We start from the raw sequence: 72,089 nt of genomic DNA on the forward strand, positions 1-72,089 counted from the left end.
CAGTTTGTAATAAAATCTCCTTGTTTGGTATTATTAAGTAATTATGATTAATGTCTGAAATGTAATGTTCTGTAGTTATAATTTCCATGGTTGCTTGAGCGAGTACATTAGGAATTCATTAAAAATGCAAGCTCTTCAAATACCTGGAAGCTACAAATGTAGTGAGGACTTCACTGGAAGTTAGGAAGCATTTTTCAGTAAGAAACCATGACAAGGGTGAACCAACATCTGGCAGATAGTTATGATGGATTTTTAGTACTGAAATGTGGGGATAGAAAAATGGATTTGTTCATTGATGTCAAAAATCAAATCCATTCTGATGTAAAGAACTAATTGCAAGGTGTATCTGCCATTCCTCCAACTCTTTAACTATAAAAGCTGAATCAGGTGAGACCGAAACCTTACAAAGGTGGCTAAAGTGATGGGTAAGCCATGGGTATATGAAGACAGCTGAGAATGTGATGTTCTCAAAAAGCAGTTTGTCTTAAAGTGGTGAAGGCAGTAAAATCAATCAATCGATTGCTTGATCAGTCTAGCACTCCTAGAGCACCGGCCTCACCAGGTGGTTGTGAAGAGTAGAGGAAATGAAGTATATAAAACACCCAATCGCATGTTTGTTCTATCTGGAAAGTGTCACTTCAAGTGTTGCCCTTTAGTTAGTTGTGTGGCGGCCAGTCAATTGGTTCCTGTCCACTTAGGCTGAAGTGATGCAGTAAAGAGCTCTTCTACCTCTGGGAATGCTGTCTCCAACAAAAGAAGGCCATGCTCCATTGTCACTTCCTCTTCTCAGAAGGACACTAATCCCAGCATGCGGGCTCCACCCTCATGAACTCATCTAAATCTAATTACCTTTGAAAGGCTCCACCTCCTAATACCACCCTATTGGAAATTAGGGCTTCAACCTATGAATTTTGAGGACACAAAATTCAGTCCTTAACAAGCGTTCTGAGGGCATATCCGTAAAGTCTATAAGTCATGACAGGTATACAAAGGGGATCTTCCAGAAGAGTAGGACCAGGATGTCCCTTACTATCATGTCATAGCTTGAGACAGTGAGAAGTCAATAAAAGGAAGTATTGGTATGACTATTGATGAAGATGATGGGACCTGTTCTCACAGACAGTGTGCTATAGTGAAGACATGATTAGATAAGAAAACAGATTTGCTTGACAGCCTAAACTCATTGTCTGCCCATGGACAGATCTACTCAGTTCAAAAGCTCAGTGTCCTTATCTGAGACATGGAAATCATAAAAAGTTTTGCACAACTCAGAGGGAGGTTACAAGAACAAAATTGTTATAATCTATATGGAAGTAGGGCCAAATGATGGGCACATGGAAGGTATTAGTATTTGTATTAGTTTCCTATTGCTGCTGTAACAAATTATTTCAAACATATTAGCTTAAAACAATACAAATTTATTACCTTATATTCTGGAAGTCAGAAGTCCAAAATGAGTCTTCTGGGGCTAAAATTAAGGTGTTTGCAAAGCTATGTTCCTTTTGGAAGTTCTAGGAGAGAATCCATTCCTTGTACTTTCCAGTTTGGAGGGGGTGCCCATATTCCTTGGCTTGTTGCCCTGCATTAGTCCAACCTCTACTTCCATTGTTACATTGCCTTCTCTGACTCTAACTCTCCTGACTTGTCCTTCTCCCTTTCTTTATTGTAACAAAACACAACATAAAATGTATCATCTTAACCATTTTTAAGTGTGCAGTGCAGTAGTGTTAACTATGCATATTTGTTTTGCAAGTGATCTCTAGAGCTTTCTCATCTTGGAGTACTGAAATTCTATACCCACTGAAATAACAACTCCTCTTTTCTCCTTCCTGTCTCAATTTAATAAGGACCCTTGTGATTATATTAGGCCCACCTAGATAATCTAGGATAATCTTTTCACCTCAAGATCCTTAATTAACTATACTACAAGGCTACAGTAATCAAAACAACATGGTACTGGCATAAAAATAGATACATAGATCAATGGAACAGAATAGAGAGTCCAGACATAAATCCATGCCTATATGCCCATCTAATCTACGACAATGGAAGCAAGAATGTACGATGGGGTAAAGATAGTCTGTTCAATAAGTGGTGTTGGGAAACCTGGACGGACACATGCAAGAAAATGAAGCTGGACCACCTCCTTACACCATATACAAAAACAAATTCAAAATGGCTTAAAGACTTAAATGTAAGATCTGAAACCATAAAATATCTAGAAGAAAATATAGGAAGAAACTTCATGGGCATTACCCGGAGTAAGATTTTCACTGATATATCCCCTCGCGCGAGTGAAGTAAGAGAAAAAATAAACATGTGGGATTACATCAAACTAAAAAGTTTTTTCACAGCAAAGGAAACCATCAATAAAACAAAAAGGGATCCTACTGTATGGGAAAAGATATTTGCCAATGATATATCTGATAAGGGATTAATATCACAAATCTATAAAAAACTTACTCAACTCAACTCCAAAAAAACAAACAACCCAATTAAAAAATGGGCAGAGGACTTGGGGAGACATTTCTCTAAGAAGGACATACAGAAGGCAAGAAGACATATGAAGAAATGCTCAACCTCACTAACCATCAGAGAAATGCAAATAAAAACCACAATGAGATACCACCTCACTCCAGTCAAAATGGCTATTATCAATAAATCAACAAACAACAAATGCTGGCGCGGATGTGGAGAAAAGGGAACGCTAGTGCACTGTTGGTGGGACTGCAGATTAGTGCAGCCACTATGGAAAACAGTATGGAGGTATCTCAGGAATCTGAAAATGGAACTACCCTATGATCCAGTAATTCCACTCCTAGGCATCTACCCGGAGAAATCCAAAACTCCAATTCAAAAATCTGTATGCACTCCTATGTTTATTGCAGCACTTTACACAATAGCCAAGATATGGAAACAACCAAAATGCCCATCGGTAGATGACTGGATTAAGAAGCTGTGGTACATTTATACAATGGAGTATTACGCAGCCATAAAGAAGAAAGAAATCTTATCATTTGCAGCAACATGGATGGATCTAGAGAACATTATGTTAAGTGAAATAAGTCAGAAAGAGAAAGACAAGTACCATATGATCTCACTTATATATGGAATCTAAAGAAAAGACTATGTGAATGAACTAATCAGAGTCAGTTTTGGGGACGCAGAGAAAAAACCGAGAGTGGTTAGATGGGTGTGTGGGAGGGGGTTGGGGATAAGGGGAAAGGTGAAGGGATTTGGAAGCAGCTGGTAACCACAAGATGGCCTCAGGGTTTTTCTTTTGAAAATTAATTTGGGGAAGGTATTCTATAATGTTGTAAAGATTTTGTTGGGTATCCGATGGACATGCGTCCTATTTGGGAGACCACCTCAGGGATACTGTGGATACCTGATCATGGCATTGTACATCAGAAGCTAAACATTAATGAATGCCAACTATAATTTTATATATATAATGTGATGGTTCAGTGTGAGGTCGGAGGGATAGTGGATGGGGGGAGGGGGGTTCACAGTATGAGGGATATAAATGATGAACGTCTAAGTATTACCTTGTTTTGTACACCTGAAACTAATAAATAAATTAATTAATAAAAAAAAAAAAAGGAAAAAAAATAAATAAATAAAAAAAAAAAAAAAAAAAAAAAAAAGATCCTTAATTACATCTGCAAAGTTCTTTTTTATTCACAGGTTCTAGAGATTAGGATGTGGACATCTTTGGGGAGTCATTATTTTGCCTCCTGTATTATCTGATGAGATATTTCAGGTACTTAGCATAAGCAACTTAGAAAGAGAATCAGAAATAATCGGAAATGTTCAGGGAGTGAGACATCAATTTATTCGGTAAAACTGTATTTTCTAAAATTAACCTGTATTCTGGGAGAATGGAATTAGATACATTAATGGATGGTCAAATCATATGGATTAATTAAGAATATGATTTAGGGTTTCTTTCTATTATCAGTAGAAACAAGATTTTTTTTTTTTTTTAAGTTCCCCAAAAGTACTGCCCAAAGATGAACTATTGTGTGTATTTCTATAGGCTAGGGCACATCATGTTAACTAAAGAGGTGGGGGCGTAAATCAAGAAATAACAAGGCTAGTCTTTCCAGTGCTAGTTCCAACTTTTTTTCTCCTCTCTTTGATATTAACAAACCATAAGCTCAGGTCTATGACTTAGAGACCAGCCTTATTCAAGTCTTTAGGAAGGAAGGCTTCTATGAGTTTTTAGGGATTAGAGAGATGAACTTTATTTTGACTCATTGAATTTTAGAGCGAGAAGGGACCACTGTGCAATGTGAGGTGCTTCTAGTATTGTCTTCCAGACTTGCTGAGGGATAAGACAAGATACACAATTTAATTTGAACATTTAAGAGTGTTACAGGATCTCTCCCAATGAGAATAGAACAGCAGTTGCCTCTTCCGGGCTGTAGTCATAAGCACATTGAGTATATGTTCCTTGAGGACATAGATATCTTGGCCGACCTTGACAGTCCCCCAGGGACTTTACAAGGAGGTCCACAGTGTCATGGGTTATGCTTGAGAAGAGGATGACCCACACTGAGCCTACAAAAGATTAAACCCACTGGGAACCCAGCAGAAAAAGGAGAAAGAAGACCAGAGAATGGGGCTTCCCAATGTTTTAGTTCTGCTTCCTATGTAGACTAAATGGAAAGGAGACAGCCTTGGAATTCTGGAGCCTCCAAAAAATAAAATAGCATGGTGGGAGCTAGGATGATCCCCCATTGCTGGATTCTCCAGAAGTTGTCTAATTGATTTGTCTTTATATGGCCAGTATGTGAAGCTCTCCAGTTGCTGGACCCAAATCTGAGTTCAGAATACTCCTATCTCCATGGGAGGTCTGCCCCTCCCCTGCTCCCTATGAATCCTATACTCATGGCTAGCCTTCTGAGTGTAACCCCATGACCTAGTGGCTCTTTGATCACCACTCATTCGCTAACTAGGTCTCTAACCAGGACCATCTAGAATATACTTTCTCATTATATTATCTTACAAATTCTTAATTACCCTTAAAAGTTGGCCCAGGTGTGATTTCCTCCAGAAAGGCTGTTCCAAGACCCAGTGTGATGTATGTCATATGTAGTTATGATGTCCATCTTCACTTCTAAAATGCTTCTTTTGGCATTTTGTGCTTTTTTGTATCATAACTAATTTAATGGAAGTGTTTATTTACTCTCTGTTAAACTGTGAGCCTCTTAAGGATAAGAAATGTGATTTATCCCTTTCCATATTATACCCGGATAATGAGGGTCCAGGTACTTAATGAATATGTAAATGAAGGAATGAATAAATGAATTCATAAGAGCTCTTCAAGTCTGAGGTTGTGCTGCAGAGACAACTCTCTTTAGAATCATGTCTGTTCCCATAAGATGAGACTTTATGAAAACAGAGAAACTCATCACTGCTTAAATGTGATTAACTCATAATTTTACCTAATTTAGAGAAGTTGCAGGTAAACATGTTGGCAGTTATAAATTTATCTTAAAAATAAAGACTACTCTATACCTTCTGGTTTTTGAGAGCAGTAGTCAAGTGAGATGTTTATTTTGAAAAGTGATACCACATATTAATAACATCAGTGACTATCTTGCATTGGGTCCTTCTGTGTCAGGTGCTATGCTAAGTACACTGGAACAGAATTTAATTCTTAGAACCATCTGCTTCCATTTACAGAAGAGGAGATAGGATTAGAGAAGTGAAGGGACTTTCTCTGTTCCGGAGCCAGCACAAGTCTCAGTTGGGGATCTAAGCCTGGCTGCTCCTACTCCAGAAGCTGTGCTTTCAACGATTATATAATCCTGCCAGATGTGGTCATCTGAAAAGTATAAAATGCTTTGGTCATATTGTTTATTTATGACATTCACTAAAATCAGAATGTCTATAGAGACAATAGGGGAAAACAAGAAAGAGATCACTGTAACAAATAGCCGACAGACAGGATCATTCAGAAATAAAGCAATATTCATATCTGGTACTTCTAGAAGAGTCAAGCCAAGTTGATCTAAGGAAATGATCAGTTCGGAATGAGAGAAGGGACTATATCAGACTTCTCAAAGCCTCGCATTTGCCTCGTTTCAATGTCATGTCTTACCATTACCCAGGTTCACCACCTGTGTGAATTTCTTTCCTGATCTTTAAGTCTATCAGATATTTCTGTCTCTGGGCACTTGTACCTACCGCCCCCACCTTCTGGAACTCTCATAGCTCTTTAAATGTCTGGATTACTGTCACCCTTTGTGCCTGGAGCATAGTAGACAGTCAATAAATGCATTTTTTAAAAAACAAACAAAAGTAATTTATTTTCTCTGGATTCTGGAGGCTAGAAGTCCAAGGTTAAGGTGTCGGCAGGATTGGTTTCTTCTGGGGACCTCTCTTTGGGTTTTAGATGGTCAGTTTATTTCTGTGTTTTCACATGGTCTTTATATCTATCTGTGTCCTAATTTCCTCTTCTTTTTAAAAAATTGTTTTTATTAGAAGTATAGTTGACATACAATATTATATTAGTTTTTATGTACAACATAGTGATTTGGCATGTATATACATTATGATGTGATCATGGTAAGTCTAGTAACCATCTGTCACTGTGCAGAGTTATAATAGTGCACTCCTATGTTCATTGCAGCATTACTTACTATAGGCAGGATATGGAAGCAACCTAGGTGTCCATTGATAAAGAGGATGTTGTACATATATGCAATGGAATCATACTTAGAAATAAAAAACAATGAAATCTTACCATTTGTGACAATATGAATGGACCTAGAGGGTATTATGCTAAGTGAAATAAGTCAGAAAAAGAAAAATACTGTATGATTTCACTTATATGTGGAATCTAAAAAAACAAAACAAATGAACAAACAAAACAAAACAGAAACAGACTTATAAATACAGAGAAAAAACTAATGGTTGCTAGAGGTGAGTGGAGTGGGGAATGGGTGAAAAAGGTGAAGGGGAATAAATACTTTTTTTTAAATAAATGCTTTTTGAATAAAGGAAAGAAACAAGTAGATAAGTTGCTGGACTATTTAATATCATTTTTGTACTGATTTGCCTCTAGGTCTCTCTCTCTCTTTCCTACTGTAGTTTGAGGTATTATTGATGTTAGGCAAGTGTTTTTTTTTTTTTTTCCCATTACATTCCCAGAATAGGAAGAAGGAAAGTGAACAAATGTTAATTATTTGAGTATTTTGATGTACCAAATTCTTGTATATAAATGCCCCTTAAATCCTCAAAATACCTCTTTGCAGCAGTTTACAGACATGAAATTTGAGGCTCAGAGACATTAATGGTGCAGTCAAAACTGTTAAAACTTAGAATGAACACTGATTGTATCCCAGATTTATCTGATTCCAGAGGCCATTTTCTTTCTATGATACCAGAGTGACCGTATTGATGAAATAATCAGACAAATTTCTCATCGAAGGGAAGGGGTGAAGAAATAAGGACTAACTTTAGGAAAGATAAAGAAAGATGTTTACATGAGGTGGATCTCCCAAGTTTCCTTACTTTAGGGCATCCCCTTCCTCGTCCTGGGGTAGTTGGATTAGCTGTCTGGCTATTGTGGGCAAAATCTATATTGACAAACTGTTGAGAGAACGAGAGGTTGAGTGTATATTAATAGTAAATAAATTATCCCAGATAACGTGAAGTACAGTTTTTCTCTGTGAGTAAAGTTAGAGGAACAGGAATTAGGGTATAGAAATAGGAATATTGGTCAACCAGACGTTCCCACTAGGCCTCTGGTACTGAGGGTTGGTGCGTGGTAAAGGAAAACAAGAAACTGAGGGTAGGGAACACTGAATGCTAAGCTGCTGTATTCCCAAATGCCATTTGGGGCTGGTACATATGGAGCAACACCTCCATCATCTTACTGAGCACTGAACCCTGTTAGATTAAGTGTGTTATCTTTGAACCTCATAGCTGGTAATAGTGTGGAAGGGACTAGAATGGATTTTGGAATCAGGCACTCATGAATTTAATTCCTAGGCAGGTCTTCTAAATACTAGCTGACAGATACTTACGTCTTTTAACTTTCTTAGCCTCAGTTTCTTCAAAAAGAGCCCGAGAGTATCTAATTCTATAGTTGTGTGGATTAACTTCAATTATGCTGCAAAACATTGCACAGAAAAAGTGCTTTATAAAAGGAGCTACAGTTATCTTTAATAATGTTTGCGAAAACAATCCTTCATAATGATAAAGATTAGAAATAGAAACGGTGCATTATTTTGTACATGTCATGTAATCATTAAATAGAATTACTTGTAATTTGTTTTTCAGGAAGTGGTAAAATACATAAAAAAGATACTTTTCTTGAGTTGTATACCATTTGTGTACTTTATCTTAAAATGAGATATTCTTCCTTTATTAGATATTTAGTACACTTATGGATTATGCTGTCTTCCTTCATTTGTTTGAATAATTACTTAATGACTGAGACTTAGAGAAACTGGATAAAAAATCACCAATAATACTGTTTCTTTTCCGCTCTTCATGTTATTTAGTAAGGTGTGAAAAATAATTATATCTATTCATAAAAAGCTGACTAAGCAGCTGAGCAGTCGGTATCGTTACCTTTTCCATTTTTCCTCATCTGGATTTTCAAGATAATCAATGGCCATTTTTGTAACAGTGAATAATTGAGCTCTCCTTTGGGAACCTGAAAGTGGAAAAATAGAAAAAGAAAAAAAAAGAAAAAGGACTTCAAAAATTCACAGAGTCACAAATATTGGTCCTGCATACTAATCTCAAACTCTCCTTGAGGGTGTGATGGTCCCTTTTCAGTCTGGATTCCTGTCCCTACCCCAGTGGCTCTCAGGAGAGCCAGGAGTTCAGAATCAAACAAGCATCTATGCTAATCATACTTTCAAGGCATTTTAGGAAACCATTTATCAGAATCAGGATGTTTCTAAAGTGGTGTTTGTCAGCTGAGACATTTAGATTTGTTCTAATGACAAAGAAGAATGAAGTTAAATTAATCAAGCAGTCACCAAACTTTTCCTTCAGTAAAGAAGTTAAACCCTTCATCTGGGAACCAGATGAAGAGTCTCTGTAGAGCTGGGTCTATGTAGCCATTGAGAAAGTGTTTCCGAAAGAAGTAGTAACCCAACGCCCTACAAAACGTCAAATCCCCTGGGAGGTTTCCCTCTTTTGTGGTACAAGCATAAAAGTAAGAGCAAAGTAGTGAGTTTTTCTCGAAATAATTTTGCTTCATTTAAAAGGCATACATTCTGAGCTTATGCTATCTCTATGTCTATCTCTTTCTATCTGCCTACTTACCTACCCACCTACCTACCTTTCTTCTCTTCCTGTCTGTCTGTTGTCTATCTGTTTATATCTATCTATCATCTATCTATCTATCTATCTATCTATCTATCTATCTATCTATCTATCTATCTATCTATCTATCATCTATCTATCTATCATCTATCTATCTATCATCTATATACCTACCTATCTACCTATCTATCCATCTATCTATCATCTATCTCATAATGAGGAAGCAAATACACATCATTTTCATTTAACTTTGCAATTTAACTGGTCCTTGAAATTCCAATTCTGGGTACCAGTGATACAGAGTCAAGACTTCAAAGATTACCTTGTAGCTCCAAGCCTCCTGTTAATTGGCTAGATAACCATCTTAGTCACTTTCTCTAACTAACAGTTTCTCATCAGAGATTTATTGCTGTGATGTAGATGACCTGGCCAAGAGTCACACACGGTGTGCTCTGAGGACCAGCTGCATCAGCATCCCTTGGGAGCTTGTTAAAAATGCGAACTCTCAGGCTCTGTCTCATTCCTACTGAGTTAGAAATTCTGGTGATGGGACTCAGAAACATGTCTTTTAACAAGTTCTCCAGGTGATTGTGATACACTCTAAAGATCGTGAATTAGTACTAATCTATTCCAAAGAGATAATGTGGTTGGTCATAGACGATTTATGGCCAGAATTATCTAACTGTACATTTCACTCTTGTCAGAGGGATTAGGTGCCCTACTGAGCAGTCAGCACTTCTGCAATCTCTCACTTGGGAACCTCAGTAGATGGGGGAGTAAATGACTTTTCGTGGGTCAGGTATCCTGGCGCCTTTCAGTGTGGAGGCTCCAAGGGATGAAACATTCCCACTTAGTTGAGAAAGAACTCATTGTTTGGCCAAAAGACTCAGTAGTTCTTGCTGAGGAGAAAAGATTTTGTGAAAGAAAGGAGGTAATATAGTATCATGGGTAAGAATGCAGTTTCCGGAGCTATTTTCTATTGTGTCCTGACTCTTACACAATATCAACATCCCTTATTAACTTCCTAAGGTGTTTGCAAATCGTGGTAATTATGGGGTGTTGTTAAGATTAGATGAGATAATGCATGCAGAAAGCTTGTGGTCCTGGCACATAATGAGTGCTAAATATAATACATATTGCTTATTTTTGGAGAGTAATATGAACTTTCCCGTAATGGGCTGGATGCCAGAAGGAGGAAGAATGTTTTGTGAGCTTCACCCTTAGGAATAAAATAAGAAAAATGCATTGGGACATACGTATATCTGCCTTATGACCCAGCAATTTCACTTCTGGTTATTTAACAATGAGACATATAAAACATGTCCACAATGGGCAAGGATTGTCATCTCAGTTTTACTTATAAAAGTCTAAAGCTGGAAACAACTCAGATGTCCATCAGCAGATGAGTGGACATACAAATTGTGGTATTTTCATACAGTAGCATACTAATCAGCAATAAAAAGGAATAAACTCTTGGTATTATAAAGGTATATACTCATATGTTGTCAAAACATGTTGAAATATGCACTTAAAACATGAGCATTTAATTCCATATAAACTAAAAGTCAATAAAAAATAACCACTAAGAAAATACACCAGGTCTCCGATTACTATTTCAGAAGTTAATGTGAGGTCATAGTCTACAAGAACTTTGTAAGATTTTATAACCTTTAGGAATTCTCCATTGTTTCCTCATGTGTAATTCTCCAAGATGAATAGCAATGGAATTCCAACATGAGAAATACATCAATGATATCACTGGGAGCAAAAAGAAGCTGGAGATACTGGACTGTTTCCAAACCCTCTTTAGGAGAAAATTGTGTTAGTCACAATTTGCCGTCTTCTAAATCCCAAACAGAAATTTTGTTTTATTTTCCTATTCTCTTCAAAATATTTGGTTAAAATTAGGAACGATTTGCCTTACATGTTCTATTACTACCCAGTGTCTATTGCCACTAAGCCTATCATATTGAGTACATTTATTTAGCAGTCAGCAAGCATTAATTGAATGCCTACTGCCTGCTCAGTAGGGTCGTTAAAGAGGTAAAAAATAGGTGTTAACATGACATTTTAGAGTTGGGCGATCCATGTGGTTAAATAACCTCTTATACTTGTGGAAATGGCAACACAGAGAGGGCAATTGGCTTCATCAAGGTGATTTTGCACTCCTAGACCTGAATCTGAATGCCAATCAAAGACTCTTTTCTTGGAATTCCATTGGTATAGTTCTTGCTTTTAGAGGATTTATAATCCATTAGCGATACTCCTGCAAGCACAAGCCAAAGATTAATTAGAACATAAACAAGGAGACAGGAGAACAGGAAAATGAGATTTAATGTTTGAAAGTGTACTATGTACCAGATACTTTTCTGTGTTTTACCCTTTTTAACTATCCAAGAAATGGATGTTTTTATTCCCATATCATAGTTGAGAAGGCTGAGGCTCAGAGGTTTCCATGACTGACCTAACGTCCTAAGGGTGGAAAGGGGCGGAACCCAGGTATGTCAAGCTCAAAGTCTGATTTGAAGTTGGCACATTATAAAGCAATCTTTTTTGAGGAAGTGATTTCAGTAAGAAAATACTCAACAGAACAAATGAATCAGTTACTTTTCCTTGTTTTCAGTAAGGAAAACCAAATTGCAAAGCTGTTTTGGGGTGTCCAGTATAGAATGGGAATTTGCATGTTCCACAATGACAGAGAAGAGAGGACAAGATGTGAGAGAGAGCATTCCTCGGGCTTTTTTCTTTTTTTTTTTGCATTCATTATTGGTGACATAGAACTTCTAATCAAGCATTTAATACTTTCTGTTTGCCACTCAGTAAAAGACCTACTGTGATCAGGATTGGACCCTCCAGGGCTTTGTCTACTCTGTAGACTCTGAAGTGTTCATTCTCAATGTCAAGACAGTGGGTGTTTCAGAAATTCTCTAGAAGATTGTATTTGATTGATTCAATACAATAGTAAAAAGATTGCATTAGTTTCCTAGGGCTTCTGTAACAAATTACCACAAACTGGGTGGCTTAAAGCACTTAGTTAAGCACTTCAAAAGACTAATCTATTGTTTTGTCTGTGTGGTGCCAAGCCACAATGGATGAGATTTAACTCTTAAAACTTACTGAAATAGTTCACAATATTTTAAGGCAGTAGAACAAAAATCATGTTTTCATTAGGTCACCAAGGAGACAGTGTCTAGTTTAGAGTTACAGAATGTTGGATTTGGAAGTTATTTACGTCCCAGCAAGTAGAACTCTTTCAAGACAGTTGTTCTCTGCTATAAGAAAACAAACACACACACACACACATACACACACACACAGACACACACATTGTCACTCACATGTTGGTCTGATCATTTAGCATGGGAGAGTGTGAATGAAGAGAATTCATAACCAAAGGGTTAATTAATGATAGAAATATTTTATGCCATTAAGATGTATTTAACATTTGGTTAATAGCCCAAAATTCAATTCAGAGACAATTTTTATTGTGCAAAATCAAGGATTTTCTTACCACCCTCCAACCTTAACAAATATGTCCACGTGCCTAACTTTTTTTGGTTTTATTATTTTCCACTCTCACATTAAGATGCAAGTTTCAAACATTTGAATAACTGGAACCAAAACTTTCATCAGCAGTGGCTTTTCAATATGTTGCATTTGTCTATGTGTTCTATGTGTTCCATGACAGGCTCATCCATTATATATTAGTGTATTTCCATCAAATTTGGTATGTGGTGTGTTTGTGTGTATTCTTTACTAAATGCTTCATATTACCCTTTGGTAATGACGACAGGTGGTAGTAAAAAATTAAATGGTTGTCTTCTTCATCCCTGTTTGCCCTCTTTAAAGGTCTCCTGCAGCCTGGAGAAGAAGAACAGTAGTGATCTTGGACCCTGCATTGCCTTGTGTCACCATGTTCCTTCTCCCTTTTCCTCATCATGCTCATTGTTGTTCTTTCTCCCTTCCCATCCTGACTTTGTCTGACCCCTTTGGGGGACGCACTAATCACATCCCTCTGAAGAGGGCTTCAGAACCTCTGCTTCATCTCTTTATGACTGCTCTTGTGTCCTGAGCCGTAAGCAGCAGCTCTGCAGGCAGATGTCCGGAGCCCTCCTCACCTGTGTACCTGTATCTCTTAACTAGTCCCCTTACCTGTAGTCTTGTCCTACCGCAACCGACTCCCCAAACTGCCACCAAAGACATCCAAGAAGTGAGTCTGATTCCCCAACTCCACTGGCATTCAATGTCCAAACTCATCAACATGGTTCGAACACGACCCCTGTTTCCCCCTCTGATTTTGTCCTTTGTGCCCCTTGTCAGTGACCGCATGCTGTCCTGCAGACATAGGGGTACTCCGTGTAGCTCCCCAGCTGTGTTATATCTCCTCTTCCTTCTAGGCCTTTGTACATCCCTCCCGTTCCCCTCATCTGGTTCATTCTTTTCTTTCCTTTCTATGTTCATCATGTAGTTGCTATTTGTCCACATTGACCTAAACATCATGTTCTCTAGGTAAAGTGTTCTGCTCTTTGAGAATTTTATTAGACAATCTTTTCTGTACCTACCTCATCCTAAACTTTCCCTAATTAGTGCACAATGATCTGTTAATTTATCCTATCTCCCCAACAATGTATCTTGTTTCTGACATGGCATATAAAAACCATTCAAGAAATATTTATTATTCAAGGAAAGCTGGAAAGGAAAAAAAGGGAGAAAGAAAGAGGAAATGTTTACCATTCAGGAAAGAAATGTAGGAATGTATGATTAATGACTTCTGTATGTGATAAGCATTGCAATTTTTTTCCAGAGTGCTTTTCCCTCATAGACACCTGCAATATACGCATGGTTGAAGCTCATGGGCAAATCCTACACATGTCCTGTACAAGGTAAAATAGATGTTTTGAGGAGTGAAAAGCTAGTGTTAGTAAGAAAGAGGGTTGCTGGAACAAGCTGACTACAGGAAAAATAGCCCTGTTATTGGAATGTTAGTTCAGAATTTAGAATATGGGTGCGAACAGACCATCAAACCATGGTCATCAAGAACACACAGCCTCTCATTTGCAGGTCTCTCCACTTAGGAGACAATTAATAGGTACGGTACCCATGAACTAGGTGTAAACTCACACATTGTGCTCTTACTGATGAGCAAAGTCATTTTGGTTGCATTTGAATCAGAATGCTTGCTGGGCTCATCTAATGCCTGACGATTAACAAATAATCACTGTGCAATTTGGGCTGCCAATGCTCTGTTAGGACCCAATAGCTGAACAGGCAGAAGACTTTGCTGTGTTTCTCTTGATGATGGAAACATCTAGAATAGTGCTTTTTAGTCTTTCATGTGTGTCGGATCACCTGGGAGGGTCTTGTTAAAATGCAGATTCGATTCACAACATCTGGAGTGGGGCCAGAGAATCTGTATTTCTGACAAGCTGCCAGTGATTCTTAGAACCCCACTTTAAATAGCAAGTTTATAGAGAACATGAGGTGGGGCTTTTTACTTTTCTTGGATTTGTTCCATCACGAGGCTACAAAAATGGATGTTATGAGAAGTTAGGTTAGGGGGACAGAGATGGAAGGTTCAGAGAGTGGATCTTTGACCTTGGTGGATGGAAAAGGCAAAGAGTTGAGGGGATTTGGAAACCATTTTACACTGTCATTCAGAACAGAGCCATTGGCAAATTTGTTATCTCCTGCCTCTGTCTCACCTTGACTTCTAAAAATGCAGAATATTAAGAATACTATTAAAGTTTGTACATATCCTTTTTCTCTCTTACCTATCATCTTTAAATACTAAAAAGAGAACATTCCATGTCTATCGAGAGCAGTTTCTCTAATCGTCTCCCCAGTACATAAGCTTTTGTAGGTTAGCTTTGCCCGTGACAATTTTGTGGCTTAGCTCTGGGGAATACATTGGCATAGTTCCTTCAGGATCCTTCTCCAAATGAGAAACAGGAATATAATGCTAAAAATGGAAGTATTTTGCCTTCAGTTCCTTTTGTTCTTCCAAGTTTGCACTGAAAGGAAAAAAATCAGCAACAACAAACAAAATCTATACTTCCCTGGCGTGCATTTAATTCTGATTTAGGATCTAGGTTGGCTAAAATTGCAGTGGTTGGACTTAATGACCTCTTCTTTCACGAGAGTATTCATTGACCGAAGTTCTTTGTTCTTGACCATTTAACTCCAATTGTCTTATTCGGCAGTACAAACACGCAGTTTAGCTATGAAGGCTCACGAGGAGGCTGGAAGATTCCTGCCCTTCCGTTTTCTGCCTGGTCATCACCAAGCATGACGCTGGTGGACCTGGACGAGTCATGTTTCACTCCAGCACTTTTCTGTGTGTTCCCTCAGGTCGTTTCTGAAAACTTTGCTTTCATATACTTAAAAAAATCAAACCAAACACTTATGTAACATTACGTAATATCAAACATTTGGTTCAGTCAGTGTCAGCACCTCCGCTGTGTAGGAAAATGACTATATTGTATTGGTGATGCCCTGAGTAGTTAGTCGGTGAACATAATCCGATTTACCTTCTTGTGGAGTGAAGGTTTGCGGTGTTTATCTCAGAATAAAGTGGATCTGTCAGATCCAAAGGTCTGATTAGGAAGATATATTCAAAACTCTGACCTTCATAATAAGACCTGCCTTTTCCTAGATACCCTCTATGTGCCTGGGACTATAATAAGTGCCTTATATGTGTTATATAATTTATATTATGACAACGAAAAGTGGATGAGATGGGTGTATTTATCTCATTACTCTCCAAACAACTAATACACATTTCTTTTAGAAATAATGAGAAAACAAAAACCAAAGCAGCATTCAGAAAAGATAAGCAAACCCCCTTAAGGCTGCACAACTAGTAATGATTTAAAAAAAAAAAATCAGATCTAGGTTGGTTTGTTGCTGGTGTGGCTAACCAGTAGTGTCTATGCTCTGTTTTTTCCTGAAGGTGCATTTCTAAGGTCTGGTCTTCATGATGGAGTTAAATGGCGTAGTGGAAATGGCATAGAAGGGAAGAACCATGATTCTGTCTCTGGTTCTGTCAGAAGATTGTTGTACACTTAAGTAGTGAATAATTTTACTTCTTGGGGCTTCATATTTTAATCTGTCATATAGAAATTGAACTAGATATTTTACAATTTATTTACATTACTGTCATTCTGGTAATTTATAGATGCTATGGTCGTTGAGGGAGTGGGATTTTGGTCATACTCTTCTTTTTCTTGCTGAAGTGTCTCTTTTCCATCCCCCACTCTTTCATCCCACCTTCTTTGGAAGGTCAAGAATTTTCTCTTGTATCCCATTCTACCTTTTCCATCTTTCTCTGCTCCCAAGTTTCCTATTTATGAGTCCCTTGCAATCATTTTTATGCCAGGAAGTGTACCATGGATTCATTGCAATTTAAAAACATGTTTTGAAAATTGACCCAACACGGGCCCAATTTTCCTGGTCAAGTGCCAAGTCTTGCTGTGTCTTTGGTATGTTGTCAGGCTGGCAGAGCTGTAAATTAAGTAAAGTGACTGTCTTAATCCCGAGAAGCTTAAGTTAGAAGACATTTTATCCAAATAAATGAGCTGAATGAAATCAATTTGGCTGCTATTTAACTTAATTGTCAGTGTCAGATTTGGAGGAAGCCCAGCAGGTCCGGAGAAGCCCAAATTCTCCTGTTGGACTGTTGGTTTATACAAATGAAACCTTGGATGACACCATCACTCACTTCACACTACAAAATTGAAACCTACAGATAATTTGTTTACAACAAAGACCATTTTGGTTTTTCTCCTCCAGAAGCAGAATGAAATATTCGTCACAACTCCAAATTCTAACTTAGGATCTTCCTTCTCATTTGGATGCCATCACCATTTCCCCTTGTGCCTGAATTTTTGTGACAATCTCTAGCCTCTTTAATGGGGATGTTGAATAGATCAGGCCAAGCTTTGACAGCTAGTAAACTTTTAATTAATGAACATATGCATGCACCAGACCTTTAAAGAACTTAAAACCATAGCCACACTTATAATGCACACTTCTATTGTTCTAAGAATTGTACTAAATTCACCAAATATATTTTCTCATTTAACCCTCAGAACAGCTTTCAGTTTGCAAGCAAGAAAGTTGAAGGACAGAGAAGTCATACCTTTTTCCACAAGGGAATGTAGTAAAAGCAAAGCTAGAATTTGACCTCATGACTGTATAACTGCAAAGCTCATGCTCTTGGCCTGTATCTCAGGAATCCATGGCAATGCTTTGGGTTCCCCATGATCGAAAGAAGCATGTACTGTCCTCTAACAATACAGTCCCTTCTTGAGAGCTAAAGAGTTAAAATCCTACAGAAGAGACAAATACTAAAGGGGGATTGTTTTTCCTCATCGAGGTTTTTATTTCTGGAAGTGAGCTTGCAGTTACGTTGAAATTTTAAGAAATGCATTTGTTTATTTTTCCTGAGCATTTTGAACTTCTGTCACATATTCTGCATTCATTAGGGTATCAAAATTCTTAAGATTTACCTTTGCAATTTCATGTAAATGATTGAAATGAAAAATACTAGTATACTCTGTTCTCCATAACTGTTTCCTCTGTTTTGGAGCCCCCCACTGTTCCTTTAAGACCCTTGCCTGCCATAAAGCATCACAGAAGGTGACGCTTGGTGATTGTTCACTGCTGTTTCTGACCCACAAGCTTTCTTCATGCTCTTCACTGCTTTCCGACTTTTCCTCAAGGATTCCTTCCTGATCCTGTTAATAGGTCTCACATTTCTTGTCTCTTCTTACCCTCAGACTTGACACTGTCTCCCTGGATGACTTCCTTCCCTCTAAACCATAATTTGTGTTCTCAGTGACACTTTCTCATACTTTCTAGGAAATATAATCTTGGTGGCTCATCAGTTGGTAACATTCATACCAGGTTTTTGTCCTGCCCCCTCTAAGAAAAGCCAGGCAGCTTTCATTTGGAAAACCTATAAACAAGAAAACCTTTTAAGCTTTAAGAATTTATCGATCTTCTTTTTCTAACACGATAGTATAATAAGAAAAGAAAACAAATGTCAAATTTGGAAGTCAATTGGAATGTCGCATAACAGATATTTTTTAAACCAATATTTTGACTTCCCTACTTTACATATTCGTCAAATGATTATTAAGTGTATACTTAACATAGTTCAGTCACAGAAAACCTACTACTTTCTGAGGTAGCTCAATCCGTTTTTTATTCCACTGTTTTGAAATGCTCTTCCTTGTATTAAACAAAATTATATTTCATTGGTCCATGTTCTAAGCCATGTAACCACACAGAACAAATCTATTTCCTCTTATACAAGACAATGTTCAACATTGATGGATAACTGTCACTAGGCGAAGCTAACTATTTCCTTTGATTTCATCGTAGGAAGTAGTTTGGGAATTTTCGTGTCCTTGTCTCTTGTGGGATGGAGGAACTCTACTTTTTCAATATCTGTTTCAACTAAACTAACTTCCTTCAATCCCCATGTGGTTTGCTCAGAGCAGAATAGGCTATTTGCATCTTTGTTATAGATACTAAATATGTTTGTTCATTAGTACATAGGTATCAGGCCTCTTTTTGTTGCAGGTTATAAAATGGTCAAACTGAAATCATATTGCCATAAGAGAAGAATTTATATTAGGAGTTTACAGAGGTGTGTGCAGATTTGACTAGGCTTCCAGAAGACCTGGAGCCCAGTACACAAATGCCTAAATGTTTTGAATCTAACCCTTTTAAATTTAGGCTGGAATAATAGAGTAAATAAGAGAGCAGAACACTGTATATCCTGCTGACTCTTAAATCCCTCTCCAAACTATCCCCACCCCTTTATTCTCCGCTAGTTCACTTTTTGTGCTGACCTTTAGCTTTCAATTGGGTTATAGCAATAACCTCAAAAGGGAGGCCGTGGCCACAGCAGTTCGCGGTATTACCATTGTGTATGTATTCTGGTTTCATAGAAGCTAAGATTCTAAGCAAATTAAGTGCCCCCCAAATACCAGAGAGGTTAGAATAATTATGGTGCATCCAAATGATGAAACATAATGGGCCCTTCAAAATCATGGATGGAGAATTTATAATGACATAGGAAAATGTTGATGATATAATTTCAGTGAAAATTGAAGGGCAAGAAACTGCATAACTTATGTGATTCCAGTTACATTAAAAATGAAGACTTCCACATGGAAAATGAATAGAAGCTTAATAGCGATAATATCTAGACTGTATATTGTGGATGATTTGTAGTTTCCTCTGAATATCTTTCCACAATTTCTGTGAAGAATGTTATTCATTTTATAAAAAAGAATAAAGCATAAAAGTAAAAAATATACATACAAGGCTATCAAATTAAATGGGTGTAAATTTTGATCATTGTGAGGATTATGAGAGTTAATACATATAAAAGGCTTAAAAGAATGCCCGACTAGCTGTAGGTACTCAGTAAGTTCTCTGTTCTCATTTATTTTCTGCTCAATACTAAACTCTTATATGAAATAATCCGCCTAGATAATGCATGAAAGGCCATGTTGATATTGAATAGAATTTAATGTAAGTCAACAGAATCAAAATAAAGTGTGTTGCAAAGAGAAAATAAATAAGCTTTGTGAATTGAAGTACCCTCTGAGGTGACTTTTAAACTATAGATTTTTCCTGATGCTATGATCTAGTCCAGAACAGTCCAATGAAATGTAGCATAATTAAGGGTAAAATTCACATCTAATTCACAGTAGTGTATGTGTTTACATGTTGTCAAGGCTAATTGCCATTTCTGAGCATCATATAATGTGCCAACATTCTTTAAGGACAACGTATAACTTCACTTGTGAGCTTTTCCTATTAGGGTGAGATCAAATTATTGGACAGTCCCTCTGATCTAAACCTATAGATATAAATTTGAGAGTAAGGAAATACTCTTCAGTGTAAGGTGGAACTTTACACTAAGCCAAGTTGCACTGGAAATGTTTCCGCTTCAGTTTTCCTTTTATTTTTAAGTTGGAAATTCTTTGCTAGTTCATTGTTCTGTCAGAGCATTAAAAAAAATATATCCTTGGCTTTTGTTTAACAAGTGTTATGTTTGCACTGAGTCTTCCCGCATCTCTCTTCTGCACACCATTTTGTTCTTAGCTGTGAGTTTGATGCAGTTAAAGCCTGCCTCAGTGTACCAGTTACAAGCGTTTAAGATGAAACCAAGCCACAGATTATACAAATGAAAGGAGCAAAAATAACAGCGTTTTGTATAAACAAGGGCAGAGACAATTTTTTCTAGTCAAAGATAAAATAAAGTTAAACTCTACCCAAATTACCACATGTCAAGCTAATCAGAGGAAACATTGTTTCTCCAATGCTATTGTGCAAAAATAATTGAAGTGATGACATTTTACAAAATCTAGCAGAGGTAAAAAAATTTATTTTTAAAAGCAGGCCCACAAACTTCCAGATACTTCAGCTCATCCTAAGAGCTATTTGTATTGTGTGCGACTGAAATAATTAAAGAGCATTGTTTCAAATGTGTTCTTTCTGCCTGAGAGAATCAGGGCCATCTCTTGGGGATTCAAGGTAAACCCCAGTATGATAAAAGGACCTTCCAAATCCCCGAGAGAGTGACTCTGTGACACTTATTTTTCGTTTGTTTATTTCTATACCTTCCTATTATCTGTCAATGGGCTCAATGTAAAATCCATTTACCTGTCATCTTTTCTTGCTTATTGCATATGAAATGTCTTGACAATGAATCAACTTGGTCCAAAGAAAATTGGTGCAAGTTTAATTCAGAAATGAATTTAGACTTTTATGGAGCAGTTATCAAGTAGGATGTTAGGAAATCTAGAACAAAGATGAATTAACATATTCATTCTTTTTCTCCCTCATTCTATCTATTCTTCTCTGAGGTCACGATTGCTTAAGCTTATAAAATGAAAGTTCTACAAATCACAATCACATAACTGTCAGGCGCCTTATTAAATTCCATTCACTTCTATACCAATTCCTAAGGAACCATCACTATCTTCCAATTTGCGCAAAGATTGAATAAAAACTGATAAAAAATTTATGGGATTGAAAAGTCATCCTAAATTTGATCTGCTATTACTGGAGAGCAAAACTGGGCCAAGGAGTTTAGCCCATGAGCCAGTGGGGAGCTTGTGAACAGAGGAGTGACGTAATTACATCTGGCAGTGACACACAAAATTGATTCCTTGATCGTTGCTTACATGTTTTTATTTATTTATTTATTTATTTATTTATTTATTTATTTATTTATTATAAAGGTGCAAAAAGTATTGTGACGAGCCAAACCATAGAGACTTGTTGGAGACTTAAATTGCTATGGCAGACAGTACTCACAAAATATTCATGCAGTCTTCTACATTTCCTGGGCTTCTTTGGAGATTAGTAACTTGTTCTGGCTGTTGGTCTCATATATCATATATCACGCCTGGGCTAAGGCCAGAATGAATTGGTCTCTCCCCCTCAGTACTGGAGCCATCTGCTGAGCTAGTAGTCATGAGATGGAAGCTGTCTAGAGCAACCCCAGGAGGAGAGTTTCCCCAGAACGTTGTGCAACACAAAAGCTAAAAGTTTGCTGAATTATGTCATGTTTCAGCGTGGCCTACTTATCCTATTACAATGACAAACAAGTACAGGAAAAGACACTCAAGCTCACTGCAATGGGAAAAAGGCAAATGAAAGCAATGAGATACCATTTCACCCATTATGTTAAAAAAATGCAATAGAAAGTCAGAAAGGAACAAATTTTGATGAACATGTGGACGAATACGGACCTTCTTGCACTGTTGGCAATGGTATAAAACGATACAGCTGTTTTGGAGCATAGTTTGGCAGTGAGGAATGAAATCGAGAATGACATGATCTGGGCACTCACTCTGGTTAGCGACGCTATTTACAATGTCACAGGTCTGTAAAGGGGATTTGCTCAAGATGATCATACTCTTCCTTCTTCGAGCCCTGCTAACACGGTTTTTGTGTGGATCCTTAGTGAAAAATCTGAGGTAACCTATGCGCCTATTTCTGGTAAAATAAATAAACTAGCACAATCAGTGAACTGGATACGTATAGCAAAGCTTGAGATTTTAAATGGGTCATTTTGAATTATACATTAAGGAAATTAAGCATCATTTATGTAAGCTGAAAACACAAACACATAAAATAACACGTTTTACAAAGTTACATATACTGTCAAGATTGTTGGGAGGAAGAAGGAAATGGAGACTGAAGATAAAGGGGAAAATTAAAAGAAACTACAACAAGAAAAGGGCTTTGCATAGAACAAGTGAGGAGCGTGTGTAATTCAGCTGTGTAAACCTGAGGTAAAAAAGAAAAAAACAGAGGAAAAAAAATAATTACCTGTCCACTTCAAATTCTACCTTGTGAAATATCCACGTTAATATATTGGTATCTCCCATACAATGCTTACAAAAATAAGTTTAAGGTTAGAATCACCTTTGCATAGCCTATATTTATGGGCTTTAAGTCCCATTATAGGGACATATTTCTTATTATCAACATGACCTTGGGCAGAGATTCATAAAACATCAAGTGAAAACTTCCTTAGATAGCACCTAATCCAACTAATAACCCCATTTTACCTAAGTCTCATTTGAATCGCTGAACTTACTTTTTCAAACTAAAAGAAAATTCAAGGGTCAGGGCGAACATCGAAAGTTAGATTTCCCATTACCACTAATCAGCTTTTTCCATATTCATGTTACACATAAGAGTGTGGTGAGTGTCTGAACAACATCAAAATAAACATCATCAGTTTGAATGTTAGTTGGACTAAGTCATGTGACACCAATTATGGTTGCCACTTGAAAAATATATTTTAAGATGATTTTTCAAGTACTTAGGCAACATTTGCCGAGAAAACTGATGGTATTAGAGGCTGAGCTGTTGATTACAAACAGGGTAGATTTTTGGCTTTATGTGATTTGTCTAAAGAGGCAGCAAAATGAATTGAAGTGGAAACACAGGGTACTATCTGGGCATTGTTCATCGTCATGGAATTTGATACTTACACTCAAATAAAAGGGAGCGCTTTAGTTCTCATTCAGTTTTGTCATTACATTGGTTTAAAGATAAGAAATGTAAATAATTAAGAAACTTTAAATATATCCAATTGTAAGTACACTCAAACGTTTCTCCCTAAAAAGCACGTCATCGGGATTTTAATCAGAAAAGACATTCATTTTAATTCTAAACATTTTTTCATAGTATTCAATGTATGGAATATCGCCAAGGAAATTTATGTGCTACATAGACATGAGATGGATGCAATGTGGGAAGGATCACCAGTTGCAACTGTTGGCGCCCCTCAGTCTTCTAGTGAAGGTCAATTCGATGATGGTCAGCATATTTGTAGGATAAAGTGCAATGTGCATTGACTTGGGTCAATTGAATATACATAAGCTTTTTAAGGATTTTATGTAGGTGTAATCTCCATGTTTCTATTTAAAGTGTGCCAAACAGGTTATTTTGCAACTTTGTAGCCCAATCAACTCACGTCAAAGAACGAAAGCAAAGTGATAATAGATAATAAAACACATGACAGAAGAATATTTTGACTTTATAATATTGTGGTCTACGGTCTGTTTCTCAGCATAATCTTTAATCTAGACTTTTATAGCCGTGTAGTACCACAGATGTTAACATTTCTATATGAAAGAATCTTTTTCTTTTTGCTAGGAAATCCAGAAATAGAAGGCAATCGTTTAAAATCTCGTTTAATAAAACAACGTTTTTTTAAATGACGATTTTTTAAAAATTGAATTTTCAATTACAGGTGACATACAATATTGTATTAATTTCAGGTATACAACATAGTATACGCATGATGAAATGATCACCCTGGTAAGTCTACTACCCATCTGCCACTATATGAAATGACAATTTTTAATGTTAGAGCCAGAGTGTGAAATTGGAATTTTTTGTGGGGGTATAAATTTGTATAATTCTTATACTACGTGGTCTATGTGAATTGAAGAGGTAATTTTTTTTCCATTTTATTTATTTATTTATTTATTTTTTAAATTTATTGGGGTGACAATTGTTAGTAAATTTACATAGATTTCAGGTGTACAATTCTGTATTACCTCATCTGTAAATCCCATTGTGTGTTCACCACCCAGAATCAGTTCTCCTTCCATCACCATATATTTGATTCCCCTTGCCCTCATCTTCCACCCTTACCCGGAGAGGTAATTTTTTAAAAACAGTTTTATGTCTACCAGTTGTGTGACCTGAGCACGTATCGTTTAACCTTTCTCAGTCAACATATTTTATAATACCACTACCTCTAAGAGCTAACATTTTTCTGTGTGTACTTATTATGGAGCTAGCATTCTACTGAGAGTTTTGCATATCACTCTACCCTGTGTGAGATAGGTATGATTAACGTCTTTGAGCTTCAGTGCCTTTATTTGTAAACCGGGGATAATTAACTTGTCTAGAACTAGTCAGTGGCCAAGTCAGGAATTGAACCTAAGTCTGTCGTGCTCTACAAGTGAGGGCACTTTTAACCACGTACGATACTGCCTTGCGTCACCTGCCCATGGCAAGGGCACCCCAAGCCAACGTGTTCTGTGAGCTATAGTGGATGCATTTTCTCCTCCCTCTCCATATTTGTTTGAGACTCCTTCCGACGTGCTAATTTAGGTATAGGACAACTAGATTTTCCATCCTGCATTTTCCCTTTCCTTTTGATTTTCTGGAAGGAACCAAAACCCAGTCTTTTCAAAACAAATCTGATTTACTTCTGCTAAAAAGTCATGTAGTGGTTTCTGATTGTTCTCAGAATAAAGTTGAAAATACTTACTAAGGTTTTCAAACTGCATAATCAGACTCCTGCTATCTCCCCAGCCCCATTCTGCCTCAGACTTTTTCTAGGCTCCAATGCTTCATTCTTCTTCCTGTTATAGGTTCTTTAGTGGAACACGTCTTTTCTTGCAGACATTTTCTTCTTCTCATCATCTATTAACTTTCCCGAGCAAATGTCTCCTTCTCATACAGTCAATCAGTTTCCTTGGTTAGATGGTAAGTGAAAATCATTGTATTGCTCCATAGCATTTAGTTCAGTTCATAATGTTTTCTGTGCATTTGTTGACTACCACACAAAAGATCCACATTACCATTTAAGAGAGAAGGAGAGGGTGACATCAGTAAGATGGTGAAATGGAAAGCTGTGGACTCTCCTTCCTCCCATGAATACATTGATTCAACAACATATATAGACAAATTCCACTTATGAGAAATTCAGAAACTAGTTGAGAGGCTCCTGCACCTTGGGCAAGCGTGAAATCAGCCAGATCAAAGCAGGTAGGAAAATCTGAGACACTCTCTGACCATAATCCCTGTTCCTGGCACAGTACCATACAATCCGAAGGAAGCCCTCAGCTCCCAGCTTTTTCCTGGGGAGGGAAAAAGTTGGACTATGAGTCTAACATTCCAACTTTTTGGGGGCCTGTACTTTAAATATAAAGTAACAAATAGATTAAAAGTGAAGGAATGGAAACATAAGCCATGCTAACACTGATCAAAAGAAATCTGGAGTGACTTTGAAAATCAGGCAAAGTTGATTTCAGAGAAAAGAGTCTTCGCTGAGACAAAGGTCATTTCATAATGATAAAAGGGTCAGTTTATCAAGCAGACATAATCACTTTAGATATTTATGCACTTAATAACATCTTAAAAGTACATGACACTAGAAATTGATAGAACTGCAATAACGAGACACATTCACAATTTTAGCCATGGATTTTAATACATCTTTCTCAATACTTGATAGGAAAATAGAAATTTTGTAAAGAAGACTGAAAATTGCTCAGATGTAAATTGACCCCTCATTGATCTATAGATCCAATACAATCCTGATCAAAATCCCAGCAGCCTTTATTTGTGTGTGGAAATAGACAAACTGATTGTAAAAGTCGTATGGAAATTCAAAGGACTTGGAATAGCCAAAACTCCATTGAAAAAGGGGAATAAAATTGGAGGGCTTTCCCTACCTGATTTCAAGACTGAGTATAAAGCTGCATAATCAAGACAGTCTGGTGATGGTTTCCCAAATGTACACATATGTCAAAATTGATCAAATTGTACGCTATAAATATGTGCAATTGATTGTATGTCAATGATACCTCAGGAAAGCGGTTAAAATGATTAGTGCAAAGAAATTATGAAGTTCAAGTTATATCAATAATGCGAGAGAAAAGCAAACACTAGACCATGATAGGGCCACATTTCTTCTACTCCCAGGACAAGCCTGTTGGAAGACAGGTTAAAAACAAGCTAATCATGTCAAATAGGAAGCAGGCTGGAAAAAAAAAAGAAAAGAAAATTTCTAGGAAACTACTGGATAGATTGCAAACACGATTATTAACATATCACGTTCTATTTTTTTGCCCTGATTTATTGACCAAAGCTTGTACAAAGTCATCAGTCTTAGCAAGATATTTAAAAAAGATACACGCAAACCACGACGTGAATCCTATGCGATTGGTGAGTGAGTATCATGACTTATTTAGCAAGTTGATAATGACGCTCCTTCTCCCTCTTTTGAAAGATTTCTGTGTGTGGGAGATTGCTTGTTTAGCTATGCTGGCTGCTAAAACACCATTTTGAAATAAGTTGAACTAAGAGCTAGACCTTTGAATCATAGTGATTATTTTTAGTGACAGTGATAAGGTTACTTGTTCCAATAATGCAAAAAGTAATTATTTAAAAAATATGGCTTATTTCATTCTTAGTTCATATTTTACAAAAATATTTTTCCTGTATTTACAATGTACATGAGATGACTTACATATACATAAAATTTATAAGTAAGTGCACGTATATTGGGGCGAAATCCAAAGCAGAAATGAGCCTCTTGGGAATATTCAAGAAGCATGAAGATTGTCCAAGTGAATGCTACTGAATTTACAGAGAATTTATGAGTGTGTTTCTTGCAATTCACCCTACAGGGCTAGTTCAAGTTTGAGCTTAATAACATTGGAACTTAATAGTCCTGAAAAATACGGCATTTGGACATATTCTATTTTGTGTTTTATAGAAAAGTTATTGAGATGTTGACCTACAACAATTTACACTAAAACCGAAATGACTTCAAATTGCAGAGAAACTACTGGAAACTTTCTCTAGTCCCTCTGAATGCTGAGCGGCATCTGAAATGTGGAATTAAGACTGTGCCTCTATCTTTCCAGTTTGTATTATTATTAAGAACAATCAAAGCTTTGAAGAAGTCAAAGAACAACAGACACACACCTAGGATTGACGAAAACTATCCCAAATCAAATACTCAAAGAGCACATTTATTGTAGAGTTTCTATCGTGAGTGAGGAAATATTTTGATTCAATATTATGAAAAATTATAACACAAAACTGTATAGTGATTATGATTTCAATTATCTGTTTATGTTTTGATATCTGTCTTTCTAGTTTTTATCTTTCCCCCCTCTTTTATTAAATTATTTATTTATTTATTTGTTTGTTTTTCTGTTTTTTGGTTTGTTTCTAGTTTTGTTTTTTAAACAAAGCGTAGTTACTTTTGGGGTATGGAATCATATTTCTGCTTTTTAAATTTATATACTTTATACAATTTTATGTGATTATATGGTTTCTTAACTATCAGCTCACTGATAAACAACATATTTGGGTACCTTCATATATCATTCCATTTTTTTTACTTTTTATAAAATTAATTACATACACAATGTGATTTTAATTTTATAACTTTAATATATTTTTTATTTAAAAAATTCAGAAATTAGAAACATTTTTTGCTAATCTCTGAACCAGATCTTTAATTTCAAAGAGAGAAATTCATATCGTAGGGCAATGACATAATGAGGATATTTGATATAAGATACTCTTTGCATTTCTATGGTAAGCTTTTTTATTGTCACATTTTTTTCATTATAAAATATTTTTGTATATGGGGGAACTGACCTGTACTCTGTTTCCTTTTAAAAATTGTCATATTAGAGATACATGCTTTAGCTTTATGGAGGTATTAATAACATACAATAAACTACACGTACCTAAGGTATACAATAAGATTTGGTGTATGTATAGTACACCCTTGAAATCATCACCGCAAACAAGATAGTAAACACACCATCACGGTAACTCCTGTCTCCCAAGCTGTACAAATCTCCCCCTTTCTGCCACTGTGTTCTCAGGCAACCGCTGATATGCTTTCTATCACTATAGGTTAGTTTACATTTTCTATAATTTTACATAAATGATATTGTACAATAAGTACTATTTTTAGTTTGGCTTCTTTCATTCAGCTTAATTATTTTGAGATTTATCTATGTATGCAGTGTATATTAATAATTCATTTCTTTCTATTGCCAAGTAGTATTTCATCATATGGTACACTGATTTATTCACCCATTTACTCATTGATGGACTTTCGGATTGTTTGAGTTTTGGGCTATTACTGATGTATCTGTTATGAACATCTGTGCATAACTCTTTGTATGGACATATACTTTCTTTCTCTTAGGTAAATAATAGGCAAGGAATGGTTGGATCATATGTAGGTGCATGTCTAAATTTTAAAGAAAATGCCCAGTTGTTTCCCAAGTGATCCTAACCATGTCAGTTTCCCATTAGTAGTGTATGAAAATTCCAGTTTTTCCACGTGCTGGTCAACACTTGGTATGGTCATTAAAAAAGCTTTAACCATTTACATAGATGTATAGTAGTATGTACTTGTGGTTTTCATTTGCATTTTCCTAATAATGTAGAACTTTGTCTCATATGCTTATTTGCCACTCATATATCTTTTTTGTTGAAATATCTGTTCAGTCTTTTGCTCGTTTTAAAAAACTGGGTTGTTTGTTTCCTTATTGCTGAATTTTGAGAGTTCTTAATATATTCTGGATATAAATCCTTTCTCAGGTACAATAGTCCCCCCTAGCTATTGGGAATAAGTTCCAAGACCCCTAGAGGATGCCTAAAAGCTCAGATAGTACTGAACACTAATCAACTTCAACTCTGCCAGAAATGTGGCAGCAGCTTCTTTATTGGTGGTACAGCCTTTCCAGTAATTTTTATATTTTTCAATTCAAACTTGTTCCTGCATCTGTGTAACCATCCCTTGCAGTAAATGGCTTAGTGTCACTCGTTTCAGGAGATCCCTTGCCAAGTCTTTGTATAGGCTCAATGCTTTCTGGCTGAAGATGTTACTGTCAATCAGAACATATTTTCTAGTTAAGTCTTCCACCCACAAATTTAATGCATTTCCATCTTAAATAAACACTTAACGTTCACTGGCCATGACTTTTGTGGTTTGAGGTGCGACAGCAAAACTAGCATGAGTTTCTTTTTTCTTCTTCACAATTTCACAGATAGAAGATTCATTCTTGTAGATCTTAGCAACCTCAGCATAGGATTTTTTTTCTCTTTCATTATCATTGAGAACTTTCACCTTTTCGCTTTATGGCTTTTCACTGTAAGGCTTCTCTTTGGTATCTTTGAATTGCCAGCATCACTACTGTTGCACTTTGGGGCCGTTATGCAGTAAAACAAGGGTCACTTGAACATAAGCACTGCGATGCCTCGATAGTCAATCTGATGATATCGTTGGCTACTAAATGACTAATGGACAGGGACGTCTACAGTGTGAAGATACTGTACAAAGGGATGATTCACGGCCTGGGAGGGATGTAGCTGGATGTCATGAGATTTCATCATGCTACTCAGAATGGTATACAATTTAAAACTTAAAAAAAAATTTTTTTTTAATTTATTGGGGTGACAATTGTTAATGAAATTACATAATTTCAGGTGTACAATTCTGTATTACATCATCTATAAATCCCATTGTGTGTTTACCACCCAGAGTCAGTTCTTCCATCACCATATATTTGATCCCCCTTACCCTCATCTCCCACCCCCCACCCCCCTTACCCTCTGGTAACACAATTTAAAACTTATTAATTGTTTATTTCTGGAACTTTCCATTTAATATTTTTGGAACGTGGTTGACTCCGGGTTACTGAAACTGCGGAAAGCAAAACTGTGGGTGAAAGGGGATGCCTGTATATGCTTTGCAAATATTTTCTCCCAGCCTTTTGCTTGTCTTAGAATGTCTTTCAAGGGGGAGTAATTTTAAATTTTAATGAAGTCTGAAATGGTTAATTTTATGTCATCTTGACTGGGCAACTGGTAGCCCAGATATTTGGACAAACATTATTATGTGTGTGTCTGTGAGGGTGTTTTTGGGTGAGGTTAACGTTTGAATCAGCAGGCTGAGGAAAGCGGAGTGCGCTGTTGTTCCTAACGTGGATGGCTGTCATCCAGTCAGTTGAAAGCCTGACTAGAACGTAAAGTGGCCTCCTGAAAGTAAGAGGGAACTCCTCCTAACTTACTGCTTTGAGCTAGGCCATAAGTCTTTTCTGGTTTTGGACTCAAATAGAAACACTGGCTCTTTAGCCTCAAGCCTGTCAACTTTCAGACTGGAACTTAACACCATCAGCTTTTCTGGTCCTCAGACCTTTGGATCCAGACAAGAAACTATACGTCGGCTCTCTTGGGTCTTCAGCTTGCTGACTGCAGCTCTTGAGATTTCTTACTCTCCATAATTGTGTGTGCCAGTTCCTTACAGTAAATCTCTTTTCCTCTGTATATACACATCCTATTGGTTCTGGAGAATGCTAATAAATATAAACACCAAGTCCAATTTATCAATCTTTTTACTGATCATTATTTTGGTATTGTACCTAAGAAAAATTTCCCTAGTCCAAATCACAAAGGTTTTCTGCTATGTTTCTTCCAGAAGTTTATAATTTTCAGTGTTTACATTAAGTCTGTGACCCATTTTAAGTGAATTTTTGTATGTGGTAGGAGGTATATATCAAAATTCTTTTTTTAAATCTTCGCATGTGGATATCTTTGCATGTTGTATCACCATTTGTTTAAAAGATTATTCTTTCTCCACCGAATTGTCTTTGCGCCTTTGTTGAAAATGAGTTGTTCATAGATGTTTGGGTCTAATTTCTGGACATTTTATTATGTTATATTGATCTATTTGTTTATCTTTATGGTCACAACTCACTCTTTTGATTACTCTAGCTTTAGAATAATGTTAGTCCTCCAACTTTATTCTTCTTTTTCCAAGTTGTTTTGGATAGTCCAGGTCCTTTGTATTTTCCTATGAGTGTTAGAGTCAGTCTGTCAATTTCTACAAAAAATTTTTACCTGGATTTTGATTGTGTTTTTTGAACTTATAGATCAGTTTGAGGAGAACCAATATTTTAATGATATTGAGTCTTCTGATTCATAAACATAGTTTATCTCTTCATTTATTTAAGTTTTATATTTCAACAGTGTTTTGTGTTTTTCTGTGTTTAGGTCTTGCACATATTTTATCAGATATGTCCCTAATAATTTCATATTTTTGATATTATTGTAAATGATATATTTGAAAATGTCAACTTCCTTTTCTTTTTTATTAGTTTCAGGTGCACACAACAATGCAATAGGCAGACATTTCACTCCCCACGAAGTAGAAAATAAAGTAAAATAAAATAAAAATTTCAACTTCCAATTGTTTGTTTCTGATAAATACAAATATAATTGATTTTGTGTGTTGGTCTTATATCCTGTAAGCTTTCTAGTTCTAGTTGATTTATTGCACATTTAATCATGCTGTTTTACATAGACAATCATTTCATTCGTGAATAAAGACAGTTTTATTCTTTCTTTCCAAATGGGGTGCCCTTTATTTGTTTTTCTTGCATTATTGCCCTGGCCAAAGTCTTTAGTACAGTGCCGAACAGAACCAGTGAGAATGAACATCCTTGTTTTATCCTGTCATTAGGGGAAATTATTAAATCTTTTACCATTATTTTTGATGGTAGCTATAAGTTTTATGTAGATGACTTTATTGGGTTGAAAAGTTCCCTGCCATTGTAGTTTGCTGAGAGTTTTTTTTTTTAAATCAGGAATATATGTTGGACTTTGTCAAATGTATTTTCTGTATCTACTGAGATGATCATATAGATTTTTCTTTTTTTAGTGTATGAATATGATGAATTATGTTGATTTTTGAATGTTGAACCAACTATACATTTTGATATTAAAATATAGTTGACCATGATGTATTATCCTTATTGTATGTTGGAATTATTTTGCTAAATTTTGTTTAGAATTTTTGTATTTAAAAATTCTTATGACATCTTTGTCTGATTTTTGTGTTAGGATAATTAGTCTCACATAATGGGTTGGAAAGTATTTCCTAATTTTTAAAATTTTGCAAGAGTTTGTGTAGAATGGGTGTTATTTCTTTGTTAAATATTTGGCAGATTTTGCCAGTGAAGCTATAATATCTGGGCCTAGAATTTTGTGGGAACACTTTTAATTTCAAATACAATTTATGTAATAGAAATGAGTTATAGCATTTATTTCTTCTTGAGTGAGCTTTGATACTTTGTGTTTTTCAAGGAATTTGTTCATTTCATCTAAGTTGTTAATTTATTAACATAAAATTATAAAATTTCCTTATATTTAGAGTCTGTAGTGATTTTACTTCTCTCGTTCCTGATATTGGTATTATGTTCTCTCTCTCATGAAAAAAATCTTGGTAGAGGGTTCATTAATAATTTTGGTTTTCCCAAGCAAGCTGATTTAGATTTTATTGATTTTCTCTCTTACTTTTCTGTTATTATTTTAATTGAATTCCACTTTAATCTTAATTATTTCCTTTCTTTTGCTCACGTTAAGTTTAATTTGATCTCATTTCTCAAGATGGATGTTGAGGTCATTGATTTGAGCTCTTTTTTTCCCTCCTCCTTGTCTTCCTCCTTCTTATTAAATAGTGCTATAAATTTTGCCCCAACTACTGCTTTAGAAGTACTCCTCAAATTTTGATATTTTGTATTTTCATTCCATTGAAAAGCTTTTAAATTTTTGTTAGTTTTTCTTTGAGTTATGGGTTATTTGTAAGGGTGTTATTTCATTTCCAAAATTTTGGGATTTTACAGAGATATTTCTGCTATTGAGTTTTGTTTTACTTCCATTGTGCTTAGAGAATATACTTTACATGACCCAAATTTTTTTCACATTTATTGAGACATTTTATCGTCCCAGATATGTTCTGTCTTTGTAAATATTCCATGTACACTTGACAAGACTATGTATTCTGCTGTTGTTGGGAGTGGTGTTCTAAAATGCCAATTAAGTCAAGTTTGTTTGTGGTTTTCAAGTCTTCTCTATCCTTATGATATTCTGTCTGATTTTTCTATTAATTATATCTGACTTTAGTTGTGGGTTTATTTACTTTTTACTTAAAGTTCTATCTTTTTTTTCTTCATGTATTGTGAAACTGTATTATTAGGTGTATAAATGTTCGTAATTTTTAAATCTTTTGCTTGGCAGGTAATGGGTACAGCTTTTACATATATCCTAGTAACAAAATCTCACACAACTTAATCTTCTTGGGTAAATCTTCATTTTATATGCCCCCAAACAAAAGGAAAATATGAAATGTGGTCATTTTTCTTGCTACGATGATTTGTGCGACTAATATCAAACATATACTTATTTTTGGTGCTGTTTCTATGGATTTTTGTGTATTTAGTCTCTCAATCAATGCTGGATCATAATATTTACAATATTTTACATAGCAATTAAACTCTATAAATGTAGTTTCAATAGTATACAAACTACAGTGAAGAGATGACAATATGAGCAGCTATGGCCAAGTTGGACCATGTGCAGGCAATGCCAATTATATCTGATTGCAGTCTAAATGACACTAAGTGTAACACATACCTTGATTCTTTTTTTATGGTCCATATATATCTTTTCTTAGTTTCAGGTGTACTGAGCAATGTAATAGTTAGACATTTATACTGCTCACAAAGTGATAACACCCCTCCCCCAAGATACTACCCCTCTGACATCTGGTATACCTGTTACAATACCATTGACTATCTTTCTTATGCTATACTCCACTTCCTGTGACCATACACACACACACACACACACACACACACACACACACACACACATACACTCCACCTCCTGTGACTATACACACACACACACACACACACACACACATATATTTTATTATAGTTGACATACAATATTATTCTACTCCAGCTTCCGGTATACAGCCCATTGCATACCTTGATGTTTAAATGTGAAAAAAAATGTGTCTTGAAATCTAAGAAATATGGAATCTGTTAGATAGTATAATAGTATAGGATTCTATAAAGTAATGGATGAAACAGCCAAGATTACTGTCCTCGTGGAGCTTACATTCTATTGTGTAAAGGCCAATATGAAACAAGAACAAAATAAGTGAGATAATTTTCACTCATGGTACCTACTATGAAGAAAAGAAGGAATAATGTAGTAGAAGGTTAATGGGGTAGAGAGACACTACCTTCAATTCGTCTGTCAGTGAAAGCCTTTCTGAGGATGCTAACACTTGAATAGTGAGAAAAAAAACCACTGGGGGATGACCTAGGGAAGAGTATTTGTATGAGAGAGAGCAAGTGTAAAGGCTTTTGGTGAGAAGTGAGCTTGATACTGAAGAAATGTAAAGAAAATCAATGTGGCTGGTATTTGGTGAGTGAGGTAATCATGGTACCAAGTGAAGGCAGAGAGCGGTTGACAGGGGCTGTTTTTACATCAATTTCTCTAAAGCTGAGCCAGAGTATTAAATATTCCTTTAGTATAATACATTCAACCCACTACAGCTCATGGATCTGTTTTATTTTCATCTTGATTGGGGACTAAACGCAGAAGGAAATAAGTTGTGTCTCCCAGGGTGCTTGGCGTCTGTACTGCCTGCAATTTAGCACTTGGATATATGTTTCCATGTGTTACTTGCAAATTGTATCGTCTGTTTTAGCCTTTTCACTCTGAGTGGAAAGGGCCATGTTATATTGGTTCGATTAATATTATATGGCTTCTGAAAAGGATGGTTATGGTTGGTGGAAGCAGGGGGTAGAATAAGGTTGGTGCAAAATGAGCACATTTCCTGGCAATTAGATTAACCTGTTAGTACTTAGAAGGCGTATAATTGGAATATCTTGCTGGAGGGCAATCTGGAAATACGTTGTCAACAAATTTAAGGATTTTTCAAAGCTTTTGTCTAAGAAAGTATATGAAAGAAGTGATCAGGACAAAGACACTTTAACAAGGATACACACTGAATTTTTTTATAATAGCAAAAAACTTGTCAATAGGTTAATGCTGGAAGACAGAGTTATCATGAAGTATTATGTAGTATTAAAGTTGTGATATAGATGTATGCTTCTTCACATAAATAGAAATGTCTACAATATTTTAAGTGGAAAACATGGGTAGAGGCAAAGTACAATTCTAGTGTCGGAAAAGAACAAATCTGTGTATGTGTGAACAGAAAAAGAAAAAAAAATTGGCCATATACAAAATTAGAAACAGTGGTTCTTTTATTCTTCTGTAGTGGAGTAATCAGTAGGTTTACTTTCATTTTTGTACATTTTTGTGTTGTCTGAGTATTTTATAATGAACATACAGTATGTATATACAATAACTGGGAAAAATCTTTGTATTTTGAAAAAGACATAAGCATAAGTAAGCTGCTCAAAGAGCTGACTTAAAGAGTAAAATGATTTCTGAAGTAAAGCCAAGAACACACTTGGGGCAAGTCCAGAAGAAAGTGGTTTCTGGCACTGTGCCTGACGCACAGCATCTCACAAAAGTAAGTGGTTTTTAAGGGCTGATTGTGTTCCCTCCAAAATTTGCATATTGAAGTCTTAACCCCAATACCGCAGAATATCACCGTGTCTGGAGACAAGGTCTTTATAGAGGAGATTTTGTTAAAATGAGGCCATTTCAATTGGGCCCTAATCTGATGTGACTGGTGTCCTTATAAGAAGAGGGAGAGACAGCAGGGATGCCCACACATAAAGGAAAAGCCATATAGACATAGTGAGAAGGCAGCCATCTACAAGCCAAGGAGAGAGGCCTCAGGAGAAACCAAACCTGCCAACACCTTGATCTTGGACTTCCAGCCTCCAGAACTGTGAGAAAATACATTTCTGTTGTTTAAGCCACCCAGTCTGTGGTACTTTGTTATAGCAGCCCTAACAAACTAATTTAGTGTTCAAAAAATCATGGCTGCCTACATTGATAAGCATTATCAAATTCCAGCTACTGCACTAAGTACTTTACATGCATTATCTTATTTATTCATCACAAAATCTAATGAGTTTGATGCTACTATTCATACCCACTTTGCAAATAAGGGAACTGAAGCTTAGGGACTCTTAAATAATTCATCACATACCTAGTAAAGTGTCAGAGCTAGGTTTTAAACATAGGTTGTCTGATGCTGTCTCTCCTGCTTCCAGCAATGTACAACTCTATAGAAGCACAAAATTGGGGTCCCAGGAAGCTGACATGGCAAAACCAATGGTTAGGGACATTATTTCAACTATCGGTAATACAACACAGTACAACCATTTTCATATAATGTATACAATTTTATGTTCTTTTTGTTGATGAGAAAAACTTGTCCTCTTTATGAGGTAAAGAGGTTTCATAACATTTTGTTTGTTTGATTTTGAATCCCCGGGGTCACATAACTCAGTGGGAAGAATAATTATGTGCTAGAACTGGGACTAGATCTCTTGGAAATTAACAGAGACTAAGAACAAAAACGAAGTTATGATTTGGAAGTTGAAGCCCTTACATAGCCAGTGGCCCTTGACAGTTTGCTTGGTCCTTTTCTTGTGGGTACTCTACTCTTTCATGGACTTTTCAAATTAACCTTTTAAGAAAGGTCTGACTGTCAGTGAAGATACTTAGGTTTTTGCAAGATTATGAACACCTCTAAACTCACAGGTCTGGTAAGTGCTCGTATTATCATCATCATCATCATCATCATCATCATTATTATTATTATTTTTATCTCTAAAGTCCGACTGGTGGTGTGGAAATATAGGTCTTTCCGCTCTCATGACATATTTGAAGGCAAGCCATGCTCTTATAGAAAACATTTGGGACGTGACTGCACAGAAGGAAATCTGGGCCCCTGACCCCAAGGAACTTTGACTTCTGATAATTGAGACTTGGAAAGTTTACTTGCCTGAAACAACTTATTAGAGACTAATTAGGGAAGGAATGGGGGGGGTGATATGCCCCTTGTAATTCAAGGGCTTCCTAAATAATACTAACATTTAATCATTTAGTGAATGCTTACAATGTGCCATGAAATATCTTACTTAATTCTCGGGAATTCCTGTGAGACAAGCACGACTGTTGTGTTCAGTTTCTGTATTGGGAAATGAATGCCTAGACAAACTGGGGAAAGTGTCCAAATAGCATGCGGTGCTTCAGAAACATGCTGTATTGCCCTGGGACCCAAACCAGAACTGGGACTGGCATTTCTTATGCCCCCTTCCTGCCATCAACTTGAGACAATCATTTGTTATCTCCTTTCCACACTGGGATGTAGGGGCAGCTGGGCTGTACAACACAGAGCCACCTCCTCATTTAGAATGAGGCATCTAGTTCTCCAGGTACTGGGAGGGTTGGCGGCTAACACTTCAGAGCCGATTTTTCTCTGGGAATTTCCCTCAGTCCAGTGCAGGTTCCTCATCTAATAACTAGTTGAGAAACCACGCAGAGCTCCCCCGAGGGTCAGCGGAAGCTTATTTGTGATTTATCTTCTTTGTCTTGTTTCCCTAACTGCACCCTTACAAGTGTTTCTGAGACAGGCGTCCCCAAACACCTCCCGCACTCGAATCTCTGCCTCAAAGTCTGGTTCCTAGAGACTCGGATCTAAGTCAGATGCCAAATAAAATTTCATTTATTCATTCATCCATTCATTCAAACATTCCCCATATAATATAATATTAAACTCCTGCTGTTTGCTGGGCACTGTTCAGGAGCTTGAGAATAATATACTGGGATTCTTGGGATTCCCGAAAGCAAGATCCCTGAGGAGTTCCTTATGGCTTTTACTATAAAAAAGAATGCTTTAGTCTAGGAGAAAGGCTTCTCATTATATCATTATTAAATATTCTTTAGTTTTTTTGACTAAATGATAAAAATTACTTTCGTCAGTATAAATCCTGATTTGGGTTACAGCATCTCTCATTCCGAATTATTGAAGTAACTTCTTCTCACATCTCCCTAACTAAAATCTCTTTGTCTCACCTTGTACCGACTTTCTTTTCTTCATGAAAAGCAACTCTAATCATTTAAAGCATCTGATATGATGTAATTTGCTTTGTCTCAAGCAAGTTCTTTACAAACTGGCTCCATGCAGTATTTTTAGCTTAAATTCCCATCGCTCCCCTATAACTTAAGGGGAGGCCTCACCAATACCTCTCTTCTATCTCTATACAGAAATAACTGCTGTGGTCATATTATTTCATGTTCTTCAGACTTTGTGCATTATCCCCTCTTCCTGAAAGGGCACTCCATGTCCCAGGTCATCTTCGAACCCCACCATTTCCATTTATTAATCTTCTGGCTTGAATGTAACTTCTTACATTTTCATGGTTAATTATCTTCCCTTCTCCTCACAATATCAACCAAATACAGTAGGATGATTCCTTTCTTTCCTATCCTCCCATGACATTTTATATATCCATTCTTTGTACACTTTACCAATTTGCATCACAATTACTTACTTGTGTCCTTCACAGGATTGCTACATCCTTGAGAGCAATGACTATGTCTTGTTTATCATTATGTCTCCAGAATTTTACAGTGTGTGCAGCAAAAAGTGGATGCATTGCAGTTGAATGCATCTTTCATTTTCCTGTTTGACTGTTGGAGATACAGAATTAGCATTCCATTCCTTTGGATTTCATTTAAACAATGGAAGTAATACTTTCATATCAGTTCATATTAGTTCCTCCAGGGTAAATTTCAACTGAGGAGAAATAGATACACGGTGGTGTTAGTGCCTTTCCTTTATTTAATGATCTATTTCTTTGTTTTTGCTGCTATTTACCATTGTCTTTTTGCAGTGACTTAGTTCATAATGCAAATCTCTTCAGTCAACAGATACGCTTGGAATAGTTAGCTTGTTGGTATGCTGTTTGAATAACTTTTCATTATTCAGTCTTCTGCATAACAAGTACTGCAGAAAGGACTTGCGGGCTTCTTTGGGAGAAGACTGGCAGAAGGATTGGTTGAGCAAGAAGAAGGAAAACCTGGGACTCTTATTTTTACCATGTTACCATGAGTGGAAGAAGTCACTCATTTTTACCATAAGTAGGACCAGTTTAATTTTTAAGGATGGTTTCTTTATCTGAAGAACTGTATGTATGCAATAGCTACCAATGTGTAGGATAGCAATAGCACTAGCTGTATTCCTCCACTCCTGCTCTCCTTTTTGCTCATAATTGGGCAACTTGTGGATCATTAAACCCGCTAGGATTTGCCAGCCTCCTCACTTTGCCTCTGCCTCTTCCTGTTCTCGCCACACATGTACCTAAAACACTCCTATTCAATCCTCAGATGTTACCTCTCCTATCTATTAGGCTTTCCCGAGTTACCCCAAATAAGTCAATTATTTTTTCTTTTGTGATGTCATGTCATTTTGTTTGCACTCATCCTATTTTTCATGCAATGGCGTTTAATTATTTGTTTGTATGTCTCCAAAAGAGAAGACAAGTCTTACACACCTTGGTATTCTCAAAAGTTGTATGATGAATGGGGCAAAGCAATTATTAGAAATAGGTGCTGAATAAATGGTTACATGATTGAGAATAAATATTTATTGAGGCTGTTTTTTGGTCTTGTTTTAATATAAGACCGGATATAATATAATATAATATAATATAATATAATATAATATAATATAATACTATATAATATCATATCATATAACACAATATTGGGTATAATATAATATAATACCAGGTCTTATACTAATTTTTGCTCCAAAAGACGCATTAGAGCTGATGGTCTGGCTAGGTCTTATTTTCGGGGAAACACGGTAGCGCTTTTTAAGGGATAAAGAATTGTTTCGTGGAGGGGCTTTAGAATCACAGAGAAATCTGGCCCTATCACTTACCATGTGACACTGGGCAAGTCACTTAACATTTCTAAAACAAATGTGTAAAGTCGTTGTAAACTTTAAGGTACTGTACAGAAGTTGAAAATATTGATGATGGTGTTTATGGATGTTAGTTATTTTTTAATTACTTTATCTCTTAAGTGGGGATGCTCAGTCCATTATCATTATTCTCTGGGCAGGAGGTCATAAAGGGTTTTAACTAATGTATTATCAATAATTTTTTTTCTCTTGTGATTAACTCAGCCTCATGCAGGGAGAGAGAATGCTAAAGTGGATAGTAAGGAACTTTGGAGTTATACAGATCTGAAATAAATATCAACTCCGTGTCTCAGTGTGTCTGAGATGTGGGCAAATCAATAAACATCTCTGAACCTCAGTTTTCCATGTAAAATGGTGTTTACATTTCGCTGTCAGGATAGTACGGCGAACTGATTGAGAAAACACATGGTCAACTTCTATTAGACTGTTAGGAACAATGCAACTGAAGTTTATTAAAATACTTACTTTTTCTTGACAAAAAAAAAACTAACAAAAATACAGTGTTTATCATCATACACATTCCTGTTTAGTTAGTTTCTTTAAACTTCCATGTTCTCTAATTAACAAAGTACACATACTTGAGAAAATGTGTATTAGGATGGTGAATATCACCCAGGCTGGCATGGATTTCTTAGTCAAGAACAATGATCTCTGTTCTAGGGTATGGGCTCGGGCAAAAAAAGAACCCAGTGACAAAAGGGGTAGACGTGATTGAAGGGTAGCCTAATTCAATCTTCACGTGTGGTCCCAATAATATTATTTGAAAATAATAAACATTAATTATTTGAGTACAATCTCATACTAAACTTGGTTATTTAAAGGTAGTGAGCATTCCTTAAGTATCTTTGTAGGTTCTTCATGCTTTGTACGATACCTTAAATGCAGGAGAAACTCAATATTTGTTGAGCATCATTTAATTCTCTCAACAAACTTATTTGTAAGTAGCATTTGTAAGCATTCTCATTGTATAGACGAGAATGAGAAATTATGCAATTTGCTCGAGGTCAGACATTTAATAAGTAGCTCCTGTGGAATTGAACTCAGGTATTTAAAAAAAGTTATCCCACTGTACTTTGTCAAAAATAATGAAGTAAAAATACATGAGTAAAGGAAGCAGTATTAATTTTCCTTATTGGAGTGAAAAACAGATACATTTTTCGTGCCTTTAAGATGATAATATGTACAGTTTCTTTTCAAATATTTAGATGATTGATGGTGAACAGCTGTTGGTCAAGGAATAGTTATTCACAAATCCAGAATTTTCCACCAGCTACTGAGTAACATTATCAGTTGGTCACTGCTTAAGTTTTTAAGTGTTTGTTTACTCGAATCAATTTTCTGTCTAAATATTTTTACGAGTTGCCATTCTGTTATTTTCTCAAATTATTTCAGTAGATGATTTTTGGCATTTTCCTTAGTAATCCCAATATTTTGCATAAAACCTGTGAATTTATGTGTAGGTGCTCCGAATGTTTCGAACACTGATTTGGATTAATCTTGTGATCTAGCTACATTTTAGAGGAAAGAAATATTGACTATAATATTATAAACAAGATATTAAAATATGTAAATGAGAATATACAGAATTAATATTCTTTTTCACATTGAGAATGCCATTGTTATAGGTGAGATACATCTATTCATCTAAAACCCATGGGAACCAGCTCTCTAATACCATTGCCTACATTAGAACATCGGCTGCCTCACTTCTGTTCCTCATCCAAGTTAGATCCAGGTTTAATGTATTGTTTCAGTCACTGGCTCCTATTTTCAAATCTGTATGCCTGTCTTCCTCTATATACCGTCTTCCGTGAAACTGTGTTGAGAATAAAGTCACTTATCAAACTCACTTTTTAATAAAATTCCTCAATTAGAGGTTTTCAGCAACAATTGAATTTTTTTTCATTTGTTTAAAAAATGCTCACATACTACCAAAACTCTCTTTTTCATAATTTTTTTTGAATGGGTGCATATAAGTCTAGCAGTGAAGGCTCAGTCCTTTCAATTTTCTGGTTATAATCAATTTAGGACTATTTATCTTATGAAAGACAAAAGCAAAAATGAATTCAGAAATTATAGACTGGCATGTATTATTCATGCTGCACAACCCATATCTTGAAATATGTTCAAGTTATGGGAATAATTGTTTTTGTCTTTCGATCAATCAATCTACATTTGACTAAATATTAAATTACAAATATATTTAGATTTTCCTGTGGTATCTTATTCTTGCTTCAAATTTGTGTGAGTTGTACTGAATTTGATTCATACATTTTACTTGTGGAACTCTGAAATTTTCCTTATACTGTTGGTATAAGAGAAGATTTGATTCCATCAATTTTCTTTTTATGACTTGATTTTGATGACTATATGCTTTAAAGAGTAAATTCTGATTCTAATGTTTCTCCTTCTGTTGCCTAACAGCTATCACTCAGAGAGGAGTAAAAACACTGTGTTTTAAACAAATAAGAATGTTTAATGTGGAAGTGATTAGCCTAATGTGATATGACAACTACATCTCAGTGCAGAAATTTGATACAATTTTCTCTTACTAATCTAATGAAATAAACACAATCCTTCATTCTGAGGCTAACTACATGCAAAATATTCATTGGAATATTATAGGATCTTTGGGATTTGGTTGAAACCTTGAGTCTCCATTGAACACATCTTCACGGGTCAGTTATGATGGCAAGTGCATTTGCATTAACAAATTCTAACATGACAACTTCTCCCTCAGTGTTTAAAAAAATAAATCATATGGTGTTTCCTTTTGGAGATTGCAAGGCCAAAAGTGAGACCATCTTGTATGAGCTGAGGAGACATCCTTTACATTTGGATGCTGCTCTCCAAGAAAACAAAGAAAACAGTGCTTTTGGGGCTTCCCAAGCAGTTATTTATTAGTGGCTTCCTAAAAAGACACAGCTGCTAATTTTCTGATATTTGAAATCAGGATATAAGAAGTCTTTTTCAGGGGGGAGATCCAATACCTTCAAGAACATTCCTGCAGGAAATCACACACAAGCATATGGTTGTGGTCCCTCTCTATCCCTTTGGTTCTCTTGCTTGCTTAAATAGAGGCTTTGCTCCGAGCCTTTCTATGTGGTTTGACTGCATCCCATGATACTTGATCCTGATACAACTTTTGGTAAATGCATTAGCTTTGACATCTGCCAATGTTCTTCTGAAGTCCAGTCGCCAGGCTACTTTTTATCTAATTGCTCAAAAGTTGGTGATGACCACGTTCATCAGAGGTAGACATATTCCTCACATGTTACAGTTTGAATGGAATGGAAGTGTGACACCAACAAAACAGAAGTGAGAGAATGGACTCAACAGATACTAGAAAGTATTCGTAATAGAAGTAGCACTTATTGTTTGCTGTTAAGTGAAAGGCAGTGTTCTGAGTGCTTTTCCTGTGTTACCTGAAAACAAATACTAGTTAGGTAAGAAAAGCCTTATCTCTATGAGGTGGTTAATATTATTATCTCCATTTAATGGATGAGAAAAACAGAGGCAGAGGCAAGTTACATAATTGGCTGGAGCTCATGAAGCTGATGAATATCTGAACTGGAATTCAAACCCAGACTAACTAACTCAGAGTTTTAGCTCTTAACTGCTATGCTGTTCTCCTCTCTAGGCACTGTAGGTAAAAGATAAGAAATGTGGGAAGAGGCATGTTGAATTAAAAAAAAAATAAATCTCTAAATGATACTGAGAAGCGCTTCTACTTCTACTACCAATTATAGGTAGACAACTACGCTTAATATTTTGGAAGCATCATTTGATTTAACCTTCAAAATATTGCTGGACGTGAGATAGCTTTCTACCATTTATAGGTAAGAAAACTGGGCAGGGCTGCAATCTCAGCTGTGTTGTTTTAAATACTATGATCTTAGATATATTTTATCTGTAAGACTCCAGCGGATTGTAAACTCCATGTATTATGAAATATATACATATACGCTAATTCCAAGTGCTTTAAGAGTGGTGGTCAATTCCAGACATGACCAATAAAAATTTATTTGATCACATAGTATTTACCTAGCTCTGCAGAGGGAGCCAGATATCCTCTAATGCAGTAACAAAGAATAGCTCTTACATGTCCCCAGCAATTCTCAGGAAAAGGTGGGTGTTATAGTCTCATAAATAGAGAAGCATATTTCCCCTTTAATCCTATTACCGACCACTTCTAACTTTAATAACACAAATGCTTACCTACAAATAAGAGGAATAAAAGCTTAACTTGCCAGGGGGAAAAATGCTATGATATAACTGACCCAGGAGTAAGTGGTGTTCCTTGGGAAAGTCATTGCCAGAGGCTGCTTGATGAACTCTGGCCCTCTCCTGTACCCACTGTTCGATGTTTGAGCTTCAGATGCTGAGACAGGGTATAATAAACTGTCCAACAGTTTCTCACTTAGACTTCTCAAGAAGGTGACAAAATAAAATCAATGCAAGGCTGTCAAAAGAAAGCCTCATCGATGAATTATATTTTGCTCAAGTCACCCATCTGAAACCAAGTATGTCCTTTGCTCAACTCCTTTGAGAATTCAGCCAATGGAAATACCAAGGGGCTCCAGTGACCATTTTCCACCCATGTCCCTTTCAAGAAAAATGCAGGCAAATTCCCGATAGACCTTGTTCTGATAAGTCTCCTTGAAGCAAGGTCATCACAATTCTCACCCACATTTTTCTGCTGTCTTGTCAGATGAATCCGTGAAATTCACAGATTAACTCAAGTCCCTCACTTAGACATTCTAAATGCGCCAAATGTTCAAGTGTAACAAAAAATTACACATCTGGTAATTCTGCATGTTATTTATAGCCTGTCTGATAGAGGCATAATTGATTCAGGAATGGAATTTACAACTTGGTATCTCCATTTCAAAGCCTCAATTCTATGACATCCACCGAGAGAGTAACCTCACTTTTGTGGGAAAGCACAGATAATAATTGTGAAGAATTTCTGTATGATAGCCTAATGCTTCTGCACAAAGTTTTTCTTGCTTCTTGTCTCTCATGTGCAAAGTGGGCAATATTCACGTCAGCCACACACTTTTAATTCCACGGTATGATTTATGGAGACATAAATGGAGCATAAAGTTGATCAACAAGCCCTGAGGTGATGGCAAATGGCTAAGATAAGTTTCTCTTGCCCTCTATTTTTAATTGCAACCCTCATAAGAAAAGACTCTTTAATTTAACTAGGTAATCGTTCTTTCCAAAGAGAACATCTATTATTTAGTTCCATTTTGAAAACTACTAAGGAATGCTAAAACATTTTCTTTATCCAAGGATAGTCATGGAATTATCTTTTCTCCTTCTGTCTCTTCTTAAACATAAAATTGATGCTTCACTTATTACTCTAGCCCCTGTCTAACCCTTGTGCACGTTTTGAGGGAGATAAGCTGATGTGAGGAGAATTAATTTTCACTAGCCAGTGGGGTGCAGTATGAGTTTCATTGAAACAAGTTTAGATAGCTCATACTCACCTTCATGCCCCCAAATTATGATTACCCTAATTCTGACCATGCATTTATAATCTGTATAATGTCAGTCTATTCAGTTTCTAATTTACAGTTCAGATTTCTCTCTGGGGTCATAAATTGATCTTCTCATCTTTTTAGCCTTGCTGGCCCACCCAGATCCATGGACTATATTGTTATTGTGCAATTTATGACACAGAGCAGTTTTAGGAAATTTCAACAGGCTGCTGCCATTCTTTGAGCCCAACTTTCTGTACTTGCTCTTGGCTTCCTGGCTTCCATTCCTGCCTTTGATACTGGTGTCTGACCCCAGTATTGCCACCCATTTAACTTGCAGCATTCTCTGAGAATCCAGTTGTGACATTCACTGTGCAAATGTGACTTCCTGGGTTATAGATACTGGCCCTTCTGCTTTTCTGTTAGTTTTTACTTGATGCATCACGGGAAATCTGAAATATACTTCAAAGTGTAATAAGCAAACAAAAGTAACACATAAACCAAATATAAAAGCTGTTATCATATTTGTATATTTTTATCATCTTAGCTATCTACTTGTATTTATCTATCCAGTAGATTGACATCGTGTTGTTAATGTAGATTTTGTCTGTGATTTTCACTCAATATTCCATTGTTTCTATGCTCCCATCTATGAAAAACGTTCAAATCCTTTTTTTTTTTTTTAAATTTTGAAAAGGAAATGCTATCTTCTGTCTTATGGATGTGCCAAAATTTATTTATCCGTTTCCGTACTTAGGCCTTTTGCTTACTTATCAATTTTTTGTTTTTAGAGTCAAACCTTGCTATCTTGGTATTCATTAAAAATTCTTTATGGAGGACTTATTATGTGCGAGGCTCATTGGAAATTCAACAAGCACAATTGCTGCATTTAAGAATCTGAGAAAAGAGGAAGTCTAGAGGGGAGTAGAAAAAAACCACAATAACATAATTGCATGAAAAATACTGAGGGCATATGATAAGTACTGCATACAACTGGAAGTCAGAGAAAACTTTACCGGAGAGGTTCTCTAGTCTCAAACCTGAAGGGTGAATAAGAGTTCACCGATTAATGAAAATATTGGGGGAAGTGTACTTTTCTAAGTGTAGTGACAGGAAGTACAAAGACCTATGGGCAAGAAAAAGCACAAGTTGGAAAAAGTACAAGAAATTTGGTACATCTGGAACATCAAGTGTGAGGGGTGATAGGCTTTCTTGAGAAGATAGTTTGGGGCCAGATCATGAAAAGATTTTTCCAAAATTTTAAGGAGTTTGTTCTTTATCCTGAAGGCAGTGAAAGTCTTTAGAATGTTTTAATCAGGGGAGTCGCATAATTAGAAATGCATTGTGAAAGACTATTGGTAGCTTTGTGGAGATTGCATTGATGGAGGGCAAGTTAGACGGGGAGGTTAGTTAAGAAATTATTCCCCTAATGCAAATCATAGATGGTGACAGCTGGAGCTAAGGTAGTAAGAGAGTGGGAATTAGGATGAGAAAAATAATGTTTTTTCCCCCTTTTCTTTTCAATTGATATTGCTAAGATATGCTGATTTTACTCAGCAAGTAAGGGAGAAGAAGTAAGGGTGGTGCTCATTGGGGGGAATTGTGGAGCCATGTGTTTAAAGAGGCCACATAGGAGAAAGCCTGTAAAGGAGGATCGGTTTAAAAGATGTGAGCGATTCCTGAAGAATAGGCCGTCTGTTATGTGAAGTTTAAAAGAGAGATTTGAGTGGGAGTGGAACAGAGAGTTGAGAGTGAGAGATATGTCAACTCTGATCATCTCATTAGAAGAGAATGCTAGAAGTGCAATTATTCATTAAAGGTTATCGATGCATTTGACACAGCAATATTTAGCAAGGTCACACATGATTGCCTGTTGACACAATGATTTGGACTTTGGACCAGCCTGTCACTGTATTTTTACAGACCTTTTGTACTTTGGGTTTATTGCTTGAGATCAGAATGTCTCTTTCCCTCCATTCCACTGTTGCAGCACCAGAAGGTCTGCAGGAGAACCATTTTACACCATGACTCATTTCTCTTGTCCTCATGCCACAGGGGGAGATTAGATGCATGACATGTCTGAGGTGTTATTTTAGCATTCTGAGAAGCAGCTGGAATATTTTTACCAACAATAAATAACACAGGGAAGGGAGACTTTTTTCAATGCCTGGCTTCCACTTAAATTGTAGACTCAACTGTGATCTCTAAATATTTTAATTAATGTAAAGGGAGGTTTTACTAAAGCAAATGACAGGCAACTTGATACGTATCCATTTATGTACTGAGGCTTGTGAGCAGGGGACTCTGACATTCTCTAAGATCTTACGTCTCATCTTGGGCTAGATGATGCTTTCCACTCCGATGATAGGTCTGTATTCTTTCTACTATGTCACTCTTTCCAGAAGAGAAGGAAAGGAATTAATCCATTAATGAGATGGTGAGCCATTGAGTGCTGGAGAATTGGTTTTGCATTAAGATACATTTGTGATTTTAGGAATGTATTCATACAGTTAGGTAGTTTATTAATTTCCTGAAAGGATAAAGTAACTTCGAAAGCTATTACATATGAATCCCCACTAAATCCATTATAAGAAGATTTGATGCCGTCTGCCTAGGATGTGTAGGTAGATTTGTTTTGCTTTAAGTAATAACTAGTATTATATACTGGGTATTTATTAGGTACCCAGGAGTATGTTAAACACTTTACATGTATAGTTTAAATCTAACCACAGGTCTGTGGTATGCTGGTTATCAATATCATTATATTGTAGAAGGGGAATCCAATTTAAAAGATGAAATGTCTTGTTTAAGACCAGAATAGGAGTAAATAGTGGAACTCATATTCAAACCCAGGTAGTCTGACTCCAGAAGATGAACTGGAGCTTATCCAACATTCAGGATGAAATAGTTCGAGTGTCTAGGACAGAAATCATTCTTTATCCTCATTCCGGGACTCACATTAATAATCTTACCAAGGAAGGCAGGTTAAAAGCATGGTAACAGTGTCAGTGACAAGACAAGCATTTCTAAATGTCTTGTACAACACCCTTTAGACAATATAAACCTCCTTGTATGATTTCTAGCAAGAAGTAAGCAGATTGACCTGGTTTTATCCGTTTTCACCCTTAATTAGCAAATATTTGTCTTCTGTGAGGAGAAACTGAATAGTCACAGGGGCTTAAACAAGTCATAATCCACATGAAAAGAAAACAGTAATTTCTTTTGGGGAAGCAATGGGATTTCCTTATTTGATTGGATTTTTAAGGTCTTGACCTAGTCAGAGAATAGCCACTGAATCCACAGTGGATTTCAGTGAAAGCAAAAGGCCAAACTCCTTTTCTTTGATTAGTGAAGAGATACTTCAGATAGAGTCAATATGAACCCTGTGGATGTGACAGGACTATTGAGAAGGCCCCCAACTGTCTCCTGAACCACAGAACCTGTCATATTCAGCTTTCCATTGGCTTTGTATCCTTGATGGACCTTTGAAAAGTTGGTCATTTTCACATTCATGGACATATATATTTAAACATTCTCAATCAGCACTTTTAATAGCCCTTCTGTAGTGGTTGGCTTTGTCTCCCGTAGAACAAGCCTGCATTACTCTCTTGATGTTTAATAATACTGATGAATTTTCCAGTAATATTTCAATATTCATCAGTAATGAATTTTTATAAGGGCTGATCTTTGAGTCTCTCTTCTGCCGTCAGGATAAACTCAAGCTGACCTGGTGTGTCTGTATATGGAGGATGATATTTGACATTTAAGGACTTCTAAGGTCAAACAAATGTGGTTACCAACTGTGTTGATATGTGGATGCACTGTCAATAGTTGACACAGCACTCCGCTCACTCACCTAAGGGCGAAAAACCAGAAACACTAGCAAACCAGCTAACAAAAGGCAGCCCCGCATTACAATTAAGCGCTCATTTGTTAGTATTTACTAGGGAGTCATGTACTTCTCTCACTACCAGATTATCAGTGGCTCTAGGTTAAGTGGCAGACTTACGAGAATAGACCGGTGTTTGTTCTTAAATTTAAGCCAAGTTTGGGCTTCTGTGAATGCTAGTGCTACGTTTGATCTTTTTTCAGCCTGGAATATCAAAGGCTAAGGAACCCACTAGAGAATGAAATTGGTTCGACTGGCAGGCCTATTTTCTTATAACTGGATCCTTCACTTGTAACGCTAATATCTTAAGCAGCATTCATAAAAATCATATGACATTCACAGACATAGTCACATTGGAATTTTAAAACTCTGTGTGTGTGTGTGTGTGTGTGTGTGTGTGTGTGTGTGTGTGTGTGGTGGGGAGAATGTTATGTAATAATAAGAAAAATTTAAAAAGATCCTTTGAAATCAGAAAAACTCAGGATGGAATTATATCACTACCATTTACTAGCTGGGCAATTTAGACAAATCATTTATCTCTGTGTTAAATAATTCTATTTGCCTACCCAATATCTAGTCTCATTTCTTTATCCTTTTATTACTTAATTCCTTCATTTCTTAACTTATTAAATATATATCACTTACTATGTGTCAGATTTTATTCTAAGCACTTAACAAATATTACTCATTACTAACCCTGATTTTATTCAGGGCTTAGACTACTGAATTCGCTGGCATCTCTTACAGATATAAGTGGTTATTTGATGTAGTTCTGAGCAAGAAGATTAAGCTTTGGGTGGGGTTTCCAGAAAACCTATTGTTCTTCTGATTAAAAGGAATAGATTTGGTTGCTATGGTCCTTATCTGTTTACCCTTTGCTCTTACATATTCCTTTATCTTCATACCTGGATTGTATTTACAATACCCAGAGGTCCAGCAGCCATGTTGAAGGGATAAGGACAAAAGCCATATGCTGGGGATGGCGTACCAGGGAGGTAGAAGGAACCTAAGTCCTTGACTGCAACGTTAACTAGCCCTGACTGCCAACCCAGGCTTCCTATTACCTGAGAAATGATACTTTTCTTGTCCAAGCCACTGTTGGTCAGGTATTCTATAGCCTAATTGTTAAACTCCTTTGGAGCTTCAGTTTATTCATCTGTAAAATGAGAACTGGATTTTCTGAATGAGAGGATTGTTAAGATTAAACAAGATAGAGCCTGTAAGACACAAAGCACGTAATACTGTTGAGTAAATTCTAGATCTTCTTGCCCCGTGAACATAAACTTTTCTATTTTTCAACACCCACAGGAGTAAGGAGTAAGGAGTAAGGTAGGACATTATATAATCTTGATTGCCACTAATCTTTTATATTCATTGGGTTAGTGGTAAGCTACAATTTTCTATCTTTTAAAAAACTTTTGTCTATTGCCTCTACAAACATTGCTATGAGGTACAGCAACGACGCAGTGCATGTGAAGTCATGCCATGTTTGCCTTTTACATTTTTTAATATTCAGTGGCAAGGGAGGAGGAAGAGTGCTGTTGAGGTGGGACGAGAGAACGGGCACCACTATGCTTCTGCAAAGTACGTGCTTTGAGGATGGACTGATCTGCTTTTGAGTCCTATCTTTTCAATACATGAACTATATGACCATTTTGGCAAGTTGATTAACCTTCCTGAACTCCAGCTTGCCACCTGGAAACAATGGGGATAAAACCCATCTCTTAGGTGCCTTGAAAATGTTCCTTGAGTGAACGCCCTTGGGTACACAGTGTCTGGCCTTCAGAGGGGTTCCATAAGTACTGCTTTTCTTTGCCTACTTCTCTGTTTTTTCCTCAGCCAACAGTTAGGTTCTTTCGGTGCCTGTCAATGTTTGCAGCACAATTCTAAGGATTTTCATACTGCACACTCTCTTAAGTGGCCAAAGAGAAGAAGGATGTCTCTGTGTTGGACATCTGCGTATGGAGCTCATTATAATAAAGCTGAAATATTAGTTTAATGTTTCTCCTAAAGCGATTCATTCTCAGTGATGTTTTTTCATCGTGGGGAGATGGATTTCATTTGTCAAACAGAAATAAAAAGCTTTAAGCATAGAAAATTCTTTTAGATGCAGACTCCTAATAAACATTGCCTTCTGGAGAGATTGAGGTTAGAAAACCAAATGGAAATGCAGGCAGAAAAAAATGACAAGTCTGAATGTCTCTCCTACATCACCCGCATTGGCTTGAATAAAATGGAGATTTACTCTGTCCGAAATAACTGTTGACATTGGAACCCTTGCAAGTGAGTAACCCAAACAGATATTGGAAAATAACACAAATCTTTAAGCTATTTTCTTCATCTGCCGTGGTGAGGAGGGCATGGAGTGAGTGGCAGAAAAAAGTGGTTGAAATCACATCAAATGATGAAATTTCCGAAAGCTCGAAAGATTACAGACTTCTGGTCACTTATTGAAATTCTGAGAGGCAGCAGATGTCATGTGCGCTACCTTAAGACGCTGTGGCCTCATGCAGTTCCCCAAATACCCAAAATACCCAGTGATAGAGAAATATTTAGAACCATCCCCAGATGGAAAAGCTGCTTCTGTGGAAAGTGGATTCTTTTGCATCAGAGGAATTGTAGAGAGTGTATTTGTCGTATCAATTTAGACTCTTGCTTTTGACTTTCTTAGCAGATGGGGTTTGCTCAGTGGGAGCTTTCTCTGGGGCCAATGACTCTTGACAGCCATTTTGTGCTAGCTAACCCTCCCTCATGGGGAAGACACAACTGGTCTAGACTGACACACTCTATCGAAGTTGGATCAATCACATTCCTTGTCTGATAATTTGTACTGTGAAAAATAAAGACTAGAAAGTGGGCACCGAACCAGGGAAATGGCAGATTTCTAGATGGAAGCTCTGTTGACCTTTCAAACAGAGGTCCTCGGAGTTTCTCATTCTTTCTGAGATTTGTCATAGGAGGTCAGTGAGAACATTCCTCTGGTTTCCACAGTCTCCCCTGTGCCACAGAGATCTACTTTTCCACACAGGTTTAGGAAACAACTCTCCCATGATTTCTGGGCCCTTTCTTGTTAAAAGGAACTTCGTAAAGAAGGAGGCTACTGAGATGGACAGCAGCTCCTGTCACAGCAGTTGACCTTGGGGCTGCTACTGGTACCTACCTTCTCCTCCTTCATTATCCATTCCACATTCTCCTTATTGTCACTTGGCAGGTCAGAGTGACTTATCTGGTAGTCTGACGGAATTCTCATACCTGAATGATCTGAACACTTGATAAGCATACCTTCTCAGTTAAGGATTATTATGTGTGTGTGCTCACAGTTATTGCAAAGCATGAGGCACCCATTGGATGACCTAGGTTCACCATATATTTCTCCCAGCCCCTGTTGTATAAAAGTAGCCCTACCACCTCCTGCGGTGAGGGTAAATTAGCACTGCCGTATGGTGACTCCTCTTTTTATCCACTGGCCTCCAGACACGAGGAAGCCAAAGGGTCCTGGACGCAGCTGAATGAGCCCTGGTGATGTCTGCTCCTGGGACCAATTCCTGCAACCTTGCATAGCCCAGAATCACGGAGGCAGGAAGCACAAAGTCCCCTGTCTGTCATTGGGAGAGAGGGTAAAGTGGGGCCACTTCTGCTTCCAACTTTTCATTCTCAAATTTGTGCATTCTTCCTACTGCACAGACAATGTCATAACATGATCTCTAATTCACTACATATATTACGTACTTGTCGTAAATATATGAAATGCCATCCTTTTAGAGTATTTCTTCGAAGCTGGCACTGTACTTGTGCATTGAGAAGCTGTTCTAGTGTACTATGAAGCTGGCTCACTGCTTGTGGATGGTGTCGTATGTGATACAGATATTAAATCCTATTGTCATGGGCCCACTCCTACACCTCATTTGCTGTAAAGTGGTTCCCCTGGTGGGATGCTATGCAGTGTGGAATTTTATGTGTGTGGATCAGGAATTGCATAAGTCCCTAGACAGTGGTGCTGGTATAGGCCAGGCCCTGTGCGTAAAAGGCAAATTCATACCTGGAATAGTTGTATATTCTTATAGGTCTGTGAAGCACATCCTATGGTTGCCACAGCTTCTTAACCTGGACTTGGAAGCTCCCAATAATTTAGTCCTAACCTTATTTTTTGTAGCCATTTTTTTCCCACTCCTGTATTCTGTGAAGCCTGTATTCTGGCTAGGCCATGGACTTTCTTGCTTCGAGTGTTTGATCAGAGAAAGGGAAGAAATGTAACTCACATTTATAGTATGCCTCATGAATAGGATATAGCTTTATTTTTTGTTTATTTGCTTGCTTATTTGTATGTTTGTTTTACAGATAAGGAAACTGAACTTAGAAAGAAATTCTACTGTTACAGGCTTGTATGTCAGGAAACTATGTAGAGTTATTCAGGATGAGACCAGTACAGTAAATGCATTCCAGTAACTCTCCTAATCTTGGCTTTCTGTTTTATAATGTTATCCCCAAAAGAAGCTTGAAGATTTCTCTTTTTCCTTCTCCTAGAGAAAATAGAATTTTTCCTAGATTAGAACTGTGAAGATTTTTGATTTACTGTTTGCAGAGTTTTGGAAAACTGGTCAACCAAGGTGAAAGTGCAAAATCCTATGAGTCGTGACAAATATTAACATAGGCTTGTGTGGAAATAAATGTACATTTTCTCCAGAGTTCAAAGGATTTTCCATCTGGTTCAATCTGCTGAACTAAATTGGAAGAAGATCCCCTTTTCTTCCACCCCTTTTTTTTTCCTTAACCATTTTTGCTTTATGAAAGCAAGCCCTGAGTTTTGTTTTGATTTAGCTCTAATTGGAGCCATGCTTTTACTGAATCTAATTTCAGTTGGAACTAATTACAGGGGAAAAGGTCATACCTGTACTGAGAGTGTTACTCTGCTCAAAATATATTGGCACCATATTATATTAACTCTCCTTGTGCAGAGATTCAGATGAAGACAAGAATAAATTACCAAAACATCCTGAATCTTCCTTGTGTTTAAATCAGGGAAAATCTATACATATTATTCATAGGAAAACCTTTTTCGGGTACGAATAAATACAAACTTTTCAGTTGATTTGTGTCTGTTTCCTGACAACAATCTGGGAATTGCCAAGACAGATTTCGTGTCCATTGAGCTTTGAAATGATGATACAATCATGTTTCAATTGGTATACCATACTCACCTATATAAAATGCTCTCTTATAATAATCTGGCAGTCTGTAGGGGGAAAAGAAAAAGACAAATGCCATTCACTTTTGGGTGAGGGGTTACATTTAAGTGCATGTTTGAGAGAAACATTTGTTCAAACTGAGAGTAAATCTTTAACTTCTAAATAGTTACATGATCTCTTGGCTAATTGCTATTACTTTTGAGTCCAAGGCAGATTCATTTTCCTCAGCAGACTCACATGGATTTGTATTAATGTGTTTCTGTTAGAACATTCCCTCTCTCCATCTGCTGACCAATGGCTATTACTTATCTCTGGTGTTTTACACAAGTCAGTGTCAAATAACAACATAATACTGACGTCAGGGTACAAGTGATACGTAATACGAGGCAGCATCACAGTATACTATGGTCTCTGCAGAAATTTGTTTTCATCTATTGTCTAGCTCTCAATGGTCATATAGATCATTTCCTGTGAAAATTTGGAGGAGAGTTGTCTAATAATCTGCCTCAGTTCCTCCAATGTGATGGGGAACTGACCCAGAACAAGAAAACAGATCAGATTAAGTGCGAGGTTTCCTACCCTCCTTTCTCTGTTTGAGCCTCCATGGGAATTTCCTACCCTACTTTCCTTGGTCGGTGTTGAGAGCACCACTTACTTGCCAAAAGGAGTAAGAGGTTGGTGTCCTTGACTCTCAAGCACTGAACTCAAGTCTATTAAAGAAAAATGTCAGTGACTTTCAGCCACCTACCAGGTTTGGGGGCTATTTGTCGTGCAATGCCAATAATGAAATATGTACATTTTTAAAAATAATTTTTATTTTGTTTTATTGGGGAACAGTGTGTACTTCTAGGACTTTTTTCCAAGTCAAGTTGTTGTCCTTTCAATCTTTGATATGGAGGGTGCCGTTCAGCTTCAAGTTGTTGTCCTTTCAGTCTCAGTTGTGGAGGGCGCAGCTCAGCTCCAGGTCCAGTTGCCGTTGCTAATTGCAGGGGCACAGCCCACCATCCCTTGTGGGAGTCGAACCGGCAACCTTGTGGTTGAGAGGACACACTCCAACCAACTAAGCCATGCGGGAGCTCAGCGGCATCTCAGCTCAAGGTGCTGTGTTCAATCTTAGTTGCAGGAGGCGAAGGCCACCATCCTCGAGAAGTTGAACTGGTCCTTGAGGAGTCGAACCGGCAACCTTGTGGTTGATAGGACGTGCTCCAACCAACTGAGCCATTCGGGAGCTCAGCGGCAGCTCAGCTCAAGGTGCCGTGTTCAATCTTAGTTGCAGGGGGCACAGGCGACTGGAGGAATTGAACTGGCAGCCTTGTGGTTGAGAGCCCACTGGCCCATGTGGGAATCGAACCAGCAGCCTTAGGAGTTAGGAGCACGGAGCCCCAACCGCCTGAGCCACTGGGCCAGCCCTGTAATATGTACTTTTAAGGAAGTATATTAATACTGAAGGCTGCATGCAGGCCCTGGGATATCCATTTAAAAAGGTCATTACTTTGATCCAAATATAAGCGATAAAATATTTTCCTTTAAACTAAGATTTCACTGATTTGAAAATATTTATGCAATCCAGATGTTGGTTCTTTTCATATTTTTTGTGCTCGCTTTGGCAGCATAAACTATTCAGATTTTCATGTACCCAGGTAGTGAAGACTGAATTATATGCAGTGGTAGAGGGAACAGAAGACCCATCAGAGTCAAGTATTGTTATGCATCCTGATGGAATTATTGGATAACAGGCCCCCTTGCCCTTGTATATTTATTTGTTTAAATCTAGCTGCCTACTGTTCAACACTGCAGGTCTGAAAAGAGAGAGGTACATATGAGTGATAATGGGCCTAGAGCTGCCAGCCAGGCTCACTATTTGAGCATAAGCAGTCAGTTAGTAGTGGGACTACCCAGTTCTCCTTGGGGGAACTGAGGTTGCCTTGGTCTTATATAGAGCATTTTTAACTCCAAGCACTCAGACAGGGACCCCCAAGGAGCTGTCAAGCCCACTATAATTCAGTGATTTGCAGATTATCCTGTGAAGCCCCTCCTTGAGTCTTCTGGTCCATATAAAACTGTCAGTTATAGTTGTATGTATCATTTTAAATGAGCTAATTGCTATCTCCTGGTAATAATGAAGCCATTCATCAGGGTAACTAAACATAGTTCTAATAATTGCACCAGACAGGGGAAACATGAAAAAGTCATACTCCACCAGGGTCCTATAACCCCACCTTCTCCCACTCAACGCACTGACATTTTAGAAGGCTAACACGAGTAAAGAATAATCATAATACTTAGCATTTATGTAGCTCTTAACAAACATTAGCTAATGAATCCTCATGCCACCTCTGAAAGGCAAGCACTGTCTATTGTTATCCACACTTTTCAAAGCCTGGAACTGGAGAAATGTTAAGAGATTCTCAGAAAGGTTAAGAGACTTGCCAAAGGTCACAAAACAAGACAGTAATAGAAGCTAAATTCCAGCTGAAACATCATGCCACACAATCATGTGGCCTCTTGGAGGTTTGAAGGCTCATTAGTAATATGAAGCCAGCCTGGACTGTGTGAAACCAGCTCAGTCCCATTGCAGAGAAAACAGCTCAGTCGCCGGAAACAGGTGACATGTATCCATCAGCATGTGATCAGAGGAAGAAGCAATACGATCTCAATTTCTCAGTCTGCCCTTGGCAGGGGAGTATGTGTCCTACAAAGCAGCTTTTTCCCGCTTTCCTGCTCTTTTGAAATCATAGAATGAAATGTGCGAAGCTCTTAAAAACTGCCAAAAAGTTTAGAGGCTTTCAAAATTATACTTCTCTTCTTTGGGTTAGTGTCAATCTACTGGAATCCCCCCACTGAACTGTAATGTCAAAAGGGTAGCAAGTTTCACATTTATAGACCCAAGAAAGCTCAAGAGGAATGATAATCACTTGGATCACACATCCTACTTACAGAAACACGCATGCACGGAAAGAAAAAACCCGAAACAATGAGACAGAAAAATCCCCTCGAGCTTACCTATTCAAATGTCAGAAATTGTCTTGATTCACATTAGGAATATTCTTTTGAATGGTCACCAATTCACATGAGGTAGTGATATATGATAAAAGCATCCTAAACTATCCTTGTAAAACTGCCATTCAGAGCTAAAAAGGTTGACATCAAGGACTGAGCTCATAGAATTGAGAAAATGTTTGTTAAATTACCATGAAGTCAGATTTACAAGTAACAGAAAAGCATCATCTATGAGTCTCGTGAGTATCTGAGATGTTCTGCCAAATCAAATACTGAAAACTCAGACTTCATTATCTCAAAAATACTTTTTTTCTACAGCTCTTTACCATCACTAATTAACAATCCTGGAATAAAAATGTTCAGTTTGATGTTCTGAAAAGGCAAGCTGGCCTCCCTTAATAATAATACCAATTTAATGCAATCCCCATCAAAATCCCAATGGTATTTTTTAAAGAAGTAGAACAAAAAATCATCAGATTTGTTTGGAACCACAAAAAAAAACCCAAATAGCCAAAGCAATCTTAAGATAAAAGAACAATACTGGAGGTATCACACTGCCTGACTTTAGCTTGTACTACAGGGCTACAATAGTCAAAACAGCATGGTGTTGGCAGAAAAACAGACACATCGACCAATGGAATAGAATTGAGAACGCAGAAATAAAACAACATACATATGGACAGATAATTTTTGACAAAGAAGCGAAAAACACAATAGAGAAAAGACAGCCTCTTCAATAAATGGTGCGGGGAGAATTGGATAGCCACATGCAAAAGAATGTAACTGGACTGCTATCTGTCACCATGTACCAAAATTAATTCAAAATGGATCAAAGACTTAAGCATAAGACCTGACACAATAAACTGCATAGAAGAAATCATAGGTACTAAACTTATGGACCTTGGGTTCAAAGAGCATTTTATGAATTTGACTCCAAAGGCAAGAGAAGTAAAAGCTAAAATAAATGAATGGGACTATATGAAACTTAAAAGCTTCTGCACAACAAAAGAAACCATCGACAAAATAAAGGGCAGCCAACTGAATGGGAGAAGATTTTTGCAAACAGTGCTTCCGATAAGGGGTAATATCCAAAATATACAAGGAACTTATGCAACTCAACAACAAAAAGACAAACAACCCAATTGAAAAATGGGCAGAGGACCTGAAGAGACATTTCTCCAAAGAGAACATACAAATGGCAAATAGACAAATGGAAAAATGCTCAACATCACTAATCATCAGAGAAATGCAAATAAAAACCACAATGAGATATCACCTCACCCCAGTCAGAATGGCTATCATCAACTAGACAAATACGAATAGAACTACCGTATGACCCAGCAATCCCTCTCCTGGGGATCTACCAAAAAAATCTGAAAACATCCATAAAGACACGTGTGCTCCAATGTTCATTGCAGCTTTGTTTACGGTGGCCAAGACAGGGAAACAACCAAAATGTCCTTCGATAGATGAATGGATAAAGAAGTTGTGGTATATATACACAATGGAATACTATTCGGCGGTAAGAAAAGATGATATAGGAACATTTGTGACAAGATGGATGGATCTTGAGAGTATAATGCTAAGCAAAATAAGTCAGATAGAAAAAGCAGAGAACCATATGATTTCACTGATATGTGGTATATAAAACAAAAACAACAAAAGAACAAGAAAAACAAATGAGAAACAAAAACTCATAGACACAGACAATAGTTTAGTGGTTACCAGAGGTAAGGGGGGTGGTAGATGAGGGTAAAGGGGGTCAAATATATGGTGATGGAAGGAGAACTGACTGTGGGTGGTGAACACACAATGGGATTTATAGATGATGTAATACAGAATTTTACACCCGAAATCTATGCAACTTTACTAACAATTGTCACCCCAATAAACTTTAATTAAAAAAAAATAATACCTGGAGTATGAATAGAAAATACATCTTCAGACTGGGAAGGTCAGAGGGAGACGGTAGGTGTGGGATGTTGTCACCACTCTAGTTACTGGGGAATACTGCCTGCCACCCTGGCCCAACCCTGCAAAACACTGAGTGCTGATGTGACAAAATCTCTCAGTTTGTAGAGCAAAAATGAGGTAATCTGACACTTTCTAAAAAGACTTTATAACAGAAAGAGAAAGGGAAAGCAGAGACAAATTAAACCACAAAACTATAGGAAGCAAGAACATCCACCCACTACTCAAACTACAAGAATATTAAGAAAAATCAGCTAGTTTTCAAAGCCCAAGTTATCTGTTCTGTGGCTCCAAACAGCTGGCGCACCTTTCCGGGCATTCTGCCTGCATTGCACGCCCTAGATCACACACTGTAGATGAGGAGGGTCTGGAACTATTCTTTAAAGCCATCTTCATTGGTTAATAGTCCACGCTATCATTTACTCATCAATTTAGCGATGCTTATTCTTAGCAGAATCTGATATAACTCAAGTATCCTAAGGTATATTTCAATTTATCGGTCACTCCTATATAAAAGACATGTTTAGAATGACAATATTTAATGAAGTTATCCGTAACATGTCACTGTTTTGTGTGTGTCAGAGATTGATAAGACCACTTAGAAAAAGGACTGTATTTGGCAGCAAGAGTCCTGTGAGTGTGGTAAGCGGTATTAGAAGCCAGGCACACACTCCGGCCTAAACTACCACCCTCACTGTGTAGTCTGAGAGTGTACTATGTGAGAACAGGATTACTAGCCACCAAGAGAGAAACATACAACAAGAAGCTCACTGGGAATGCACACTCTGATCACTGTGATGAATTTTGAATTGTTCGTACTAAGCTTCTAAATTATTTTTCTATATTCAAACATGGGCTGAACTGACGCGTAGAATGACTTTATGAAGACAAATGTGATTTTGTATGAAATGGTCATAAATCAAAACAATTCCTTTTGGGCGTCAACACACAGTCTTAATCATCTTGTAATACATCACTCAGAGATGAAGGGTAAAGGTGGCACTTCATAATCAAATAATAAACAATTGCTTCACCTACCCACGTTTTTGCCTTAACCAACATCCAACTTCCTAGCATATCAGTGCTCTGTGGTGCTTTAGTCTGATAGGACAGAAATGTATTTGAATCATTAGTATTCTTGGGCTGAAGGCAAGAGGTTACCCACTTTCAATTCTGAAAACGCCCTCTCTCAAAGGTGACTTACACATTCATTATATTCTGAAGCTTTGACTATGTAAATTGGTAATCAAATATTCTAAATGGGTGATGGAAAATAAATTTATCTAATGCTAGCATCCTAAATCATAGCCAGAAATTTTAAAAAGTCTGATTAGGGAGTTTTGTTAAAATGTCTTCCTAAATGTTATTTTGGTACATATTCCAAGTTATTAAATCTTCTTATAAGCATATGAAAAAAATCTATATATGTACATGTAATATTTATTTAGAAGGCAAATCAAATTGGATATAAAAGTCTTTCACCATGCTCAATTTACTCAACTTCTTCATGAAATGAGCTAGTAGAATGGCTTTTTGGCTCTTGGGTCACATGATTGCTGTATGAATCAGTCACTTAACAGGCTGTCTCCAATGGGCATTTTTATAAATGTTTGAGAGAATTCATCGACAGATTCATTTCTAATAATTCTCTATTTGCACAATACTTCAAATGGTAGTCATTATTCTCAGATGTTTGATTACAGTTCTATGAAAGTATGAGCAGAGGATATACATGCTTCTTTGATTCTAAAGAATTTGAGAGAAAACAAGTAATTTAACTAATGCTAGATAAAGAAATTTGAGAGTAAAATTCTTTGTTATTAGTTTAGAGTTCTGAGTTTTGACAAAATGCATAGCCATGTAACTACCATCACAATTAAGACATGTGACAGCTTCGTCTTTCCCCATGTTTCCCTCATGATCTTTGGATCTTTCACTTATGAAAATACATTTAAGGTTTATTTGTGAAGTTGTTTGTATCAGTAGTTCGATCTATTTTATTGCTGCGTAGCTTTCCCTTGTATGGATGTACCACAGTTGGTACCAGTGGGTATTTCAGTTTCCAGCATAGGTGATTATGAAGAAAAAACACCAAACATTCATGTCCAATTGTTTTGTAAGAATATGTTTTCATTTCTTGTGAGTCAGTACTAGGAGTGTGACAACATGGTCATAACTGTATTTGAATCTTTAATTTAGTAGACTGCCAAACTTTTCCAACGTGGCTATTTAATTTTGCTTTCCCACCAATGTATGAGATATCCAAGTGCCTGTTTGCCAGTACTTGGTATTTTATCTCATCATGGTTTTATATTGAGATTTAACTGACTTATAAAATTGTCTTAATTTCAGGTGTACAACATAATGATCGATGTATGTATCTATATTATGAAATGATCTCTCCCCACAATAAGTCCAGTTGATACCTATTGCCACAGTCACAAATTTGTTTCTTCTTATGAGGAGAACTTTTAAGATTTACTCTCTCAGTAACTTTCAAATATATAATACAGTATTATTAACTATAGACACCATGTTCTACATTATATTCCCAGGACTTATTTATTATATACCTGGAATTTTGTGCCTTTTGACCACCTTCCCCCATTTCTTTTACCCCCCATCTCTCACAACTGTCAGTTTTTTTCTGTGTTTATGAGTTAAATTTTTTGTTTCCACATATAAATAATATAGTACAGTATTATCTTCCTGTCTGACTTATTTCACTTAGCATAATGCCTTCGAGGTCCATCCATATTGTCTCAAATGGCAAGATTTTCTTTTTTATGGCTGAATAATATTTATGTACTGTACATACTACTACATCTTCTTTATCCATTTAGCCACGGATGGATGCTTAGGTTGTTTCTATATCACAGCTATTCTAAATAATACTGCAATGAACATGAGGGTGCAGACACCTTTTCGAGTTAGTGTTTTAGTTTCCTTTGGATAAATACCCGAAAGTGGAATTGCTGGATCATATGGCAGTCATATTTTTAATGTTTAGAAGAACCTTCATACTGTTTCGTAGTGGCTGGACCAATTAACATTCCCACCAACAGTGCCCTGGCGTTCCCTTTTCTCCACATCGTCGCCAACACTTATTATTTCCTGTCTTTTTGATAACAGCCATTCTAACAGGTGTGAGGTGACTCATGTTTTTAATTTGCATTTTCATAATGACTAATAATGTTGGGCATCATCCATGTACTTATTTTCGATCCTAATTCTTTGTTTGGTGAAGTGATTGTTCAAATTTTCTGCAATTTTTTTGTATTGCTTGCTTTCTTGAGTTTTGAGAATTCTTTATATATTCTGGATGCCAGTCCTTTGTTGTGTTTTCTGCAAATATTTTCTCTCCGTCTGCGGCTTGCCTTTTCATTATCTTAACTGCATCCTTTACAAAGAAGTTTTTAATTTTAATTTATCCAATTTAACAATTCATTAATGTTTTAATGGATCATGACTTTGGTGTTGTATCTAAGACATCTTTGCTGAACCCAAGGTCACAAATACTTTCTCCTATTTTCAATCTAGAAATTTTATAGTTTTAAGGTTTATATTTAAGTCTCTGATAAATTTTGTGTTTACCACAGTCTGTTTATTCATTAACTTATTGAAAGAAATCTTGGTTGCTTTGAACTTTTTGGAATTATGAATAAAACTACTATAAATACAAGTGTTTGGGTTTTTGTGTGGACATAAGTTTTCAACTCCTTTGGGAAACTCTCAAGGAGCATGACTGCTGGATCCTATGGAAAAACTATGATTGGCTTGGTGAGAACTGCCAAGCTACCTTCCAAAGTGGCTGCAGCATTTTGCATTTACAACAGCCACGAATGCTCTACATTTTTGACAGCATTTGGTGTTGTCCATGTTTTGGATTTTAGTCATTCTAACACATGTATAGTGGTAGCTTGTTTTGTTTTCCTTTGTTTTTGGAGGATATTTTCCTCATAGTACAGAATTCTGAGCTGTTAGCTTTTGCTGTTAGCACCTGAAAAATGTCACTTTGTTGAGTTAGATTCAAATCTAAGCTGCTTCTGAAGCAAACCTCTCCCCCCTACACCACCCCCCATCATGCTGCTGCTGTTTTATGCTCTGATCAGGGAGAGGATATTTTGCTAATATATGGTGTCATCCTACATCCTAGTTTATGCCTGTTGTGTCTGCAATTATTAATAGTGCTTCTTTTAATGCTCATGATTGCCCATTTTAGATGATAAATTATATGATCTTCCTACTAATAACCCACATTTTAATTTGTGTTTCGGTGGCATATTATTATTCCTAGTTTTAAATCTTCCTGTGGCCCAACCACTCTAACAGACACACACACTATAGTTTATGGTGGATTTGATAAGGAAATTGCAGATACTATGTGATAAAATAATTGGATGCATTTTGCATCCAAGATATGAATCACAATTTAGCAACTTGATGGTTTAAGCATAGCAAACGCACACCATTTCAAAAATCTTGTCTTATACTGACGCAATTGCAAATCTATTCGTGGTGTTGGGAGCTCTCCACCAATTCCACGTGAATGGATCCACACTGACGTTGATTACTGTTGAAATGCCTTTGGGCTATTAATAAATGCTATTGGTTTTCCAAACCCGAAAAATATGATCTCATAAACGTTTGTCGTCTATGAATGGTTTCTAGGTGTGATGCTTTTGGGGGTGTTTCTCACAGGGAGAGAGGAAGATAAAGGCTATATGGTACTTCTAACATAAAAATACCCCCCCCAAGAGGAATTTAGCTCATACCTGACTTTTAGTGTTTTCTCAATAGTTCTATAAATCAACATATATTAATCCTTTATAAATATCCTTGTTGTGAGAAAAAAAAGTCTCCCTCTGTTGCTTTCACCTCTAAACATACAGTATATATGTACCTGCACAAGGGAAGTGTCTGTGCATATATTGTAGTTAAAATATTTGTACTAGTGAGACAAAGTGAGAGCCAAGATTTTTTTTTCCTGTTGCTCATATACTAAACCTTTGTAGAAACACAAATTCAAACAATTTTATTTTTATTCCTTTGAGGCTTGGTTCACACTTGCTTTTATATTTCTTTATAGCCAGTATTTTATTTCCAATGTCTACTTCTGTTTCAAGATAGCTAAATTAATTCCTTTCGTACAACATGTTACAAGCACATGTTTTTCAATTGTCATCGGAGGCCAAACCAGAGTACTGTGTTTAGCCTTCTGCTCACCCAATCATATTCAGCCTAAAAAAATAGACTTTCATCTGAAAAAATTCCCCGTGGAGTGGGAAACACAGCTGTTTCATCCTCCTTGACAGCCTGCAGAGAGATGTGATTTTCCTTTTGGGAAAGGACACTCAGGAGAATCTAGGTACTGTACCATTGGGGAAGGAGCTGAAAAGAAAATAGACCATCTTTTCCGATTCTATTGTGCAGAATATAAAGAAACTCTTTGTTCAGATTTCATATTCTCCTCCTCCTTGCTCAATCTTTAGTCTTTGAAAATTCTACCCTTAACTAAATAGGTAAGCTGCAAAAAAGATTAAACTTAAAAATATACCAGGAATACAGAATGAAGAGAGGTGATTGATCTTTGAGTAGGTATCCAACAGTGCAATGAAATTCTCAAGCAGGTTCTCTTTTATTTCAAAATGGGTTTGATTCAGAGGGATTTTATAGCTGCTAAATCATGCAGTTGGCAGAGATTGTGCGTGCTTCTCACAGTTACTTTGAAAGATGTCAGGTTTGGCAAAGGCAGTAAAAATACTGGGATTTACTGAGTTTGCTTTCTTTTTTATTCATCTTAGAGAATGCACTAAAATCCAGCATGCTCAGAAGTAATACAGTACAAGAGAAGTTTGCAGAATCGCATATTTCACAGAGTGTGGCTTTCTCAACCCGTGTGTTGAGACTACACCTTTGGCAAGAGGCTGGCAGCCGGGGCTTGTTACAAAGGGCTTCTCTTTACCCCAGTGGACTTGGTTTCAGTGTCATTGCCATTGGCATCTGAGAGCTGCTCCTTTCCAGCTGAATAGTTGCCGAATAGAGCCTTACTTTGCTCATCCAGAAAGAAGGGGGTCTTATGTAGCACCTCTGGACAGGTAAGCATGTCTACACAAGACCAGCACCCCAATTTGGTCCAGTGTACTCAGGAGCATGGCTCTGGGTGGAGAATGTCTTGGTTTGAATATCAGTTCTACCAGTGATATGCATGCATAACTTTTCAAGCCCCAACTTTACTGTGTACATGGAGATAACAGACTGTGTCATTAGGCTGCCAGGAGATTAAGTGAGATGCAAAGTCCTCAGGACAGACACATAATAAGTGTGAATAGATGCCATGATAACTAGTATCATAATTACATTCAAAATGGGATTTATTATTATTATTGCCAATCTAGGAGAATAGATTGGTAATAAAGTTCACATTTGTTTTCACAATACAAATAATGTAGTTGTTACTACTATACTTGTAATACAATACCTCATTTCTATCTGGAAGAAAGTGGACTACTCTCTGTGGTTCCTTAGATACTGTTCTGCTTTCAGTCATATCCCTATCGATATCTCTCTGTGTTATGAAAAGAATTTCACTTTTTAAAGCGAATTTTGCTTTTAGAGCCAAGCCCATGGCTTCTTTGATACATAAAACATGTATTAATATACAAGAAAATTTACTGGACAGCTGGAGGATGCACTCAACTGGCCTCGGAACTGCTAAGAAATTGCTTATCCCTAGCAGACCACGTCTCATCCATCCCTAAAATCTACTGATACCTGCAGCTCAACAGGCCTTGACCATCGGACAGGAAATTACAGTCATGCTATATTCCAGGTATTTCCACTTCTGACATCCAGAGCTCCATACATACGGCTTTTAAATGGATCTAGCTATGTGCTAGTCACCATAACAAGCAATTTAAACAATTTGATCCTTGCAACAGTCCCATCAGTCCCATTTCCAGATGAAGACACATTCTTATTTTAAAGGAAAAGTTTGTTAATTCGTATGACCTTTGACTTTAAGTCCGAGATTCATTCATTCAGTCAGTCCTTTAGTCTCACTCTGGTAAGAACCGTGTGTCTTATCAATTACTACGCCCCTAACGTCGGACGCAGTGCCTGACACAGAGTACACATTGAATAAATGTTTGAATAAGTGCATGCTTACATGTTAAGATAGAGATTCTGGAGAACTACAATGCCTTCATTGCATAGATCCCTGTATATAATAAAGTATACAAGCCCCTGGTGCCTTGAAAGAATGTGGAGGATGGACTAAGGTGGGAACCAAGGCTGATCAAGCATCCGGGATTATCCAAAACTGTGACTAAGCCTCTACTGTGGGACTCCAGGGAGTCAGGCAGAAACTATACTGTCAAGACAAGTCAGACGATGGAAGCATTTCACTGCATCTCACAGCTCTGCCAACTGGAACACATAGAAATGAGCAAGCCCAATCTTGGAGAGTGTTGATAGATAATTTAGGGGCCGATATTTCAGGCCACTTTCTCATTCTATTTCCCCCTTAGAAACCCAAGCAATATGTTTAAACATAGAGCTCCCTCATTCTTCTATGTAGAGTCTCAGAATTTGCTGAAGTTCAAAAGCTTTTGTAAAGGAAGAGTACCGAATCCGTATGCTTACACTTTAACCATTTAACATCTCTGACTCTCAGGATCAAAGTTCACCTGTAATTAGTAATTTGAAAATGCGTCCATATCTTCCTGCGGCATTACGATGTCGGCCTCCCTCCCGCCAAATTGTTCTTTTACCTGGTATACGGCGCTCACACTGCTCCTTGCATCTCCAGATCCTCTTTCCTACTGTCCCCTTGCCTGGAGGTTCTCCCACCTCTTTTCCTGCCCCACTCGTTCTGATCCTTCGATTTCAGCTCAGTATCACCCTCAGAGAGACCTCAGACTGTTGCATCTAAACTGCCCTCTATCTCCAAACTCTCTCTATCGTGGTGCCTGGTTGATTTCAGTTCGGGATAGATGCAGCGAAAGGACTCCTGTTCATTTTTGACTAGTTTTCCTCCAAATGTGTAAAATAAGCAAATAAGTTTGGTGTGAGCCGGAGACATTTTTTGGTGTTGACATTTTTAAGACTGCTGAAAGCCTAGAATTTGGTATATCCTCAACAAATATTTGTGATACACATTACTGTCTGAAGAACACAGTGCCGGGTACTATCAGATGACCTAAAATATAGAAGATTTATTATTTTGATGATCTGAAAGTTCTTGAAATGAGCATGGACATTATGCTACTTGACAGTTAGGGACTGGTATCACAGCACACAAAGCTATGTCCTTCAAACCCTAGACAGGGGGAACCAGCAGCAAATGAAAATCCGTGTTGGGGTTAAGAGGACTCAGATCATATAACCTGCCTGGCCAGCTGCCCTAAGTTGGTTAAATTTTGTGAGTCAAATTGGCTGGCCCATGGTATCCAGATATTTGGTCAAATATTATTCTGGATTTTTCTGTGAGGATGTTTTTTAGATAAGGTCAACATTTAAATTGGTGGACTTTGAGTAAAGAAGATTGTGCTCCTTAATGTGGGTGGCCCCATCCAGTCAGCTGAAGGCCTGCATAGAACCAACCTCCACTGAACAAGAGGGCATTCTGCCAGCAGACAACCTTTGGACTTGAACTGAAACATTGGCTCTTCCCCGAGTCTCCAGTTTGCCGGCCTACCCTGCACATTTTAGACTTGCCAGCCTCCATAGTCACGGGAGCCTACTCCTAAAAATAAACCTCTCTTTCGATATACACAATCTATTGGTTGTTTTTCTGGAGAATCCTGACAAATACAAGGGTATTGGGGTGAAGGACCAAGCAGGCTCTGAAAATTTCTGAGCTAATTGCAGTAATCATTGCAATCAGCAGAAGGTTTATCACAGTTGGTGGGACATTGACTGGATGATTCTATTCTGAAGTCCAGTGGGAGAGTGGTCATATCTGGGGATCTGTCCACATGAAGTGGCATTTCCCTCAGTGGTTTGGGAGTGTGCGAAGAAAGGTTCAGTTTAGTGAATGGGCAGGGACGGTAACGGCAAGCCATCAGATGGCGTTGAGATGGATCCAAGATGCACTGTGCAACTTTTCTAAGAAAAAATGAAATGGGAATCTATAGGAGCGAAGATAAGGCTATTGTTAGGGGCCATCTCACATGCTTGATATGTATTATCTTATTTAATATCCACAAATAATCCTTCAAGGTAGACGAGGACATTCCTACACTACAAAGGAGAAAAGTGAGACTCAGAAAAGTGACATGACTTGTCAAATTTACATAGTTAGTAGGTGCTAGTGACGGGACTGACACCCAAGCATGCTGCTTCCAGTCTTAGCTTGCTGTGGCCTTCCCCTTATCCATTTGGCTCTTAAAGACACAAGGGTACATGTTGTTAGTTAGGTGTTCATACTGAAGCAGTGGGCCCCTGGACTGAATGAAACTCTGTTCTGTATTTTCAGTGCCCTCATTATTGAAATAGTATTATCATGTGGACATAACATCTAGAATGATTTTTACAATTGAAGCCTCTGACTGCACGAGATTCCTTGCACTGTATTTCAGAGCAGCATATCCATTCCCTTTTACTGCCCTCTAGAAGATCAGGACTTGATTTTGGACTCAGGGGGTCATTGCTAAGTGATGGGAAGGATGGATGCATGAAGGGAAAACTGACGTTCATCTCTCCAGGTCTTAAATGCGCTTGAGTATAAGAAAATGCCTCTTTTTGAGAGGCTGTGCATTCCTATGAATCCCCTCCCCATCTGCTCTAATTAGACATTATGCTCTGCTTCTTCCATGGGAAGAAGTTCAGGAAAAATATGGACTGGTATGTGCAGGCTCAAAAATTACTCTCAATAGAAAATGCTATCTCTCTCTAAATTTCTAGTCTCGTTTTCTCTATCCCTTGTGGCCTGTGCCTTTGTCACTCTGCCACCAGTGTGATTAGTAAGAAGCACAAGGAACACTCTTCAACTTGGTATTTGCTTCAGCTAGGTTACAAACAAAAACTTGAATTAATACAGGTATTTTTAGACTTTGTGTTTCAGAACTAATAGTCATAACACTAATAACCATCTGAATGCACAAGTCCCATGAACTAGGCATTGTCCTGGCAGAATGAAATATGCCGTCACACCTAATTCTCACAGCAGGTGTGTTTCCTCATTAACTTACTCATAAATTGAGATTTGGAGAATCTTGGCACATGAGATGGTTACCAAGGTCACATGCTAGGGTAGGGATCCAGCCAGTATTCAAATTCAAGCTTGTCTGTTGCTCAAGCTCATGGTTTTTGTTTTTTTTTTTCTGTGAATATACATCTAACTTCCTGAAATGTCTACAAAGACTTGTGCTGCCCAGTGAGCCATGAGACAAGGGGAAAGCCCCATGCTGTCTCTTAGAAACAGCGAATCCTTGAGTAACATGCAGTGAGAGAATTTGGGCATCAGGAATTCCAGCTGGGAGTGTGGCCAACCAGATGAGCTGAAGCCTCTGGGAGGCTGCATGAGAATGTGGACGTTTTCTCATATTTTAACAAGAAGCAGCAAATTTTCACACCAAGAGAGATACCATTTGACACATGCAAGAAGCCTGTTGGGTCAAAAACTCTTCCCTGGGATCCTCAAGCATCTGTTTTCCAGTATCCCTTGGAGGTCAAAGACCATGCTCCCTTCTGGTTCCTAAATCTACAGGACCATCTCTGAGCTGCATCTAGCAGGCGCCTCCTTGCAAATGGAACAGTAAACATATTTTCTCTCTCGTTGTCTCTTCATGCAGTCAGTTTCCTTCTGTTGCTAGCTGGAGGGGTTATCTCTTTTTAGTTACAGCACAAGGATGATATTTTTGCAATCTTATCGTGGAGTCATGTTCCATGTGTTCTATTTTATCCCTAAACTCTGACTAATGGAATTATAATGCACAAACCGGGCTTGCCATCCTGATGCTGTATTTCATGGCACATGAGACGGTATGATGCCTAGAATATGCTCCCAACCCTAAGATGTGATGGTTCTGTGACTAGGATTAATTTGTGTAGAAAAAGGCATGGGAATAATTGTGTGTGATTCCTCTTCTTGGTCTCAAGATTTCTCATCCTTGGTGCTATTGACATTTTGGTCTGGAAAAGTCCTTGTTGGGGGGGCGGCGGGTGTTGTTCTGTGCACTGTGGCAGCTTTAGCAGCTTTCCTGGCTTCTAATCACTAGATGCTAGTAGTACTCCCCAGTTGTGATGACCAAAAATATCTCCAGACATTGTCCAATGTTTCCTGAAAGGTGAAATAGCCACTGTTTGAAATGACTGTTCCCTCTCCTTTCTCCCTGTAAACACACATACAGGCACACACACACACACACACACACACACACACACACTTTGAAAGGACAGGGTTCTTACTAAAATTATCAGTCATAATGCATGGTACGTACATGGTTTTGTGTATTTGACTATGGAAGAAATTCTTTTGTATCGAAAACACACTGCTAGCTGTTTCTTTAAAGACAAAACTTGGAGTTACTCAAATTCTCAGGCCTGTACAAAAACCTGAAACCATCTGGAGCTGAACCAGCCCCAAAGCTTGATATACCTGCCCTGGAACTCGCTGATGGAAAGCCAGGGGGAGGGAGGATGTGAGGTGGGAATCATCTCAACTTTATAGAAATGAAAGCTTAGGAATAAATTGCTTTTAGCTCCCGAACAATTCTGGCTTCTGGATTTCAATTCAAGGCGGTAATAAATGCTTCTTTCAATTGCTCTCCACACTGCATAATGGCACAGGGTCAGAACAATAGCAGGGAGGTCCTGTGTGCAGAGGCAGTTTGCAGATTAGTTGTACCGATGCCAAACAAGGAGAGGAAAGGGTCCGGCTTCCCTTGAGGACTGCAGGAGTGGCAGTCCTTTTCCTTCTCTGGGTGAGATTTCTTCCTTCCTTCCTTCCTTCCTTCCTTCCTTCCTTCCTTCCTTCCTTACTTCCTTCCTTCCTTCCTTCCTTCCTTCCTTTCTTTTTTTATACATAAATGCAAATTATCTATTTCGGTTAACGTGACTTTGCCACAAGTTGCAGGATTTCAGGTCTGCATACTAACAGACTGAACTCCAAATAGTGGTCCTCAGGGCTTGAGTATGAAAAAAGTTCTGATTCTTGGCTTCAAGTG

The sequence above is a fragment of the Rhinolophus hipposideros genome (genome assembly GCF_964194185.1).
Source record: "Rhinolophus hipposideros genome assembly, chromosome: 21".
Lineage (NCBI taxonomy): Eukaryota > Metazoa > Chordata > Mammalia > Chiroptera > Rhinolophidae > Rhinolophus > Rhinolophus hipposideros.